This window comes from Mugil cephalus, chromosome 10, assembly GCF_022458985.1.
Source record: "Mugil cephalus isolate CIBA_MC_2020 chromosome 10, CIBA_Mcephalus_1.1, whole genome shotgun sequence".
NCBI classification, from domain to species: Eukaryota; Metazoa; Chordata; class Actinopteri; order Mugiliformes; family Mugilidae; genus Mugil; species Mugil cephalus.
In genome coordinates, this window is record NC_061779.1 from 605,533 (window position 1) to 676,145 (window position 70,613).

The following is a 70,613-nucleotide window of genomic DNA, read 5'->3' on the forward strand; positions in this document are numbered from 1 at the left end:
AAAGAGAGAACGTCCAGAGGATGAAGGACGCCGAGCGGGAGAGGACGACGGCCGAGCTGGTGGCGTGGCGGCTCAGACAGAACCAGGAAGCAGAACCAGGAAGTAGGAGTCAGAGTCTGAACCAGCAGAGAGACGGGACAAAGGGGACGGAGACGGGGCCTCCAGGCGGAGGGAGGGTCAGACCAGGTGGGTCAACATATGGAGACACATGGTGACATGTTTCAGCCCTTTTTAAACGAAGACACACTCCTCTGTCTGAACTTCACAGAGGACCTGGAAAAACGGGGGTGAAATGTCAGAATAATAGAAATAATAGAGCAGGTAAAAGGAAAAACAGAGACAGACATAGTCTTGGAAAGAGGTGAACAAACGAGGAAACAGGCAGAAATATATAAACATAATAACGGAGAAGAGGTGGAAACAGACACGTGACACACGAAGGAAGGAAGGAAGGAAGGAAGGAAGGAAGGAAGGAAGGAAGGAAGGGCGAGAGTTACATAACAAAATAAAACAGGAGGACAAGACAAAAAACAGGAACGAGATGAAACCTACAGATCGCCACCTAGTGTGTCCCACAGGGAACTACACGACACCACAAATAAAAAGAAGTGGCTCTAAATAACAGGACTGTTCTCACCTCCTCCTCCACCTCCTCCACCTCCTCCACCACCTCCTCTATCTATCTATCTATCTATCTATCTATCTATCTATCTATCTATCTATCTATCTATCTATCTATCAGGCCCATGTGATGACAAAAATGAGCTTCTTGTCCATAGATTAATTATAAACTGATTCTCTTATCATTTAAATGTGTTAACAGGACAAAGACAGAGCAGAAAGCAGCATGAACAGAATGAATAGTTTGTGGTTCATTGTAACGTGCGTTTAACTCGTGGATCTGATAGAAACTATGAATCAAACCAACGTGTTCTTCACTCAGAGCAAAAAGGAAAAAGTGACGAGAAGAAGAAAGAGACCGAGCTTCCTCCTCCAAGACCCAGCGGGAACATTCACATCACCTTCACCCCACGAGTTTTCCCCACAGCCCTCAGGGAGTCCAGGGTCCAGGAGGAGGACGAGGTGAGGAGGAGGAGGAGGGGAGGAGGTGAGGAGGTGCTGGAGGGAGGGAGGAAGGAGGAGGGAGGAGGTGAGGAGGAGGAGGAGGAGGAGGGAGGAGGTGCTGCCCATCAACTCATAACAGCAAGTAGGAGGAGTGAACTAGAGAAACGTAGGATAGGACGATCCGGGATGGTGCATCAATAACATATCAGCCCAAACATATTATTATTTAAAGACTTCCAAGACGTTGAATTAGAAAAACACGCACATGAAGACATGGCGGCACAATTAAAAGTAAAGAACTAATTATATTATGGAGACTAAAGGAGGGAAGGAGTAAGGAGGAGAAAGGAGGGAGAGGAGTAAGAGGAGGTGGTGAGGAGTAAAGGAGTAAAGGAGGTGAGTAAAGGAGGAGTAAAGGAGGAGTAAAGGAGTAAAGGAGGAGTAAAGGAGTAAAGGAGGTGAGTAAAGGAGGAGTAAAGGAGGAGTAGAGGAGGAGTAAAGGAGGAGTAGAGGAGTAAAGGAGGAGTAAAGGAGGAGTAGAGGAGTTAAGGAGGAGGTGAGTAAAGGAGGAGTAAAGGAGTAAAGGAGGAGTAAAGGAGGAGTAGAGGAGTAAAGGAGTAAAGGAGGTGAGTAAAGGAGGAGTAGAGGAGTAAAGGAGGAGGTGAGTAAAGGAGGAGGAGTAAAGGAGTAGAGGAGGAGTAGAGGAGTAAAGGAGGAGGTGAGGAGGAGTAGAGGAGTAAAGGAGGAGTAGAGGAGGAGTAGAGGAGGAGTAGAGGAGTAAAGGAGGAGGTGAGTAAAGGAGGAGGAGTAAAGGAGTAGAGGAGGAGGTGAGGAGGAGTAGAGGAGGAGGAGTGATGTACTTCATGTCTCTGCAGTGGCTCCGTAAAGAAGCTGAAAGCAGACGATCAGTAAACGCTGACATGTTGGATCTGAAGGAGCTGAAGGAGGAGGAGAGGAACCCAGACTGGCTGAAGGACCGAGGAGAGTGAGTTCTAACAACGTTCTAACGGTTCTACCGAGGTTCTGCTGTAGCGTCTGTTTCCTCCTCTGTTTCCTCCTGACTGGACCTGGTCTGTGCAGTCAGCGGTTCCGGGCGGGAGACTTCCTGGGGGCGGTGAACGCCTACAGTCTGGCCATCAGGCTGAACGGGAACATCCCGGCGCTCCACTCAAACAGAGCCGCATGTCACCTGAAGCTCAGGAACCTGCACAAGGCCGTGCAGGACTCCACCCAGGTCAGTGCACGGGCTCACGGGGACCAGGTCTGGGTCTGGATCAGGGTTCATCTGATACCAGAGTCAAACCGGTCCTGGACAGCGTCAGGTATCAAAGACGCTGCATTTACAGGTGAAGTCCAGACAAATGTCACAGCAACAGAGCTGAGGAGGCTAAGCTAACACAGAGAGCACAGCTAGCGTCAGTGTAGAGTCATAACCAGCCTAACCAGCAGGTCTCTGGACTGGGGAGGAACCCGGAGAACCTGGAGAGAACCCACACAGACACAAGGAGAACATGCAAACTCCCCCCAGAAAGACCCAAACTGGACGGTGCAGCCCATAATTAAAAACTCACCGGCACCAACTCAGTCTGGTTACTACCGTTAGCATTAACACCATTAGCATCGTGGTACCAGTCTCAAGACACAGCTGTACTCACATGTCAAGTATTTCTACTGGTAGGAACCAGTTCTGAACAAGAGTCTGAACCTCAGCGATGTAGAGGGAAGGAAGGAAAGAAAGAAGAAGGGAGGAAGTGGAACTGCATAAAGCTGCAGTTCATCGAGTGGCCACTAGAGGCTCCATGTTAAAAAGCCCAACGTTACATCACTATTTAACATGTTTACAGCCTGGTTCAAAATATGAATAGTTTATTTCACTGTACGGGGCTGAATTACTTTCTGTTTGTTTTTTATTTTTTATTTTTACACGACCTCCCATGTCCATATTTGGAGTGTTCGCGTGTGGGCGGAGTAAAGCTTATCTAACATGACAAATGCTGGCTCCGCCCACTTCAGGATTCATTTTCGAGGTTCAGACTCCAGTGACGTCACGATGGGTTTGTCTATAGTATAAAGAGTCAGTGAATCTGACCTCTGACCTCTGCAGGCTCTGGATCTCCTGACTCCTCCAGTCGCCGCCAACGCCGCCGCCAGAATGAGAGCCAGCGTACGCAGAGGAACAGCCTTCTGTCAACTACAGCTCTACGCTGAAGGTACGAGAAAGAGAGGAAGGAAGGAAGGAAGGAAGGAAGGAAGGAAGGAAGGAAGGAAGGCAGGAAAGAGCAGCTGACCTGTGACCTGTGACCTCTGACCTTTGACCTCTGACCTGTGACCTGTGACCTCTGACCCGTGACCTGTGACCCGTGTGCTTTCAGGGCTTCAGGACTTCCAGGCGGCTCTGAGGATCGAACCTGACAACGCGTCTCTGCAGGAAGACGTTCAGAGGATCAGAGACATCGTTCAAGGCTCAAACCTCACAGACCATAATTAAATGCATCTCATCTCAAATACATCGTAAACTTCTACTTTTATCCAGGAAGGAATTAAATGGAATTTAATTACTGCTTCATTTAATGTAAATTTAGTGAAAAACTAACCGTAAAATACACTGAAATAAAGTAAAATAAAGAGTCACTCTGGTGAAATGAATCCAACTTCTCCACATTTATTTTGAGAAAATATAAACATTACAAAGAAATAGGGTTTTATACAAGAATATTAGAATATTTAAGTGGACAGATAAGAGCTAGAGGAGGTTTAAAGCTGTACAGAGATGATCCAACGGGACCCAGGAGGATCCAGGATCCAGGAGGAACCAGGAGGACCCAGGAGGATCCAGGAGGATCCAGGAGGATCCAGGAGGATCCAGGAGGATCCAGGAGGACCCAGGAGGACTTCAGGAGACCATGATCTCCTCGCTGTCTGACTCTGACGGAGAGGACGGGTCCTGGTGGAGATGATGAAGATGAAGATGATGGTGGTGGAGGTGGGACTGGTCCGGGCCCCCGGGGGCCCTGGTGCTGTAGGTGCTGCCCACGTCGGTGAGGTCCGGGTGGGGGTTGGTCTTGGTGGGGAGGGTCTGTTGGCGGCAGCCTCCCGTTGAAAGCAGCTCCCTCTCTTTGGAGTTCCTCCACTTCATCCTTCGGTTCTGGAACCAGATCTTCACCTGGACACGGGACAGAAAACCTCAGGGAACGTTCCCAAACATCTACCTCCATCAAATTAAGACTTAAAATAGGATTAATATTAATTAGAATAGTTATCACATGTAATTATATACAAATTAGATTTTTCCTTCAATTCTTTTTAAAATTTATTATTATTACTACTTTATTTTTCCTTTATTTATTTATTATTATTACACTTTATTTTGTCTTTCTTTTTTCTTTTATTTTGTTTATTATTATTACTTATTAAAAATACCAATGTGCTGCTAAAAATTGTGTTTTTTTTCTTGTTTTCAAAAACATTCAAATATGATTTAGTCAGTTACGCTATTAGACTAACAATAGATATTTCTGTAAATGAGACGGCTCATTAAATTATGATTATTCTTTACTTGAATACTACACAAAACACAACACAAACTTGATTTATTTTAATAAAATAAAATATTTTTTTAATGTAAAAATATAAAATGCCAAAGTGTATTTTCCACAAATATAATATTTATCATGTTTTGAACTAAATAAATATTTAATGTTGGAGACTGTGTCAGTGTTTCTCAGCTCATTGATCAGAGTGAATGAATGAATGAATGAATGAATGAATGAATGAGTGAGTGAGTGAATGAATGATTGAGTGAATGAATGAGTGTATGAATGAATGAATGAGTGAATGACTGAATGATTGAATGAACGATTGAGTGAATGAGTGAGTGAATGAGTGAATGATTGAATGAACGATTGAGTGAATGAGTGAGTGAATGAGTGAATGAGTGAATGAATGAGTGAGTGAATGAGTGAGTGAATGAATGAATGAGTGAATGAATGAATGAGTGAATGAAAGGTGCGCGTCTCTGAACCTGAGAATCCTTGAGTCCCAGTTTTCCAGCCAGTTTCTTCCGGTCTGGTTTGCTGATGTATTTCTGTTTCTGAAACGTTCTCTCCAGGTTCTTCCTCTGCATGTCGGAGAACACGGCCCGTCGCAGCATGCCCCTCCTGGGCTTCCCTCTGGGGGCCAGGGGCCACGAGAAGGTTCCTGGGACAGGAACCACGGAGGAGGAGCAGGAGGAGGAGCAGGAGGAGGAGGAGGAGGAGGAGGCTGGAGGGACAAGACAGAGTTTGGTCACATGTTTATCGTCACGATTCAAGAAAGAAGAAGAAAAGTATTTTAGTGCAATACCACCAACGACCACTAGAGGCCACCTCCATTAAATCCCACTCTACATCTCATCAAAGCAGGCACGCTATGATGGATGGATGGATGGATGACGGATGGATGGATGGATGGATGATGGACAGATGGATGATGGATGGATGGATGGATGGATGGATGGATGATGGATGATGGATGGATGGATGGATGGATGGATGATGGATGACGGATGGATGGATGGATGGATGATGGATGATGGATGATGGATGGATGGATGGATGGATGGATGATGGATGATGGATGGATGATTACAGATGGATGATGGATGGATGGATGGATGGATGGATGGATGATGGATGATGGATGGATGATGGATGGATGGATGGATGGATGGATGGATGGATGGATGGATGGATGATGGATGATGGATGGATGGATGGATGGATGGATGGATGGATGGATGATGGATGGATGATTACAGATGGATGGATGGATGGATGGATGGATGGATGGATGGATGATGGATGGATGGATGATGGATGGATGGATGGATGGATGGATGGATGGATGGATGGATGGATGGATGGATGGATGACTGTTAAAGGCATTAATTGAGATTAATTTTCTCACTGATGACAACATGAATTCAGACATTTTCATTGAACAGATAAAATGAAATAAATTTATTATTTAATATTTAGTTGAACCACAGATGTTTTATTACACTCATAAAAACATTTTATTGGACTTTTATATATATTATACAATATACTAGGATTTAAATATTTGGGGCAATTAAGCATTAGAAATATATACATAGACAAAAGTGTTAATATGCAAATAAACATGTCTCATATGAATAAATAAATACTATGTATAAATATATGTCTAAAGAAATATAAAGAATGTGTTTCTATCATTAATTAAACTGAAAGAACTAAATTAAATGTGATTAAATCTGTCAATGAATCTTTTTTTTTTTTAATTTCCAGTTGAACTTAATCCAGAGACTCTGAGACGCAGAGAAAATAATGACAGAGTGAACACATGAGGAGATAAAGGAATGAATGTGCTCCTACCTGAGAAATACGAGGCTCTGATGAACGGGTGAAGGCCTCCATCGAAGAACGGCAGCGGGAAAGATTTAGTCTGGAGAGTCTGGACTGAACCGAAGAACCATCCAACATCATCAGGACCATCAGTAATAATATAAATAATATTAATCCCATCAAAAATAATATAAATAATATTAATCCCATCAAAAATAATATAAATAATATTAATCCCATCAGTCATATCATAAATAATATTAATCCCATCAGAAATAATATAAATAATATTAATCCCATCAGTCATATCATAAATAATATTAATCCCATCAGAAATAATATAAATAATATTAATCCCATCAAAAATAATATAAATAATATTAATCCCATCAGTCATATCATAAATAATATTAATCCCATCAGAAATAATATAAATAATATTAATCCCATCAAAAATAATATAAATAATATTAATCCCATCAGTAATAATATAAATAATATTAATCCCATCAGTCATATCATAAATAATATTAATCCCATCAGTCATATCATAAATAATATTAATCCCATCAGAAATAATATAAATAATATTAATCCCATCAGTAATAATATAAATAATATTAATCCCATCAATAACAATATAAATAATATTAATCCCATCAATAGTGTCATTTATACCATAAAACCATCATTTCATTTCACCGTTAATAATCTCTGTCTTTGCTGCTTTATTTCAGATTAAAGTTTAAACTAAACAGAATAAAAATCATAAAATGTTTTAGATTAAACTGGTGGTTTGGTGGAAGTGTTAAATATTTATGACTCTTATTAACTCTCATCTAAACTGATCACGTCTTTAATAAATAAGACTGAAAAAATAAACACTTTCAGCCAAAATCAGGTGAACATGAAGCAGCTTTTAAAAGTTTAGTACTAATTAATTAATTAAATAATTAAGAACATGTGGACAAAATTGATTTATATTGAATGTGATGATGGAATATTATGTTTTAAATTTCTTTTACACCTTATCTTGCCTCATCTTTTTTTTTTTATCTGATCTTGTTTCATTTATATTTCCTCTTTAACTAGTTTTATTTTATTTCTATTTCCCTGTCATCTTATTCTATTCCTGTTACTTATTAATCTTATTTATAATAATAATTATTATTATTATTATTATTTATCTTATTTTATTTCTATTTCCCTGTCATCTTATTCTATTCCTGTTACTTATTAATCTTATTTATAATAATAATTATTATTATTATTATTATTATTATTATTATTATTTATCTTATTTTATTTCTATTTCCCTGTCATCTTATTCTATTCCTGTTACTTATTCATCTTATTTATAATAATTATTATTATTATTAATCTTATTTTATATCTCTGTCCCTGTCATCTTATCTCATTAATAATATAATAGTTAATAACACAGTAAATGAAGGATGGACCCACCGCTCCGGGAGGACGGGGCCAGGATCGCACTGACGCCGAACTTGAGGTAGGCGGAGTCCGGGCAGGAGGTGCGGGGAGAACCGGGGCTGCTCTGGAGCGGAGACCTGGACCCGGACCCGGACCCGGAGCACGGCCCCGGGCTGAGAGGGAGGAAGTCCCCGGGACCCCCGGAGGACAGAGTCCGGTGTATGAAGCGGACAGGCTGGCTCAGCCGGAGAAGGTCCTCCACCAGGAAGCCGGAGGGCAGAGACCGGCTCATGGGGGACGAGAGAGCCGCCTGGGGGCGCAGGAAGGCCGGGTAGAGCGGAGGCGGCAGGGCGCTGCAGGGGAACATGGTGGAGCATCACTCTGAGCCCGGGACCCCGGAGGACGGGTCTTATAGCGGGGAGGGGGGGGAGGGGGGGACACCCCCCAAACACAACCCCCCCACACCCACCACTACACTAATAACACACACACACACACACACACACACACACACACACACACGTCATTAATACACACAAAGTACACACGTTTCAACCTGAAGTTAAAGTTTCTTTATTAAACAGAAACAAACCTGATGGATCAACTCCTCCTCCTCCTCCTCCTCCTTCTCCTCCTCCTCTTCTCCTCCTCTTCCTCCTCCTCTTACTCCTCCACCTCCTCCTCCTCCTTCTCTTCCTCTTCCTCCTCTTCCTCCTCCTCTTACTCCTCCACCTCCTCCTCCTCCAGATCCTCCTCCTTCTCACCTCCTACTCTTACTCCTCCTCCTCCTCCTCCTCTTCTCCTCCTCTTCTCCTCCTCTTCTTCCTCCTCCTCCTCCAGATCCTCCTCCTTCTCACCTCCTACTCTCATCCCCCTCCTCTCCTCCTCCTCTTACTCCTCCTCCTCCTCCTCTTCCTCCTCCTCTTCCTCCTCCTCTTACTCCTCTTCCTCCTCCTCCTCCTCCCTCTCCTCTCTCCTCTTCTCCTCTCCTCCTCCTCCTCCTCCTCTCCTCCTCTCCTCCTCCCTCCCCTCCTCCCCTCTCCTCCTCTCTCCTCCTCTCCTCTCCTCCTCCTCTCCTCCTCCTCTCCTCACCTCCTCCCCCCCTCCTCCTCTAAGGGGTGGGGGTCTTAGAGTCACCTTTGTTCCGTGGCCTTTGATCAGAGATCAGCTGAAAGTCTCATGAGCGGAAAAGAAGTTCAGAAAAACAGAAATCCCACGGCCCCTGAATGCATCAGGGTGCTGGTGGCTCAACAGGTCTGACGTCTCTGGGGGGTCCTTGAACTCATCACGTCACTTATTTGTCTTTAAAACGATGATAAATGATGTTTAATGATATTTATAGCGCAGGATGTTGGATAGAATAAATTTAATTATTCATTATTTATTTATTGTTTTTCCTAAATGTAATTTTTTAAATCCTACAGTGGAACATGACTAGATTAATCCAGAGACTAAACCTGAAGGTCTGCACGTTCCATGTGTCCCTGGTTCTGGTTCAGTGGTAGGTAGAGATCCAGAGACAGTAGCTGATACAAGGTTCTGGCTGAGGACGAATTAACAGAGACACGTTGTAATTAATTAAAGACCAGGTGAGATCAGGTGTTAAAGGTCAGAATTCAGTGATTTTTAAAGTAACATCAGCAGCTGTTTGTCTTTGAGAAACATCTGTTTTCAGATGTTTTAATCAAAACTCAGCAGCTCATCATTAAATGTGTAGGAGGAGGAGGAGGTGGAGGAGGTGGAGGAGGTGTAGGAGGTGGTGGAGGTGTAGGAGGTGGAGGAGGAGGAGGAGGTGTAGGAGGTGGAGGAGGTGGAGGAGGAGGTGGTGGAGGTGGAGGAGGAGGTGGTGGAGGTGTAGGAGGTGGAGGTGGAGGAGGTGGAGGAGGTATAGGAGGTGGAGGAGGTGGTGGAGGAGGTGGTTCAGGTGTAGGAGGTGGAGGAGGAGGTGGTGGTGAAGGTGTAGGAGGTGGAGGTGGTGGAGGAGGTGGAGGAGGTGGAGGAGGAGGTGGAGGAGGAGGAGGTGGAGGAGGAGGTGGAGGAGGAGGAGGAGGAGGAGGTGGAGGTGGAGGAGGTGGAGGAGGAGGTGGAGGAGGAGGAGGTGGAGGTGGAGGAGGTGGAGGAGGAGGTGGAGGTGTAGGAGGAGGTAGAGGAGGTGGTGGTGGAGGTGGAGGAGGTGGAGGTGGAGGTGTAGGAGGTGGAGGTGGAGGAGGTGGAGGAGGAGGAGGTGGAGGTGTAGGAGGTGGAGGTGGAGGAGGTGGAGGAGGAGGAGGTGGAGGTGGAGGAGGTGGAGGTGGAGGTGTAGGAGGTGGAGGTGGAGGAGGTGGAGGAGGAGGAGGTGGAGGTGTAGGAGGTGGAGGTGGAGGAGGTGGAGGAGGAGGAGGTGGAGGTGGAGGTGGAGGAGGTGGAGGTGGAGGAGGAGGAGGTGGAGGTGGAGGAGGTGGAGGTCCTGCCGGGAAACTTGACACCTTAACCAAAAGCCCTGTGGTGAAAGAGAGAAAGTGTTGCATTCAAAGCATTTTATTCCTTCAGAAAATCCCTCTATTGTGCTGAAGTGGAGCAGATGGTTCTCAGGGAGGGAACACGGGCTTGGAACTAATTTCTCCTCCTGGTCCGAGGGGCTCGAGCGGCCGGCTGCTCGGTTCTTAACCAGCACAACAGCTGTCGGTGAATTAAAGAGCAGTTAAGACTCATTTCAAAGCTATTAGCCTCTTGAAGTCTTAAACATGGAGCGACGTGATTAAACACAAAGACAACGAATAACTAGTTAAGACTCAAGATGAACTGGAAGTGAAGGTGAAGACAATGAGCTCAGTGTTCACACTGGAGAGCGTGGACGGGTTCTCAGTGGCCACAAGAACCACAACTAGAGAAATAAAAACAACCGGAAAAATAAAAAGAACCAGAGAAATAAAAACAACCAGAAAAATAAAAAGAACCGGAACAGGAGTCAGAACGAGAACCATAACCATGACAAGTTCAAGAAAAAGATCAAGAACCAGAACAAGAACTAGAAAAATAAAAACAACAAGAACAAGAACTAGAGAAATAAAAAGAATTAGAAAAATAAAAAGAACCAGAACAGGAGTCAGAACAAGAACAAGAACCAGAACAAGAACTAGAAAAATAAAAAGAACCGGAACAGGAGTCAGAACAAGAACAAGAACCAGAACAAGAACTAGAAAAATAAAAAGAACCGGAACAGGAGTCAGAACAAGAACAAGAACCAGAACAAGAACAAGAAAAATAAAAACAACCAGAACAGGAGTCAGAACAAGAACAAGAACCAGATTAGATGAGAACATGATTAGATAATTAGAAAAGAATAAGAGCTACTGTTAGCCTCCCAGCTAACATTAGCTCTTCCTACTCTTAATGGCTAACAGTAGCTCTTCCTAGCCTCGTAGCTAAACGTAGCTCTTCCTAGCCTCGTAGCTAAACGTAGCTCTTCCTAGCTTCCCAGCTAACAGTAGCACTTCCTAGCCTCCCAGCTAACAGTAGCTCTTCCTAGCCTCCCAGCTAACTCTTCCTAGCCTCCCAGCTAACAGTAGCTCTTCCTAGCCTCGTAGCTAACAGTAGCTCTTCCTAGCCTCGTAGCTAACAGTAGACAGTTTCTGTTCCTGTGCGCTGACAGAACTGGACCTGACAACCAGATCGGTCCCGTCCCCTCGTCCCCCTCGTCCCCCTGTCCCCCCCCTCCCACCCCAGTGGTGCTTGGCTTGTGTCCGGGTTAGGCCCATTTTAACCACAGGCATTTACAAGCTCTGCTCTAAACAACCTGCCAGGTGCTTTAAGCCTCCCGCTGAAGGGCGGCAGAACGTTACGAGGCTGCGATACGATTAGAGCAGAAAGGGCCTGAAAGGAAGAATGGAGGCTGTGATAATGGGGGAGATTGTTAGCTCAGCGATGTGCCGCTCTGAGCCCCGTGACCAATCTACAACTAATGAGCATTCAATGAGCGTGTTCTGTGTCACCGTGTCCCGAGGCTGTGATGGGACGACGGGGCCAGATCATTTCTCATATTTGTCAGCAACACGAGCTAATCGCTCCGGTCAAGTTCTACTTTTATTGTCTAACAAGACCACGACGTTCTCACACTCTCACACGGCCTGATGAAAATTCATGGGGTCGCTCAGCGGTGAGGGTCCGACGGCGAGACGATGACATCACCGCCCACGACCCGACAGAACCACAGCAAGAGCCACAACAAGAACCACAACAAGAGCCACAACAAGAGCCACAACAAGAACCACAACCACAGCAAGAACCAGAACCACAGCAAGAGTCAGAACTGCAACAAGAACCACAGTAAGAACAGGAACCTAGCAACAACCAGAACCACAGCAAGAGCCACAACAAGAACCACAACCACAGCAAGAACCAGAACCACAGCAAGAACCAGAACGGGAACAGGAACCAGAACAAGAGCCACAACAAGAACCAGAACCGCAGCAAGAACCAGAACAGGAACAGGAACCAGAACAAGAACCACAACCACAGCAAGAACCACAACCACAGCAAAAACCAGAACGGGAACAGGAACCAGAACAAGGACCACAACCACAACCACAACAAGAACCACAACCACAGCAAGAACCAGAACCACAGCAAAAACCAGAACGGGAACAGGAACCGGAACAAGAACCACAACCACAACAAGAACCAGAATGGGAACAGGAACCAGAACAAGAACCACAACCACAACAAGAACACGAACTAGAACAAGAACCACAACAGGAACTGCAACAAGAACCACAGCAAGAACAGGAACCATAGCAAGAACCACAACAGAAACAAGAACCACAACCACAACAAGAACAGGAACCAGAACCACAACATGAACCGCAACAAAAACCTCAACAGGAACCACAACAGGAACCACAGCAAGAACCACAGCGAGAACAGGAACAAGTTGGGGACGTTCTCATGCGGCCTGATGAAAATTCATGGGGTCGCTCAGTGCTGAGGGTCAGACAGCGAGACGGTGACATCACCCCCCACGTCCTGATAGAACCACAACAAGAACCACAACAAGAACAATATAAGATAATAAACTGCACATTATTAAAACGTCTCTACTAGGTACCTAATAATCTGGCCAGACATTCGTACCTGGAATGAACCTGGTCCCAGAAACTAATGAAACTCTAGAACCCTGATGTTCTCTCAGAGTTGTTCCTGGATGGAGGTAGAGATGAAAGGTTCCTAAAGAAGGTTCTGCAGTGAGATGTGCTGAGAGCAGGGAGGAGAACTTTAAGAGGCTTAGAGAGGAGAACATGGTGGAAAGAAGAGGAGGAGAGATGTTCTCCAAACACTGAATGATTGGATGGAGCAGGAATCCAGCAACGGGCTCAACCGCACCTCCTCCCTGACACCTCCTCACTAACATCACACCTCCTCACTGACACCTCCTCCCTGACACCTCCTCACTAACACCTCCTCACTGACACCTCCTCACTGACACCTCCTCCCTGACATCACACCTCCTCCCTGACACCTCCTCACCAACACCTCCTCACTAACATCACACCTCCTCCCTGACACCTCCTCACTGACACCTCCTCACTGACACCTCCTCACCAACACCTCCTCACTAACATCACACCTCCTCACTGACACCTCCTCACCAACACCTCCTCACTGACACCTCCTTACTGACATCACACCTCCTCACTAACACCTCCTCACTGACATCACACCTCCGCACTGACACCTCCTCCCTGACACCTCCTCACTAACATCACACCTCCTCCCTGACACCTCCTCACTGACATCTCCTCACTGACACCTCCTCCCTCAGACCTCCTCACTAACATCACACCTCCTCACTGACACCTCCTCACTAACATCACACCTCCTCACTGACACCTCCTCACTGACATCACGCCTCCTCACTAACACCTCCTCACTAACATCACACCTCCTGTCCTGGAGTCACTCCTCAGACCAGACTCCTTTGCTCAGCTAGTAGCTACATCAGAGGATTTGGAGGAGGACCTGGACCTGGAGGAGGACCTGGAGGAGGACCTGGAGGAGGAGGATGGGACCAGAGAAATTAGAGCTTGTTGTAAATTTATTTAAAATCAATAAAATCAATATTCAGGAACAACATCAGTGATATTCTTCACGTAACAGAAGCAAATATTTCAAATAAACTAATAAATAATAATAATTCCATAAAGATGCCAAAAGCTAATGTTTAAAATCACAGCCTCCTAGCCTCCCAGCTAACTGTAGCTGCTCTTAGCCTCCCAGCTAACTGTAGCTGCTCTTAGCCTCCCGGCTAACTGTAGCTGCTCCCAGCTAACTGTAGCTGCTCTTAGCCTCCCAGCTAACTGTAGCTGCTCCTAGCCTCCCGGCTAACTGTAGCTGCTCCTAGCCTCCCGGCTAACTGTAGCTGCTCCCAGCTAACTGTAGCTGCTCCTAGCCTCCCGGCTAACTGTAGCTGCTCCCAGCTAACTGTAGCTGCTCCTAGCCTCCCAGCTAACTGTAGCTGCTCCCAGCTAACTGTAGCTGCTCCTAGCCTCCCAGCTAACTGTAGCTGCTCCCAGCTAACTGTAGCTGCTCCTAGCCTCCCAGCTAACTGTAGCTGTTCCCAGCTAACTGTAGCTGCTCCTAGCCTCCCAGCTAACTGTAGCTGCTCCTAGCCTCCCAGCTTATAGTAACTCCCTATAGCTTCCTAGGCACAGGGCCATGTAGCTAGTACCACCTCCTAGGTTCCTAGCCTACAAGCTAATAGTAGCTCTTCATAACTTCCTAGCCTCAGAGCCAATATTAGTTCTTCCTAGCCACGTAGCTAATAGTAACTCTCCATAGCTTCCTAGCCTCCCAGTCAATACTAGCTCCTCCTAGCATCATAGCCAAGTTGCTAATAATAACCCTTGCTAGTGTCCTAGCCTCAGAGCCAATATTAGTAGCTGTAGAGCTAATGCACATATTATATATATTTACACATTATATATTCATGTTTCTGGAGGATTTTACTCATTATACACAGTGAGTAATGTGTAGTATAATATCAGTGTAATAAAATCAATATCAATGTAATAATGAGTGTAATATTTTTTCAGTGTTGGTCATTTTTATTAATCCTTATAATTATATGTCTTAGATTTGAAATCAGATTAATGTGCAGGAACCTTAATAAGGAATAATGAAATGTATTTTAAAGTCATTTTTACGTGCATTTATACATATAATCACTGTCCAACATGTCTTTATTTTTAAAATCTATATCCGTATATTCTGTTTAGTATTCTTGCTCCGAGCCAATGCACCGAAATTTCATTTAAATGTTTGATATTTCAGATAAATTAAGTCTGAGTGGTAATTTTCAAGGACATGAAACAGCAGCTAAGAACATTTATTCTACTTCACTCATTTTATTTCAGGCTGATCTGATCGTGTCCTGACTCGTTGTCTCTTGTTTTCATGCTGTTATAGAAGCAGAGATGAGTTTGCTCTGCAGCTTCAGAGGAGATTTGGTTTTTCAGAGCAGCACCTTGTCCAGAGAGCCGTGTTAAGCCGGGCTGACGGGCTGACGGGCTGACGGGCTGAGGGGCCGAGGGGCCGATGGGCGTAGGGTCGAGGGCCCAGACTCGGAGCTCGCTGAGGTGAACAGGCCGAGGTTAGCGCGAGGCCCAGCCATGAATGCTGCTCGTCTCATTTGTGAAAGCGGGGACGCCAGCGCAGCGCAGCATGGCCAGCAGGTATTGAGGCGGGCCACGCCACATAATTGGATTGAACGCCGGCCACGGTATTTATGTCACTTCTCGTCTTGTCAATCCCATAACAGGCATGGCAACGGCGTGGGGATCTCCCATGGAGACGGGACTTTGCCTCATTCAGACGGAGCGGAGAGAAAAGAGCCAAGCCTCATTTAATTCACGTTTAATTCTCACTCAAACCGTTTTAAGGGCTCACGCTATTTGCATAACAGGGAAAAAGGGACTCTGCCTTTTCAGAGTTGCTGTGTGTGAGAGAGAGAACAGGAACAGTGTTGTAGTGGCGGGGGTATAGTAGGCTTATATATGCATACGCCCGGGGACAAGCGTTCTCACACGGATCAGCACACACTCACATTCTGCTGCACAACATTCATGTTTATCTCCACATTCAAATGTGTGACGGCATTTCTGCCGAGTTAGAGCGTCAGCGCGGACTGTTCCCACACGGGACGGAAAGATCGACGGCTCTGAAAAGAAACAATCAGGAGGAGAAAAACAGACACGTACGATGGAAACAGCAGGTAGCGTTTCAGCCACCGCACAAATAATCTTCAGAGAAACATTGACCAAGACCCCGAGACGCCCGCCGACACCAGGAGGGAGATTAAAGCAGCGAGGGGTTGGAGGTTCAAATCCCCGACCTCACATCAGAAAAGTCACAGCGTCACTGAAAGAAGCTGAATCACATCAGAAAGTTTCAATCAAACCATTTATTCATCTACGTGATAAAAGTTTCAACTGCTCAACACATGAACCAGACATTTATTCATTTAATACGTTTATTTAGATGAACTGAGAGAAGATGACGAAGTCTTATTCATCACTACAGTTTATAAAACTTATTTTTTACTGACGTTTCAGAGCAGAACTCTCACTTTTGTTTTTATAAAGTTCAAAACAGGAACTTAAGACAAATAATTCACAAACAGAAATCAGTCTTTTCTTCTGCTGCTTGTTTTCAAATCACAAAAAAAAGAAAAATCAGTGAAATAAAAAAAGATTTGAGACAAATTCTTGAAAAGAAAGATAAATTTTATTCTACTTATTTATTAAGCACTTTTAAACGTGTTAACTCTAAGATAATAACAGGTAATAACTGATACTTTATATTTTAATCCCTAGTTTGGTTTCACTTTATTTTATTTTGTAAAACGAAAACACGTCCAGACAGAAAAACCAGTGAAGACGTTTTTTAACAACTTCAGTGAAGAAAAAGATGTTTAGTAAAACATTTTTAAACTTTTTGAGTTAAAATGTCATTTATCATATTTTTGATGTTTCGTCTTTAAAAATGTACAATTTAGCTAAAATATAAAATTACATTACAAATACATTTAAAATTTCAATGTCATTTAGTTTTAAATGAAACTAAACTAAGTTGCATTAACTTTAATTGCGTTTAAATATTATTAATTATTAAAGTAATTATTAAAGGACCCAGAGTCGCTGTGAAGCTACTTTTTACTCAAGTAGTTTTTAGTTTTATATACATATACACAGTAGAACCAGAGTTGTTGTGTTGGTACCTTCACACTAAGTTAATGTAAATTTGACTCTTCCTGTAGTTAAATTTAACACCAACCAGTGTTAGTTTTAGTCAAGACAAACGCACCGTTTACTGCCGTTACTCACTTTATATATATTTAATCTTCTGTCGATAAATCATTTGTTTATTAATCACATGAGTTTAGAAAACATCATTTTACTGAGGTTTCAATTCAACTGATGCTTGTGCTACTTTCAGGAATTTAAGAAAATAATCTTCTGAAGCTGAGTTCAGTCTCTGAGTCTCTGCTGCTTCTTTTTCTCAAATAGAATCTGTTTTATGACCTTTTTTTATTTTAGTTTTTGTTCAGTTAAAGACAATAAACTAGAGTCAGTGTCTGTAGAGGATGATCCTCATTTATGTGGAATAAACGAGTCTTTTAAATGAAGTGAAGAATAAATCAGATTCTATTAGAGACTAAATCACCACATACATCAGTAACAACATCACTGAGATTATTAACGGAGTCTTTTCAACATCAGCAACTAACTAGAACAGACATGGAGGCGGCCATTTTGGAAACGGCTGCTAAAAGCCAGTGGCTGCAGAGCCTGGATGAATCCACCAGGGGGCAGAAGACCAGGACCAAACGGGTTTTATTATGTGGGTGGAGCAGACGACTCAGAACCTCTTTATTAAATATATTTAGAGTTAAATATTTTATTCTTTTCTGTTTGAGGGATTTCTGACCAGAACGATGTCGACACCAGAGAACAATGATAAATGAGAAGAAGAAGAAGAAGAAGAAGAAGAAGAAGAAGAAGAAGACGAAGAGGAGGAAGAGGAGGAAGAGGAACAATGAATCCGTCCAGAGTTTGAGGTGAAGGTGAAAATAACTGAACTGATGGAAAAGAACATTGATGTTTTCTAACTCGATGTCCGTCTTTAGTTTTTGTCTCGTTAGTTTTTGTGTCTTTACTTTTCGTCTCTTTAATTTTTGTGTCTTTAGTTTTTGTGTCTTTAGTTTTTGTGTCTTTAGTTTTTCTCTTCAGTTTTCGTCTCTTAAGTTTTTGTCTCTTTAGTTTTTGTCTCTTTACCTTTCGTCTCTTTAGTTTTTGTGTCTTTAATTTTTGTGTCTTTAGTTTTCGTCTCTTTAGTTTTTGTCTCTTTAGTTTTTGTGTCTTTAGTTTTCGTCTCTTTAGTTTTTGTCTCTTTATTTTTCGTCTCTTTATTTATCGTCTCTTTAGTGACTTTTAGAATCAAACTCTTTCTCTCATGAATCTCAGGCTGTTTGATATTTCCTGGATTGAAGTGGGACTTGTTGCTCGTGTCCCTCAGACTCAGACGTTGAAAATCATCCCGCTCGGCCTCTTTAAACCTGAGCCGTCCTCCCCTCTCTCCCCCTCTTCCTCCCCCTTCATCCCCCCGTCCTCCCCCTCCTCCCAGGACTAATCCTGAGCTTCGACCTTTGATTTTAACTTCATCTTTCTCTCCTGATCCCACCGTCTGAGAGTGAGAGGGGATAAAGTGACTAGTCAGCTTCCTGCTGCTGCTCCTCCTGGTTTCCCTCCAGTTCCTGGTGCACGTGTTATGATATGTAGCTCTGCACATGGATATTACTTGTGTGTGGTTTGATCTGGTTTCCTGGTGCAGTCCATTGTGTCTGGGCAGGAAACAGCTAATCCAGTCAGATCCATCACAGCCAGAGATCTGATGCTCTCACAACCTGAGCCCAGGAACCACCACGGGAAAAATAAAGAATAAATCAAGCTTTAAACAACACGGGATGAAGCCATGTATCAAGTAATAGTCACAAAAATACATTGATTTTAACATAAACATATTTATTTAAATTTTAAATAAAAGACATTTCAGACATGATCGTTTTTATTTCGTCTGGTGGTAGAAAAAAAATGAAAGAGAATAATATTCAGAATATTCTGTAAATATTCAGGAACAACAGGATTGACTGATTATTAAACTATACGACCTGACAAAAAAAAAAGTCAACTCCACCTGGATGTAACTGAGCTCATAGTCCAGCGCCTCCTGGTGGATCATTAGTTCAACAGGTTCTTTAAGACCAACTGATGCAACGAGGAGCTTCTCATTTCCTCCACATCCTGTGGTGGAGGAGGAGATGTTAGTCTGGTGGAGGAGATGTTAGTCTGGAGGAGGAGATGTTAGTCTGGAGGAGAAGATGTTAGTCTGGTGGAGGAGATGTTAGTCTGGTGGAGAAGGGTCAAATCATTGGCTGCATCAAGCAGAGGAAACATCTAGAAACTACTAAAACTGGCTTAAGACCTTTATTCCAGACTGGAAGGACAGTGGAGAACCATGTTCTACCAGGAAGAAATAAATCCTGATTGATGGAGAAACGTTTGGAAGAAAAGCAGCAGTAGAACTCAGGGCTGTGTTTAATAGTGGAAGGAAGAGCATTTCACACCATGGACAATGTGAAGGGAACTCAAGGGACTGAACAGAAAACCACTGATCAGGGAGGACAACCGGGAAAAAAGGCTCCAGTCTGACAGGGAGCAGCACAAATGTCCCCTGATGTGGGGTTGGTGCAGAGGTTCAGGTCCAGGTTCAGAGGATGAGGTCAGCTGACTCCCTGAATACACTGAAGGAGCAGGTTCTTCCATCCACCAGGATTCATGGGGCTCAGATAGAGAAAGAGGTTCAGGGAGCATGAGACCAGACCAGAGTCCAGACCTGAACCCAGAGAGAAAGTTTGGGACGAGCTGGAGACTCAGACTCTGACATCATCAACACAAGATCTGAATAAAAACACTGGATGGAAGAAACCTGGAGACATTGGAGAAGCTTCTTATTGGACCAATGGAGTCAAAGCTGGAGGAGCTCCGCCCACTGACTAGAGGGGAGGAGCTCCGCCCACAGACTAGAGGGAAGGAGCTCCGCCCACAGACTAGAGGGGAGGAGCTCCGCCCAGATATTAGAGTTACAGTATTTTCTTTGGTGTCGTCTGCTGCAGAGCCTGGATGAATCCACCAGGGGGCAGATGGTTTAGCAAAGTCTCCTTCCCATAATGCATCCTGGTTCCATGTGTCCCAGGTAAGAGACTCACCTGTCCATCATGAGGCCAGACTGGACCCAACGAGGTCGAAGCTGATTGGCTCCTCATGTTGAGCTGCCCCAGACGCTGCCTGTCTCCAAACACGTTCATTTATTTCGTATTTTTCTTCTTCCTCCTTTTCTTTTTCCTTGTTCTTCTTCTCCTCCCGCTCCATCTACTCCTTCCTTTCTCCTCTTCCTCCACATCCTCCTCCTATTTTCTCCTTCTGTTAAGTCTCCTCCTCCTCCTCCTGTTCTGTTTCTAGTAGACGTGATACTTCTTTTCATCAGGAACCCATTTCTTCTTCTTCGGTGGTTTTAACAGAGGTATCTTCTTCTTCTTCTTCTTCTTCTTCTTCTTCTCTTCTATTAACCTTGACTCGTTGCTCGTGGTCTGAGGGTTTTTATTGTTTATTGGTGAAAATATTAATTTAAATGTTCATTCTGATGAAAACTGGTCAAACCTGATGAGTCCATTATTCAATAAAACAGAGCGACACCAAGAAAAGGATTTCAAATAAAAAAAACTCCAACACATTTTCATTTCCTGCTGTTGGTTCTCAGATTATAGAGGCTGGGCTCAGTGGGACGTCTATTCAGGCCACTTCCCGTCTGAGTGTTGGTGATGGTTTCACTCTCAAACTCAGAATAAAGGAGGATTTCCCCATTCCTTCCATATCAGGACTCCTTTCACCGCTCAAAGACATTCATTCACCTCCATGATCTGCTCTGATCTACTCACAATCAACCATATCTGTCATACATGGCTAGGCCTGAGGCCCTGGGGGAGGAGGGGGAGGAGGAGGAGGAGGAGGAGGAGGAGGGAGGCGAAGAAATGAAAAGACATGAGACACAAGTCAATTAACAGGAAACGGAAAAATGAACAAGTAATGAAACTTAAATATAAAATTACATTTAAAATGTCAGTTTCGTCAGTTTCAGGTCCTCGATCTTCATCTTCATCATCATCATCATCATCTTCATCATCATCGTCTTCTTTTCCTTCCTCCTCCCCCTTTTCCTCCTCCTCCTGCTCCTCCTCCTGCCTGAAAGAGATTCATTCACCTCCATGACCTGCTCTGATCTGCTCATAATCAACCATATCTGTCATACATGGCTGGGCCTCTTATTTCTCTTTATGTATTTATAAATAAATAAATAGGGCATTAACTTTAAATTGCTTCAGTGGATATAAAGTTACAGGGTCCTGCAGCCTTTACATGTGGAGTAACGAGGTGCTAACGTGGGACTTCAATTAACTGACTTCATTAATTAATTAACGAGCATCTGTGACTCTGGTCCTGGAGAAATTTCCCAAATCCTGTGACGCTTCAGCAACAAATAACCACAAAGATAAATCAGATTTAGCTTTTAATACTCAGACGTTTCCTTGTCAGGCGGTTTTACTCCAGTGTAGTATTAGTGCTATAATATGGGAGCTGGTCCTGCGCACACACAGCTGTTGTGTTAGGAAGTCAGTGGCTGGTGGGACACAGGATCTTTAGTTCTGCCTTTTCACAACCAGACAATAATGCTATCAATTTACCACGGACATTAGCTCACACACAGTCTGTGCTCTGTGCGTTAAAGGGTGATTTCATGGGGGTCCGTCCTGAGAAAGGATCCAGCTAATGTGTAAATCCCGGCCTCCCTCCAGGTCCAGGTGCTTCTACGCTCGGCTGCTCCTCAAAGTCAAACTCTCAGATTGTTTCTGCTGCTTTTTAAAAGCGTCAAACTTCCTCTGCTTCACTGAAACATGAGACAAACAGGTTTATTTATTAATAATAATAACACGTTTTAGTTTTAGTTTTAGACTTTGGGTCCAGTCTTCAGGGAGGTCTCCTCCTGTCACTGCTTCCCACATAAACGTCCTTCTCTCTGAAACGAATCCATTAACACACTTAAAGCTGTTATGTTTGTTATTACTGCAGAATAAATCTTCTTATTTCTCTTCAGGTTTGGAGGTGGAAAGTTTCCCATCGAGTCTTTTCCTTCTAATCCAGCTCTTCACTGCGTCTCTAATCCCTGAACCAGAGAGAAGATCATGAAACGTCGTCCAGTCTGTTGCACTCGTCCATATGTCCAATAGAGCTGCTTTCTCCTCTAATCATCATTCACATCATTTACTTAACAGCCTCCGTCCTCCTCCTCCTCCTCCTCCTCCATCCCTCCGTCCTCCTCCATCCCTCCGTCCTCCTCCAGGGCTTTTTGTGTCCTGATAATTGCTGCTTTTCTCCCAACAATCAGAAAACAGGACCGAGTTCAATCCAACGTGATCAAGTGCATTTTAACGTCCTCATCTCACTCCAACGTTTATCTGGTTCTAAGAAGCTCAGGCTGGAGGCTGAAGGACAAACAGCTTCACTAAACGTCTCACATTTCTAATTTACACACATATGTCATCTAATTAAAATAAATTCACCACCACGTCAAGCGTCTGAACGTCAACGAAAACCAACTGGAACCAAATTAAACTAAATTCAACCAAATGAAAACATTTAAAAATAAATAAATAAAACTACATTTAACCAAATAAGAATATTTAAAAAAAATAAATAAATGAAAAATTAAACTAAATTAAACCAAATAAAAACATTTAAAAATAAGTAAATAAAACTAAATTAAACCAAATAAAAACGTTTAAAAAAATAAATTTAACCAAATAAAAACATTTTTTAAAAATAGATAAAACTAAATTAAACCAAATAAAAACATTTTTAAAAAATAAATTAAACCAAATACAACTAAATAAAACCAACTAAAACAAAATTAAACCAAATACAACGAAAACCAACTGGAACCAAATTAAACTAAATTAAACCAAATAAAAACATTTTTTAAAAATAGATAAAACTAAATTAAACCAGAAAGAAACATTAAAAAAAAAATAAATTAAACCAAATAAGAATATTTTAAAAAATAAAAAATTAAACTAAATTAAACCAAATAAAAACATTTAAAAAAATAAATTAAACCAAATAAAAACAACTGGAACCAAGAAAACCAACGTGACTAATCTTTGTTTGAAAAGAAAGAATAAATAAATGTTCTATTAAAAATCTATGAATTTAATTTAATAATTCTAGAGTTTGTTGAATTGTTACTTTAAGGAGCTTGTGAGTGATGTTAGCTCACAACTAGCTTCTACTTACTGTCAGCTGTTAGCGTGGGGCTAACATCTAAATCTAGATAGCTTGTCCTTGTTAGCTTCTGGGTGTTGTTAGCTTACTGCTAGCTCATGTGTGTTGTTAGCATACTGCTAGCTTCTGGGTGTTGTTAGCTTACTGCTAGCTTCTCGGTGTTGTTAGCCTACATGCTAGCTTCTGGATGTTGTTAACCTACATGCTAGCTTATGGGTGTTTTTAGCTTACTGCTAGCTTCTCGGTGTTGTTATCCTACATGCTAGTTTCTGAGTGTTGTTAGCCTACTGCTAGTTTCTGGGTGTTGTTAGCCTACATGCTAGCTTCTGGGTGTTTTTAGCTTACTGCTAGCTTCTGGGTGTTGTTAGCCTACATGCTAGCTCATGTGTGTTTCTCTATGAAGTTCTCAGCTGTGGTTTGACTCTAAATCACTGATTGATTCTCGCAGGGAAATAGTTTTGTCCAAGAGTCTCAAGAAAACAGAGAACATGAAGGTTTCTGTGTGTGTGGAGGCTGTGCTAAGCTATGCTACGATACGCTAATCCTCATTATTCCTTTATGGTTCCTCCTCCTTACTCCTTACTCCTCAGCGTAGTGACGTCAGGATTCAGAGGACGGAGTCAGATTCTTTCCTCCTCTTTGTGTTGAACGACTCGTTCTGAGAGAAGGAGAATTTAATTAAAACGAACCTCTGAGCTCATGGATTAATGTGAGGAGGAGGAGGAGGAGGAGGCTGAGAGCAGAGGAGGAGGAGGAGGAGGAGGAGGAGGAGGAGGAGGAGGAGATGGGGGGACATCACTTGTACTGGTAATAGAACAGGAGGAGGAAGAGGAGGAGATGATAAATAAAAGGATGGAGAAAGAGAAGGAGGAGGAGGGGGAGGAGTAGAAAAGTAGGAGTGGTATGTTCTCCTCCATGTTTCTGTTCCTCCTGGCACCTCCTCACCTGATGATGAGGAGTAGGCGTTACCGTGGTTACCAGAGGTTGATTTCTCTCTCTCTCTCCTTTCAGTCTCTATAAAGGAGGCGCTGAGGGGAGTGGAGGGTTTCCTCCTCCTCCTATCCTATTTAATCTTCAAAACAGCCAAGAAGTGAGGACCGGCCATAATGTCCTCACTTTACACAAATGTCCTCAATCTGATGGAATAAAACTTAACACTAGGGGGCAGAACTCCCTCCTTGTCTGGTCTGAAAATGGACTTTGCATTAGCAACATTAGCATCACTAGTGACATTAGTATCATTAGCATCACTAGTGACATTAGCAGCATTACCATCAGTAGGGACATTAGCACCATTAGCATCACTGGTGACATTAGCAGCATTAGCATCAGTAGGGACATTAGCAGCATTAGCATCAGTAGGGACATTAGCAGCATTAGCATCATCAGCATCATTAGTGACATTAGCAGCATTAGCATCAGTAGGGACATTAGCACCATTAGCATCACTGGTGACATTAGCAGCATTAGCTGACATAGCACTTAGCACTCGCTCTAGTGACATTAGCAGCATTAGCACATCAGTATAGGACATTAGCAGCATTAGCATCATCAGCATCATTAGTGACATTAGCAGCATTAGCATCATCATGCATACACTAGTGACATTAGCAGCATTAGCATCAGTAGTGCACATCAAGGTACTTTACAATTAGCATCAGTCTTAGTGCATCATTATGACATGCACATTAGCATCAGTAGGGACATTAGCAGCATTAGCATCAGTAGGGACATTAGCAGCATTAGCATCAGTAGGGACATTAGCAGCATTAGCATCATCAGCATCATTAGTGACATTAGCAGCATTAGCATCATCAGCATCACTAGTGACATTAGCAGCATTAGCATCACTAGTGACATCAGCATCATTAGCATCACTAGTGACATTAGCAGCATTAGCATCATTAGCATCCGTAGGGACATTAGCAGCATTAGCATCAGTAGTGACATTAGCAGCATTAGCATCAGTAGTGACATTAGCAGCATTAGCCTCCCACCTTTTCTTTCATCTTGTGTGATAACACTCGAGTCTCCAGATCAGAATAAACGTCGTTTATAGATGTGAAGGGTCTGAGGGGCCGAGGTCCAGGGGGGTCAGAGGTTCGAGGGTCCAAGAGGGTGGGGTGGGGGGGTGGGGGGGTGGGTGTGGGTTGAGGCCGTGGAGACCTCCTTAAATCTCCTTAAATCTCCTTAAATCTCAGGATCTGATTAAAACATGATGTCATTACAGAGGAATTCAGAACCAGCAGCTTCTCTTTGAAAACTTATTTTGAAATCTAAAAATCTCCAAATGTCCAGATTCCTGGGACAGAAAAGATTTACTGAATAATAATAGTAAACAGTAAATCTTTTCTGCACTGTTTTAACAATTTATTCACTTATTTGTTAAATTAGTTTTATATTACAAGATTATATTATATTTAAGATTAAACATCCAAAAAGTGTTGTTATCTTTTTTTAAACTGAACTGAGAACTGAAAGTTAATGTAACTGTTGATTAATTAATAGTCTCAAAGATGCAGTTTGTAAATGATGAAATAATTAGAGACGATAAAATGATAATTAATCACAAGTTCCAATGAAAAAAATAAAAGTTGAAGGTGGTTGAGGCGACATCTGGACACCAGAGGGCGCTGCAGGATCTCTGACACGTTTAAAGGACGTTTATTTTTCCTGGAGGATTCAGGTTCTGGAAATATTCTTGAGATAGTTTCACGTATTAATGCTGTAGAAACAAAACACAAATTTGAATTTAAATACATGATGTATTCTTACAAATAAAGTATTAACTATTAGTGTCTTAATGTATGATAAACGCTCAAAGAACGGATTAACTGTTTCCTAAACCTTCATAGTATTTAGTTTTTAATAAAGAAATATACATTTATATTAATAGAAATATAAAACTATAAAATCCTGAAAATAAGCTTGAAGAAGCAGAAACATTAACAACGAACCTGAAACTCAGACGTTTCCTGGTTCCAGAATAAAGAAATAAATAAAAAGTCAATGTTGGATTGTTAAAAAAAAAACAAGACTTTATTGGCGTTCTCCATGATGATGGATTATACAAGGAAAGCTGAGACGTGAGACGAGTTAAATACAAAGTTATCTGAACATTCGGCTACAGAACGATGAATGAATTTATTAACACAAACTTTATTTACAGGACAAATAAAAACAGCAGCGGCCATCTTGGCTCCACCGGGTCCATGGCTGTTAAATAGGTGAAGGAGTTAAAGGAGGAGGAGAACTTTACAAACGTATGTACACACGACTCCCACACAAAACACACTCCCTCCCCCTTCTAAGAATGAAGCTGGACTTTTATTTTTTATCTTTAAAGTGTCACCAGACGGAAAAACTACGGCCCGACACATTTAGGAAGGACGAGGGGACGTTCGCGTCAGTTTATCCTCCACTTTTATTTATTCATGTAAATAAAACGTCGCTCCTCAAGCTCCCGTTTAAAAAAAAATTCTCATCATTTCATTCGGTTATTTTCTAATTTCTGCACCTGAACGCAGCACGAAGAGGAGGAAATATTTCAGAGCCTGAAACTCTCAAACTTTAAATCTTAATCCGTGAAAAACGTTCGTGGTTTAATTCCGTTATTTTCTAAACTGCTAGATGTCGCTGGTGCAGAGAACTCAGCTACAACACTTATTTATTTACAACGAGGTGTTCTGCACCTGAACGCAACACGAGGAGGAGGAGGAGCTGTTCTTCATCGCGTCAGGAAGAAATAATGACAGATTTGAAAGTTTCAGGCTGGAAAAGTTCAAATAAATAAAATAAAACACTGATCAGTTTCCCGTTGATTGACTATTTAGAAGAGAACAAGGTTACACCTTTTTACAATGAGGTGATCTGCACCTGAACGCCTCATGAAGAGGAGGAGCTGCTCTTCATCACGTTAGGAGGAAAATATTTAAAAGTTCCAGCTTGAAACTCTCAAATATTCAGCCATAAAACTCGATAAATTAATCAAGTTTCCATCGGTTATTTTGTAGAAGAGAACTCGGCTACGCTTTTTTACAATGAGGGGATCTGTACCTGAACGCAGCACGAAGACGAGGCGGAGGAGGAGGAGGGGGTTTCTTCATATTTCAGAGTTCCAGCCTGAAACTCTCAAATACTGAATCCTAAAACACTGATCAGTTTCCATCACCTGCTCCATCGAGAACTCGGCTACAATCTTTAATTCCGACAAACGTTTCTGCCCCTGAACGCAGCAGCAGGAGGAGGAGGAGGAGGAGGAGGACGAAGACGCCGTGGTTACTTATGTACAGAGACGTGTTGCTATGGTTTCTGATGACGAACAGGCACGGTGGGTTTCTGTCGTTTTATTACTATTTTTTTTTTTTTCTTCTTGTCAGAACACGAACAGGAAAAAACAAACAAAACCACGAGTGAGTTTCATCTAAAAGCCGGCGCCTCACGCTTCACTGCCGGTTGCTCTTGATGCGCTCCAGACGCTTCTTCAGGTCGTCCAGGTTGGCGGCGGCGGGGGAGGAGGAGCGGGGGTGCGTCGGGGGGGCGGCGTTGTGCTCCTGCTGGTACAGCTCCCGGGATTCTTTCAGCTGGGACAGTTTACTGTGCAACATGTCGGTGGAGGAGGCCACGGACGGCTTGGAGGACAGGAGGGAGGAGATGGAGGGACGCTGCTGCGCCTCCTCCTCCATACCACCCACACCCTGCTGCAGGAGGAGGAGAAAGAGGGAGGAGGAGGAGGAGAAAGAGGGAGGAGGAGGAGGAGAAAGAGGAGGAGGAGGAGGAGAAAGAGGGAGGAGGAGGAGGAGAAAGAGGAGGAGGTGGTTAGAGCAAATGTAAAGATCAGATCAGATGTTCAGGAATCATCTGATGAACAGAGAGAAGACATCCAGACACCAGGGGGCGCTGCAGGGTCTGTGACTGGTTTACATTAAGCTTAAAGTCTTTAAACAGTCAGTATGTAGATATAAACACGGCGTCTCACACCGGTTCTGTTTCTGTAGCTATTAAATCTAACGTTAGCAGTTAACGTTCATGTTATATATGAAACCGACAGATGGTTTAGAAACGTTTCGTATTTAGTGCAGTTACACAGTGGCTCATTTCTAAATGTCACTTTTATCATATAACTCATGTCTTACTAACAAAAACATATTTTGTTTTCTTACCCTGTAGTTTAATATTAAGCTTTAGAGACAATGTAAAACATCTTTTCACTGAAATGGTTCCTGTTGCTTGGTTCTAGTGTTTCTTTATGGAAACATACGTAAACGACACAAAAGTCAGATGCTAAGAAGATGCTACTACAGATGCTAAGAACCCTGAACAAGACAGCGGCCGCGTTGACGTGTCTGACCAGCACCAATGCAGCATCTAGTGTCTATATATCTATGCTGTCAGTAGATTAAACTAATAAAAAGCCCAGAAGAAGAAATGAATAGTTCTTCCTCTTTTAAATTCAGCCACGATGTTCAGGCTCTAAGGACGTGAACACTTTTAAATGTTAAGATGCCAACTTCTTGTTGTTTGATATATGTTATTTTTATTTTACGCATCCTTTTAATATTTGTCATTAATTAATCTGATGAACATCTGGTCATTGTGTGGTTTGTAGACATCTTGCCTGAGGGCAGTAATGTGCATTGTCCTTTTCAAATAAATACATGAAATTAAATATTATTATTTACTACGATGTTACTTTAGATTCTGCTTTTAATTATGACTTGATCACGTCACATTAAATAAGATTAAATGGCATTAAAATTAATTTTAAATCGTCTTTACCAGAGTCTGACTAGATCTGTCGGATAATAATCAAAAATTAAATAAATAAAATAAATAAAAGTTAAAGGGTGACAGGGGGATCCAGACACTAGGGGGCGCTGCAGGCGGACTCACCCTGGATGTGTTCTCCAGTCCCTGTCTCTGCCGGAGGATCTTCAGCCTCTCGTAGTAAACGGCCGGTTTCAGTTCTTCGTTGTTGGTGCTGAGGCCGGAGTCGACTCCGTGTTGAGGAATCACTGTGGACGGAAACAGAGCGACGTCATGACCACGCCCTGACGCTCTGGGGGCGGGGTTTGGGGGCGGGGCCTCCCGTCTCCTACCTGCTGACGTCTGGATGCGAGCCTTCCCCTCCCTCTCGGACTCGATCATGCGGAGGCCTCGCTCCACGTAGCTCTGGAAGAACTGGGAGGTGTTTTTGAGGAACGGCTCCAGGTCTGCGTCAGAGTATTTCTGTTTGTACTCGTAGAGCTCGGTCAGACCCTGACGACGTTCAACAGTGAAATAAACCAGTCACAGATCAGTTTGTTATCGTCTCCTTCTACAGGTTTGAACAAATCAAATTTAAGGCTTTAAGACCATTAAGGGTTAAATTAAACATCTACACAAAGTATTTAACATGAGGACGATCAGAGACCCAGAATTAATTAGTAACTAAATGTACTGTCATCCATGGCCCCACCCACTCTGTGGCCTCAGCCAATCAAAACATAGTATCACAGTCAGACACCAGATTAAAAAGTTTGTGTTGACATCGTCAGTAAAATGAACCAGAGCAGAAAAGGAGGTGAAGATTTGGAGAATTGATTAAAACACAGTTTTAACTGGCTGCGTCTTGTTTTTGACGAACCTCCTTGGTGTTCTCCTTGGAGCCGATCTTCTTGAAGATCTCAGACAGGATGTCGCTGACCTTCGCCTTCGACATGCGGTCGTCCTGACAACGAGACGCACAACGTTAACACGACACATTCAACAACAACAACAACAACTACAGCAGAGGTTCAACTCAACACATTCATGTTTCTGTTCCCACGGGTGTCACACATACAGATCAGAGGGTCTAATCTGTGTATCTGTTGTGCGTCTGTGGTTGTGTACAGAGGCGCCTTTGCCTCAGGCACAGACCACCAGGGGGCGCTCTGTGCAGAGGAGGATAATACGCTTTTACAAGCTTAATAATAAATTCAACTTTGTCCCTAATGAAATGTCCACGGTTTTCATTTGACGAACACATCCTCTGTAGACACGTGTAGTGTAGTTGTGTGTGAATAGTTTGTTGTGTCTGATGCTGCGTCTGTTTCCTGTCCAGACGGTCCTGGTCTACAGTGTTGGGACCCAGAGAGATTCTCATTGGCTGATTTGAAGCAGGGGGCGGAGACTGAACATCAACTGGAGGATTCAAGCATTTCTCAAGAGGGAAAAGACAAAACTAGGTCATTCAACCAGGAGTGTTTTAAGAGGAAAACCTGGTTAAAAGGGAGTTTGGTGAATTTAATTCATTTTTAATCTAAACAGAATTGATGATGAGTTTATTTATTGTTTAAATTATAATTTAATTTGTGTAACTGCTGATACATGTGAGGAGCTGTCCACCCGTCTGTGGTGCTGAAATGTGTCTGTTCACACCACGAGCCGTGTGTTGTGTCTTTTTGTCACGTTACAGTTTAGATCTCGAGTATCTGATGTAGTGAGATGTTGAACTCTGCCGCTTGGTGGAACGAACTAACTGTGCGCTGGCCGCTCTTCTCGTTGCCGCGGTCGCTCTTCTGTCCCGTCAGGTTCCCAGAGTGTTTCACGACTCTCCTCAGATGAGCCTCCAGCTCCGACTCGTTACGGTTCTCGATCATAGACAGATGGTCCAAGATCTGATGGATCAGAGACACCAGCATTTAGATAGAGTTTAGATACACTAGTGAGGACAGTCTGGTCATTAGGAGGAGCAGAAGGATGAGGAGCAGAAGGAGGAGGAGCAGAAGGAGGAGCAGGAGGAGCGGTACCTTGGCCCCGGTGAGCTTGCACAGCGTGTGCAGGAGGGTCTTCAGGGTCCGATGAGGGACGTCGTTCTTCAACTGCTTCAGTTTCTCTTTGGGGAAAACCTTCATGAAGTTGTGGACGTCCAGGAGGATCCGGTCCAGGTTGATGCTGTTGATGGTTTCTGGGAGGAAGCGGATCATCCTCCACAGACACTGAGGACACAGAGGGAGGGAGGGGTCAGACCTGGTTCAGACCTGGTTCAGATCCAGAGCCAGTGAGGTGGTGGAGATGTTCTTCTTACCTTCATGACCAGCTCAGAGAACATGGGAGAACCAGCCGTGGATACCAAGGTGTCCTGGAGGAGAACCAGCAGAGCACTGCAGAGAGGAGGAGGAGGAGGAGGAGGAGGAGTTTAGATACGTTCACATCAGATCCAACTTCAATCAAACATTGGAACCGTTTCACCTTTAAACCAATTAGAGACCGGAGAACAAAAAGAAGAAGAAGAAGAAGGTGGCCGTGGTTCCTCTCACCTGATCATGTTGGTCTGGTCCGAGTTCTCCAGGACTCTGATGACCAGCAGGTTGACGGACCTGATGACCTGGGTCCCGTCCTCGATGTCCTCCACCCGGCTGTCCAGCATCAGCGTGATCAGACCATGCATCAGGTCCTTCAACACGCCCATGGACGCCTCCCTGGCCAGAGCCTCCATGGAGAACAGCTGGAGGACATTTAGACATTAGGACTGATTGGACACCTCATAGTTTTGGACATGGTCCTAAATAGTTAAATAAGCTTTAGAAATGTTCGTTTTATATTTAGATCAAGTTCTAAAAGTGGTTGGTCCAACTCCTTCCTCTGGGTTCTGTGCAGTCAGGGAGGAAATGCTGCTCATATTCTTCTGGTTTCATTGATAAAAGTCGTTTCAACCAACATCAGTGTTGAACCGAGTTTAGATCCACGTTGCACATTTTATGTTGAAGTTGCTGCATCGTAGCCTTTGAGGAAGGACATTTCAGTCCTGTGTGTGTGTGTTGCACATGTCAGAGTTGTCAATAAAGTTGGATTAATCCAGTTTGTCAAAATGAAAAAAATAACTAATATTTGAGCTGAAATCTGAAGTTTAAACCAAAAGGAGTGAGATTATAGGTCGATTACACTCTGGACTCAAACTGACATTTAAAGGGTTAAAATCTTCAAAATGACAGAATCTTTGGTAGTTTTATAGAGTTATGCAGAATAACGTGATGCTTCCTCCTCCTCCTCCTCCTCCTCCTCACCGACAGCATGTTCCCGATGATGCAGCTGTACAGTTTGATGATGTCTCTCTTGTCCAGGCGCTCGTCGGCCATGTGGGTGCTGAAGATGAGTCGCAGCTGCATGAAGGTGGCGATCAGGAACTGGTCGATGTGTCCGGACATGACCTCCGCCTTGTCCTCCTGACGCAGGACCTCGTCAATCTGGAGGAGGACAACAGGAGAAAAGGCCGTCAATGGAGGAGGAGGAGGAGAAAAAGACCGAGAAGGAGAAGAACCACATCAGCCGGTCAACGCAGGAGGTGGAGAGAGAGGAGGAGGTCAGGAAGGATGAAGGAGAAAAGAAGAAAAATATGGAGAAGAACAAGAAAGAGGAGAACAGACCAGCAATGAAGAAGAACAAGGAGGAGGAGAAAAAGGAGAAAGAGAAAAGGAAGGAATAGAAATAGATGGATGAGCAGGAGGAGGAGAAGGAGCAGGAGGAGCAGCAGGAGGAGGAGGAGGAGGAGCAAGAGGAGGAGAAGGAGCAGGAGGAGCAGCAGGAGGAGCAGCAGGAGGAGGAGGAGGAGCAGCAGGAGGAGGAGCAGCAGGAGGAGGAGGAGCAGCAGGAGGAGCAGCAGGAGGAGCAGGAGGAGGAGGAGCAGCAGGAGGTCCGTGGACCGACCTGGGCCAGAGCCTGGATGCTGGTGTTGATGTCGCCGCTGGCAACCTGAGAGATGACGAAGTTGATGGTGGAGGAGGTGCTGTTGTGGAGGTCGTCAAAGTGAGGAGAGACGGAGCGAATCCTGGAGGAGAAGATACGGAGCAGAGTTAATGTCAGAGAGGAAACACACATAGTGAGACATCAGCAGTGACGTCTGAGCTCAGTATTACTATAAATATATTTTCATTGTAAATAATACAAAGTGAAGCTTTGTCATCAGCTCTGTGTTAATGTTAACTAGTTACATTTGATAATTTAATGCTTTAATGCTGATTCCATTCACTGGTCAATGTAACATCTGTCAATGCTAACGCTAGCTCAGCTATTTATTTATTATATTTTCTCATTTCATTAAATTACACAGTGTCGTATTAATATGCAGCTACTGTAGAGATGTTACTACTGAAGAGGACGTTTGGTCAGAGCCTGAACCAGAAAAAGGGACGAGGAACTATTTTATTTCTTCAACAACACAGACCTACAGAGCATCTACATTAAAATATAAAAATCAACATCACACATGTCAAAATAAATAGATAATAAAATAATAATCTGGTAGAAGAGAGAGGAGGAGCAGAAAGAGGAGGAGGAGCAGAAAGAGGAGGAGGAGGAGGAGGAGCAGAAAGAGGAGGAGGAGGAGAAGCAGAAAGAGGAGGAGGAGCAGGAGGAGGAGGAGGAGGTGGTTACTTGGGCTCCGGGATCATGATGGGCTCCAGCAGCTCGTCCAGTTTGTGTTGGACCAGGTCCGGCAGGTCACAGACTCGGCTCTGGTCCATCTCGATCATGTCCAGGTCCAACTGGAACTCCTTGGGGACGGACGGGTGGGACGAGGACTCGCTGTGGTGGACGTTCTGACGGGACTGACTGGACCGGGACAAACACAAGGAGACAGAGTTCAGACGCGTGGCTGGAGATCGGTTCCGGTCGGCTCCAGTCCAGACTGAACCAGCCCAGGTCAACACTAAGATCACTATGACTTTAACACCAGGAGCAGGAGCAGGAGGAGGAAAGAATAAGGAGGAGGAGGAGGAGGAGGAAAGAATAAGGAGGAGGAGCAGAAGGAGGAGGAGGAGGAGGAGCTCCTCCAGGAACAGACGTGAAGCCTGGACTCAGTTCAAAGTGTTGTTTTAACTCCTGGTCTAAAGGAGGAGGAGGAGGAGGAGGAGGAGGAGGAGGAGGAGGAGCAGCTGAGTCAGTCTGAAGAGGAGCTGAAGGAACTGATCTGAAAACAACAGGAAGAGTTTCTCTCTGAAAGGAGACGAGGAGCAGGAGGAGCAGGAGGACGAGAGGGACGGAGACTCAGAGACAACAACAACACGGCTGCAGCACCACAGACACACAAACACACATATACACACATACATATATATATATATCTGTGTGTGTGTGTATATGATAAACCATGTTATTATATCACATATTTATAATATTCTATTTTATATTTATTTATCAAACCGACTTTGAACGACAGGCAGAGACAGATCAGGACAGGACTGGATCAAAGTTACGTCCTCATTAAGTTCATCCCTGAGTTTCTTTCCTCATTCTCTCCATCGCTCGGTGGTTTTTAACTAAACATTAGCATCTGAATTAGCAGCGAGGAGCTAATGAATGGAGCTAGTTAATGAAGACTCATCACAACCTAAAACCACAAGTTAAACTAAATATTAAAAGTAGATGAAATGTTTGCAGCAGGCGACGCTTCATCTCATTAACATCAACAGTGACATCAGACAGAGAGAAGGTTTTAAAGCTGGACGTTAATCTGATTCTGTTCTTTAGTCTGAATGAATGACAGCAACGAGGAGCAGGAGGAGCAGGAGCAGGAGGTGGTACTCACATCCTATACGTGCGATACATTATTCTGCTCCGGAGAGGAAGGCAGGCCGAGCAGAGGAGGAAACATCACACAGGAAGAAAGATGAGGGGTTAAGAGACAGACGGACGCAGTGAGAGGACATGCAGACGGGTCAGGACGAGAAGACGAGGACAGATTAGTACGAGCAGACATTCACACCCAGGTGAACCTGTCCAACCACCAACATGGACGTGACACAAAGAAGAGGAGGACGGAGACGCTGACATGCTGAGACCAGACCTTTCAAACTGTTCAAATTAAAACACACACGGATTCAAACCAGATCAGAGGTGAAACGGTGCAGAATGTTTTTAACGTCCCGATTAAACTGGTCCCTGTTACAGCTGATTTAAATCTGATTAAATCACTTCACGTGGTTTAAAATAAATTCAAAGTTCAGTATCTTCACTGTGAATGTAAATGAACGTCAACGCTCATTTTCAGAGGTAGAATAATAAGCTGCTCTCTGTCGGCCATCTTGTTTGTCCTGTGATGGTTCGATAAAGTTTTTTATTGAAAGAGCAGAAGCGGATCGAACGACACCAACATGTATGTTTAAGTTCTGAATTTAATCAGAATTATCTGAGCTGCACCTCTTTAATAAAAGATAAATGATGTTTTAAAGTAGCAGCTTTTAATTTTCTCCAAGAATCGTCTCATTTATTTAATATTATTTTGTTGATATTTGTGTCATTTTTTTGGTGTTTTGATGCTCTGGTTTCACTGTCATTTAAACTTTAACCTAACAGAGTCAGTAGCAGTGAACCTTCTTAAATCTGTTTGTAGGAACTTTTTAACATACGATGATTATGATTTGACCTGATACGTCTGAAGGTGCCAGGTCTGTGGATCATGTACCGTTTCACCTCAGGCTGGTGATGTTTTAACTAAACTCAAACTCAATAACAACCTTTCTGATTCATTCCTTTGTGACAGAATCAAACATATTTCCCTCATGCAGTGAGTTCCTGTTCCTCAGTGTTTGACATCTCATCTTTTCTCTCAGGCAGAGTCAGGGGCACCTACTTGAGCTTGTTGGGGTCCTCCTGTGCAGGTTTGCGGAGGAAGGTGCCGTTGGGGTTGGTTGGATGCTCCCTCTGAGATCTCTCTGCTGCACTCGTCTTAGCCGGAGCCGCCGGCGTCTTCTTCGCCGATCGTTTGATCCTCTCCTCCAGCATGCTCATGTCCTTCTCCGACAGCTGGACGCAAGAGAGACGGGATCATTAAAAAAACACAAACACAAAACAAAATGCTACTGATTCACTACAGGAGGCAACGTTCACACAATTCAACCTTTGGACATTTTATTTCTCCTGGACGTCATCACATTCTACCATTGAGCTCATTATACGATCCAGAAGAAGTGAATTTACACATGGAACTCCCCAGGACCCCAGCCACCAAGGCTACATGCTACATAGCAATGCTAAGCTAACAGCCACCAAGGCTACATGCTACATAGCAATGCTAAGCTACCAGCCACCAAGGCTACACGCTACATAGCAATGCTAAGCTACCAGCCACCAAGGCTACATGCTACATAGCAATGCTAAGCTAACCGCCACCAAGACTACATGCTACATAGCCACGCTAAGCTACCAGCCACCAAGGCTACATGCTACATAGCAATGCTAAGCTACCAGCCACCAAGACTACATGCTACATAGCCACGCTAAGCTAACAGCCACCAAGGCTACATGCTACATAGCAATGCTAAGCTACCAGCCACCAAGGCTACATGCTACATAGCAATGCTAAGCTACCAGCCACCAAGGCTACATGCTACATAGCAATGCTAAGCTAACAGCCACCAAGGCTACATGCTACATAGCAATGCTAAGCCAACAGCCACCAAGGCTACATGCTACATAGCAATGCTAAGCTACCAGCCACCAAGGCTACATGCTACATAGCAATGCTAAGCTACCAGCCACCAAGGCTACATGCTACATAGCAATGCTAAGCTACCAGCCACCAAGGCTACATGCTACATAGCAATGCTGAGCTAACAGCCACCAAGGCTACATGCTACATAGCAATGCTAAGCTACCAGCCACCAAGGCTACATGCTACATAGCAATGCTAAGCTACCAGCCACCAAGGCTACATGCCACATAGCAATGCTTAGCTAACAGCCACCAACTTTCACTACTAGGTGGCTGCATTTTGTTTATTATCTGCAGTAGCACCATCAGACCACTAGATGGAGACAAAGGACCGTGTAAGGATCAGATTCTATGAGTTCAGTCTCCATGTGGTTCATAGTTGATGTAGAATCATGTGGACAGACTCTAGACGTCCCCAGATGATGTTAAAAACTAGATCTGGCTTCCCTAGTTTCATTCTTTTTAACTAAAACATTGAAACTAGTAGCGTCACGTCTCCGTCTTACGTTTCCGATGAGTTTGTAGACCTGATCCCCGCAGACGTTGTAGACGGCCACCACCGTGTTGAGGGCAGCGTTGCGCACGGACGTGTCTCGGTCGCCGATGTGGACGGCGATTTCCTTCAGAGACTTGGCTGGAGTCGGCTGGCAGACGTTCATCCCGTAGCCCTCGATCAGACACCCCAGCTCCTCCAGACACTCTGAGGAAACCGGAGAAACCAGAGACACCAGGCTCCTCAGGGAAGGTTCCTGTAACTATTTAACTCCCCCCGTCCCTCCATCGCAAACACCAGATAACATCATAACTTTATCAAAAACGAAAATCTCTAAAACTCCACCTACCAGCTCTCTGCTTGGAGTTCTTGGACTTGGTTCCGTCCATGAGGAAGGGGAAGACCTTGGACGCTGGGTAAACTTTACACAGCATGTTCAGAATGGCCCGAACGTCTTTACGGACCACATCCTTCGACTCTCCCACCTGAAGAAGAGGAGGAGGAGGAGGAGGTTAAATAAAGAAAGGGGAGGAGCTTCAGATCGACCGTCCCACGTCCTCACCTTCAGGATGAGGTACGGCACGAAGGAGGTGGCCTCGTACTCCGTCAGGTGGTAGTTCTCCCGGTTCAACATGGCAAACAGCAGCTTGAGATACTCCAGCACCTTCATCAGCACCGTGGTGTTGGTGTCGAAGAAGCGCAGCGTGAACCACTTCAGGATCAGGTCCAGGCAGCTCAGGGTGGCGTCGCTCTCGCTCTCCAGCCGCTGCAAACACAAACCGTCATCATTCATCCAGCCTCATCCGGACACAATGAACACAAAGGTTCTAGTGAAACAGAACCAGGTCCACTCTCCATCTGGACATTAGGATCAAACCAAAGAACCCAAAGTTCCTCCACGTTGGGTTTTTACCTCTTAAAGTGAATCTGGCTCCAAAATGCGACTGATTCACTACAGGAGGCAACGTTCACACAATTCAACCTTTGGACATTTTATTTCTCCTGGACATCACCACATTCTACCATTGAGCTCATGATACGACCCAGAAGAAGATGGAGATTTACACATGGAACCAAGGAACCAAGCATTACCTCGATCATGACCCCGATGGCCTTCACATGTCTCTGGAAGTCAAAGTGAAAGAGTTCGTCTTGCAGCCATTTGGCGAAACACGTGGACATCTGAGTCTTCAGCTGCTCCACGTATTCGTCCCGAGGCGTCATGAAGTTCCACTTCAGGATCTGGAACAAGCAGGAAATCAGTTTTCTACCAGTGAGACGTGAACGAGGCGGCTCCTGGGTCACAGCGCCCTCTGCTGTGAGGATGCTAGAAACTACAGGATGCACTTAAACCCACCGGCCACTTCATGAGGGACTAGACAGAGACAGACATTAGTCTGAGACATAGGACGGAGACGTCGTTACTTATAGGTTATTATTCCCTTGAGTCACTTTAGATTAACTGAATGAACTAGAACGAGTCCATTCGGTCTTTTTACGTGTTTCCATTGAGGTGTAACTCTGGTAAAGTCTTATCTTATATTGAGGGAAATGGCAAAAAAAATATTCCCATTGCACTTTAGAGACACGTGTTTATATCGATACGTCTGAAATGTTTCAGTGACATTTGAGCGGTTTTAAGGAATGTGGGTGTTTTTATTGAGACGATTATGTTTGTGACTAGTTTTACCTTGAGCTGCTTCTCCTCTTTGATCCTCTGTTCCTTGGCGTTGGGGATGAGGATGAAGATGGGCCCAGACCTGTCCTCATCGTCCTTCTGGCCTTTGGCTGCAGGTTTCTTAGCAGCAGGACCCTGAGAGAGGACACAACGTCCCGGTGAGAGACAGAAACACTGAACCCGAGTCCTGCCGGGGTTTAATTTGACATGTGACCGGAGGGAAGAGGAGTGAGAGACGGAGCAGAGGCAGGAGAGGAGCTGGTGTTAAAGCTGGAAGGATCAGAGTGCAGGTTAACGGAAACACTGAGACCTGACACACATGCAGTGGAGACCAGAACCCTTCACGTGTCCTTTAAAGCCTCGTTCAGACCTTCAGCACCAACGTCCTGCTCTCACCTGGTCCATCTACCTGCTCTCACCTGGTCCATCTACCTGGTCCATCTACCTGCTCTCACCTGGTCCATCTACCTGGTCCATCTACCTGCTCTCACCTGGTCCATCTACCTGGTCCATCTACCTGCTCTCACCTGGTCCGTCTACCTGGTCCATCTACCTGCTCTCACCTGGTCCATCTACCTGCTCTCACCTGGTCCGTCTACCTGCTCTCACCTGGTCTTTAATGGATTAACATGAGTCTCCACTAATTCGTCCTCAGTCAGAACCAGAGACCTGGTCTCAGTCTGTGTGTAACTAAGCAGCAGCGCCACCATGTGGTCAGTATAATACTGTATCAGCTGCTGCCTCTGATGGATCTCTACCTACCACTGGACCAGAACCAGAACCACATGGAAGGAAGGAAGGAAGAGAGGGAGGAAGAGAGGGAGGGATAAAGGAAGGAAGGGAGGGAGGAAGGAAGGAAGGGAGGGAGGGAGGAAGAGAGGAAGGAGAGGAGAAGAGAGAGGAAGGGAGAGAAGGAAGGAAGGAAGGAAGGAAAGAGGAGAGGGGAGAAGAGAAAGAAAAAGGAGGAAGAAGAAGGAGAAAGGAGAGAGGGAGGGAGGAAAAAGAGAAAGGAAAGGAAGGGAAGAGAGGAAGAGGAAGGAGAGGAGAAGGAAGGAAGGAAGAGGAGGAAGAAAGGAGGGGGAGGAGAGAGGAAGGAGGAGGAAGGAAGGAAGGGAGGGAGGAAGGAGGGAATGAAAAACAGGAAGGAAGGAAAGGAAAGGATGGTTTACTTCCTGTGGTGACTCTAAGTGACGGTAGCTGGTGTTTAATGGGACCCAGGACTCATTGTGTCCTAATTAACCAAAGGAACAAGGTCACATGGGTCCCAGACCAGCTCCACATGTGCTCTGAGACCGGACCCTGAGCCGGACCGGACCCTGAGCCCGGACCCTGAGCCCGGACCCTGAGCCCGGACCCTGAGCCCGGACCCTGAGCCCGGACCCTGAGGCCGGACCCTGGGCCGGACCCCGAGCCCGGACCCTGGGCCGGGCCAAAGGGGCCAGGAGGTGAATGCAGGTCTGAACGAGGTGTGTTTCTCTGTAAACATGTAAACATGCATCGCGCTGAGCTTCAGTCTCTCTAACGTTCGGCTGCATGTTTATTAGTGATTAAAGAGACACAGGATTAGAAGGAGCCGGGTCACGGCCCAGAGGAGCTGGACAGGGGTTAACATCTGTCCAGCTGAGACAAGTGTCCTCTGAGAGGCTAGAGACATGCCGGACCGGGTCGGGTCTGGAGGACGTCCCGGTGGTCACATCTACCTGTTGACTGCCAGCAGCAGCCTTGGCTTTACCCGCGGACTTTTTACTACCATTACAGTCCTTATCCTTGGAGGGAGGGGGAGGGACGGGTTCCTCGGGAGGGGAGGGAGGCTGGGTGGGTAGAGAAACCACATCACGTTTACACTTCACAGGAATAACGGGAAATAACGGGAAATAATGGGAAATAACGGTAAATAACGGTTCACGGAGACAGAAAATAAAACACGTTTAAATGTACATGTGAATGAAACAAACGCCTCAGACTGAAATTAAACTCAAAACGGTTTTTAAAACAGCAGAAAGTCTCAGTCTGGTGTCGCTCTGTCTGGATTTAATTAAACCAGGAGGAGATGTTGTCTAACACAGGGATCAGGGACCAAAACCAGGAGGATCCGATCTGGTCCAGAGGACAAACTTTCAAAGTGCACATAATTAACGTAGAAGACACTCAATGCAAATCTCCAATAAAACCGTTATTCCTCATGTGTCCATGAGAGGGAGCTATTTCTTAAGCTGTGGACATAACACTGAGATTCACAATGTTCCAAAATTAAACTTATTTCTTTGTAAAATATCAAGTATTTCATTAAACGTGAACATTTCATGGAACATTTTCTTCTTCGCTCTGAAACAAATGAAAACGTCTTTGTTGTTGTTATTGATCATGTTGTCATGTTTCTGGTCTGTCTGAGATTTAATTGTTCTGACCGAGGCCCCTGAACTAAAATTAGTTTATCACTCAAATAGTTTGGGGAAATTATTCAGACTCTGCAGATCCTCTGATCTTCTTTTCTTATTATAGAGATTCGCAGCTTAAACATCCTCAGATTCATTTATTTTGCTTCTAATTAATAAAATGTTTACTTGTTTGTAAATCAGCTGATCCTGATGCAGACGGATTTAATTCTCTGTGTGATGATGAAATCCAGACAGAGTCACCAGCCTCGTATGAAACCAGGAGAGGATGCAGACTGACGTACCTTCTTAGCGGCCGCTCCTCCTCCTCGGACCTTCTTCACTTCGGGTTTACTGTCCACGTCCTCTGCAGCTGGTGCAGACCTGGAGGCTGCAGACGAACCAGCACAGTCAGTTTATCCGTGTGAGAAAACAGCAGCAGCTCAGTCTGAGTTTAGTTTCAGGACCAACCTGAGGTGGCTCTGCTCGTCTCTCCGGATCCTTTCCCTCCTCCAGCTTTGGCCGGAGCTGCAGGTTTTGCCGGCATCACGGCTCGGGCCTTTTCCAACATGGCCACCACCTGATCCTTGGAGGCCGGCTGCAGGGAGCGAAGAGGGAAGTCATGAGTCACTACAGCTATAAGGAATGAAAAGCTCTTAATCCTCTGGGGTCGACCACTTTAAGACGACGTAGCATCAAGACGCTTCTCAACGAGTCTTCGTCTCAACTTTAGTAGAAACTTCATCCTATAGATCAGTTTTTAACTCGTGTTTCTAGACCAAGTAAAACTAGACTGGTTCTAAATAACTGAGGCTTTTTCCTGAATGTTGTCGTCATGTTTGGTTCACAGAGAAACGGTGAAAAGGACGTGATGTGTCAGTGGTTGCTAAGCAACAGTGAGGCTATATTCAGTCTATGGAGACAGTTTAGAGACATTTAGACATTATTACTGGTTGGACACCTGATAGTTGTGGACATGGTCCTAAATAGTTTTAATGGAAATAGTTGTAAATAAGTAAATGTGTTGATCAGCTTTAGAAATGTCCAGGTTAGATTTACATTCTAAGTTCTAGAAATGGTTGGTTCAACATGTTTGTGGTTTTCTAACTGGTTCCTGCTGGATCTGCACGTGCATCCGTTCCAGTACCTTGAGTTTCCCGGTGGCCTTGTGCATCTTGTCGTAGCCCAGGTGCATCATGAAGGTGGGCAGCGCGTCCTGAGCCTTCTTCCTCACGTCTCCGTTCCTGTCCTCCAGGCAGGCGTACAGCTGAGGGACGCACAGCATCAGGTCTCCAGGGACCGTCCTCAGGTTTGGCAGCTTCTCCGCTAACCAGCCCAGCACCTGGATGAGGGACACGATTCACGGTAAAGAACAGTTTTTCCTACATGTACAACCAACATCTGGATGAGGTTTAACCCATGAATGATCAGCTTTTCCATAAATGTCAGTGTTTTGTCCTGAAAGGAGACGGTAAAAAGTTTGTTTGTTGTTGCACCTCCTGCCGTAGGAAGGGATTCTCCCTCTTCAGCTCGTCAGACAAGTCTTCTCCCTCCAGCCAGTCCTTCATCCCGGTCTGTTCCACCCAGGCCTGGAGGGTGGTCAGGGCAGCCGCCCTCACGTTGGGCTGCAGGGACGGAGACACAGCAGGTTCTTATTTTACCATCAATCATCCTCGGGGTCAATTTAAATTTAAAGTTTGTATTATAACAGAGAAAGAGTGCGTATGTCTGGTTGTTGTACCTTGCTGTCGCCCATCACCGTGATAACAGGGAAGCCCAGAGCTTTAACGTGCTGCTTCAGTCCTGGGCCCATGGCCGTGGCCAACTGCTGCAGGATGCTGAGAGTCTGCTGCACCTGGAGGTCACAGACAACAACCACACGGTTCGTCTTAGATGTGGGGAAAAGCTACATAGCTACATGGATAGAAATACGCTCTATTCATCTCAAACTGGGAAATTTTACAATATAAAATAAATCCGTCCTGACGTCTTCTGCTCCTAAACAAAACAATCTGACTCTGGTGGATTTGTCCAGGCTCGTACAGCATCTTAGCCTGTTATTCTAGTTAAATCAGTTGTGATCCAGCAGCTTTATATGGTCGTTTAGATCAGTCCAATCTATAAAGGATGAAATGTGAATCAGTAGTAACGTCCAGCCCTCAAAGAATATAAATAAATGTAAGAAACGTATGTAAACAGTTTCTTCCAGCGCGCTGAGCTCATAATACCCTAAATCCATTATGCACAATAAATAACAACAATATTCATTAGAAGAGGAGCAGGAACTGTCATAGGGGAGGAAACACCACAGGCTGAATAAAACCACGAAAATAGTATTTAATAATAAGAAAAACCAAACTCTTACCACTAAGACCAAAGAGCAAATAAGAATAAATAAAAATGCTAACCACTTAAAGAGTCAAAGATATTTTTAATATAGTGAGTAAATAAATAAACAGATAAGATTAAATTAAAAGTCTTGAGCTTCCCTTTAAAAATATGAACGCTACTAAAAATCAAACCTACGTTGATTCAGTCTTTTATCACTATGGTTCATTTAACTCTGGGTTTTATTAAAAGGCTTCGACCAGAAGACGTGAGGCTCCAAAGGTTCGTACGATCAAACCTGACGAACAGCTTAGACTAAGACCGTTACCTTCCAAGGTTTTTATAAGTACATTTATTCTGTTTTTGTACATATAGTTTGTGTTTAGTATTTACATTTGGAGGTAAATGTAAATGAGTGTAATTGCTGCTCCTCACCAGGATCTTGTTGGAGTCTCCCAGTCGTCCCTTCAGGGCCAGAGGAAGCTCCCCCAGGTTGGAGGTGATGAACTTGGCCTCGGAGATGACGGCTGCAGCCTCGTCCAGACCCTCCTTCCTGATCTTCCAGTTCTTGTCCCCGATCTTAGACACCAGGTCGCACGTGATCTTGTCACTTGAAGAGGAGGATGAAGCATTTCCATCAAATCAATTAAAGATATTATTACAGATCAGTGAGAAGCCTGGAGTAAAACCAAGAGTCTCACAGATTCTGTTTTAGGGTTTTTTACCTGATGTCTGTGCGAGGGAGTAGATCCATGATGTCTGTTCCTCCTCCTCCTCCTCCATCTTCATCCTGCTCGTCTCCATCGTCACCTTCATCATCTGCAGCCGTTTTCTTGATGCATCTGATTGGAGCTGGTGGAGACTGACCCTGCATCTGTTAAAGAGGCGCAAACATGTCAGATTTCCCCTGAAATAAACTGTATTTTACATTTTTCTGTCTTCTGCATCATTTCATGTTATTTTTAAACTCTGAACATTTGACTTTTCTCCTTAAAATCTAATTTAAAAGGAACATGATGACATTTTAGTCATTTAAATATTTGGTTTAATTAGAAAAATTCACACCAGAATTTTAATTTAATGTCTGAAGTTTGAAGTAATGAATTATATTTTATAATAAATAATTTCCCTGCAAAATAAAACAATATAACTAATTAATTTTCAAACTCGGTGGCAATTTTTAAACTGTGCACTTTCCCTTTTTTCCAGGACTATATTTGTTATGTTTTTATGAATCTAAAGAAACTATAATTGAATAAATTAATGTATATTTTAATTTTTAACCATTTAAGCCGTATTTTTATTTTATTTATTTATTGTTTTAATTTACTCTATTGATTTAATTTTAGTAACGCAGGTTGTTTAATAGCATAAAAATAAATATGCAGAATATTTGGTAAAATAATATTTTCCTGCAAACAAAATAGAAAGTAACTAAGTACGTACGTATTTATGTGGCTTCAATATATTTTATTAAATTAAATTTCTATAAAATATTGTTATTTGACTCCAGAATAATTCATGGTCGTATTAATTATATTTGTTCCAGATGTGCAGCCGTTTTATTTTCTCCTCGTATTCCCAGAAGCCGGTTTCTCCGGTCGTACCTTCTCAAACTCGGCGTCTATCTGAGCGAGCAGAGCCGGCTTCTCGTCCTCGAAGAACATCCTGAGAGGAGCCCCCATGTACAGGAACATGACGCCCAGCAGGGCGATGGCGGCCGTGCGGACGGCCGGGTTAGTCGCCCCCAGAGCCGTCTTCACGTTGTTAATGAAAGCTTTCACGTTGATGCTGGGACGATGGAGACAGAGACAGGGAGGAAATTAGTTTGTGGATCATTCTTCAGTTCGTTTCTCAGGTTCAACACATTTAAAGCTAAAGATGAAAAACACAACCTGCACCAAGAGAATATTTAGTTCTGTTTTATTAACCCTGAGGAGAAATGTGAAATAATAGAAAGAAAAATCTACTTTACTTCCAAACAGAAGTGTTTATAGGACATTTAGACATCAAAATAAATAAATAAATAAATAAAATTAACTGGACTTTACCCGGCGAAGCCAAACTCCTTCATGGCATTAGCCAGCCAGTTCAGACTCTCCGCCTGGTTTTTTGGATTCTTCTGTGAAAACGCCATCGACACAACCTGGAAAATGAAGTAAAAGTCAGACATGATGTTTGTTGGGTGAATCTTTTATATTTATTTATTTTATTTGGGGGGGTAGAGAGCGGTGGAGGTCTCAGACCTGCTCTGCGGTCCAGGGCAGCGTGCAGGCCTCTCCGATGGCCGTCAGTCCTTCTTTAGCGTTTCCGCCACATTTGACGTCTCCGACCTTGTCCACCAGACCGTCCAGCACCACCAAGGCCGACGTCTTGGAAAACTGTCCCCTCTGAGCGACCAGAGCCACGACGTGCAGCTTCATCTGCATCACCTGCACCAGAGGAGAGGAAACCATGACAACGCTGCTCATTTATGGAGATTAAAGCAGATTAATGAGGAAAAACTACAGGTTAAATCATCACCAGCAGGTACCTGGAAGTTGGTTTCCTTCCAGCCCGGTTTCTTGGCCAACATCCTGACTAAAGCCTGGCAGGGCATCGTGGTTTTATCCATCGTCTCCACGGCCTGAAACGTGACACAGACCCACACATTTACTCTCCTCATCCAGACAGAGACGGCTCCAACAGGACGACCTATTATTATATATATATATTATTATAAACTGATTAAGGTGAAAGGAAGCAGCCTTTACCCTCTGGAACTCCTCCATACTGGCCAGCCGCTCCTTCCAGTTGGCCGAGTCCAGCTGCTGCAGACAGGAAGCAGGAAGTACACCTGCCGCCAGGTCCTCGCACGCCTCCGGCTGATTGGACGACACAAGCGTTTGAGTAAGAAGAGAAAAGACACCAGACAAACAGCATCTCTGATCATCTGAACCCCTCATAGCAGGAGTGGGCGATAACTCATTGTACACGACTCATCTTATAGCTCGAGACAGAGACGCAGAGACAGACCGAGTCTAAAACTTGGACTGGAATTAGGTTATTTTCAGCAGGATTTTTATCGTTGGCGCCAGAATGTTGAAATTTATCAGGATACATTTGTTTAGCCCGTATCTCCTCCCTAATGTCTAATGGGGAGAAACCTTGAGCAGAACCAGCTCCTATGAAGGAAATATCTGCTTTAGAGATGAGACACTACTTTTATTATTTCATTTACTCACACGACTTCTATATTGTTTATTGTTCTGCACCATCTGATTCGCTCCCGTTACTGTTTTTATTTATCAATAATAAAAAGTAAATAAATCTAATGAAAACACTCCTTTTAAAGTGGTCGTGCTCTTCAGTATTTCTCTCCTTTCTTACCGACAGCTCCGTCTCTGTGAACTCTTTACTGTCGGACGCCTTCTTGTTTTTCCCTGAGGCTGCAGACGCTGCTTTTCCTTTCTTAGCTGGACCTGCAGACGCCTGCAGAGAAGAGACAGAAATCATTCACAGGGCCGGGACCAGGGCCGGGACCAGGACCAGGGCCGGGGCCGGGGCCGGGGCCGGGACCAGGGCCGGGACCGGTATCGACCTCAGCGTACCTTGCTGGCTGCAGCAGCCTGCGTCTTCTTGGGAGGACCGGAGGATTTAGTCGGGGCTTCAGCTGGTGGAGCTGCTTTAGCTGCAGGCTTCTTCTCCGCCGCTGCTCCTCCTCCTGCTCCCTTCTTCCCTCCAGGAAGCTCCACTTTATCAGCAGACTCCTTAATCTGCACGAAGAAGCCCGGTTAGCATCTGATTCGAGATTGAAATAAAATCCCAGCGCTGCCATCTTTACCTTATCCAGTTTGAGTTTATCCAGGTCGGTGAGGAAGGGGTTGACAGCTTTCTCCCCCACCACCTTCATGGCCGTGCCCAGAGCTTCGAAGGCAGCGTCTCGGACCTCAGGAGCCGAGTCGTTCACTTGCTGCAACGGACAAAGGAGAAAACTTTAAAAAAAGGACGATCAAGATTTCAGCCAAAACCAAGTCTTCAAAATAAATAATCTATGCAGATCCACATGCAGAGACACGCAGCTGTTAACGTGTTACACAGCAGCACTAAAGAAATGAGAGGATGAGAGCTCAGGGTTCATAGACCTATTGTATATAAGGCGACGCTCACACTAGGGCCAGATGCCTCAGACACGTACGTCACCGCGCTGATGCTCATGACCTGACGTCGTACTAAAGGGAACCCGACGTCGCACTAAAGGGAACCCGACGTCGCACTAAAGGGAACCTGACGTCGCACTAAAGGGAACCCGACGTCGCACTAAAGGGAACCTGACAACTCGGCTTCAATGAATTCCTTGTTCTTCATAAACCTTCTCCAAACTAGTCTCTGTTCCTCTGACCAACCTGAACCTTTTATCGCTGTGGTTGTCGTTGTTGTTGTTGTGATGGAGGGACGGTCGCTTGCTTTATACGTCATGATTACGTGGTTTTCTTTTAAGGGTCAATTTAAAAATATATAAGAATTGATCCAAAGATTTGGTGAAGCGACATCAGAACCTCCCCGGCATTTTCTAAATGAGCACACACATAATTTTACTATAATTCTATTGTAACCTGTTTATCTTTTCTGTTGTGCAGCACCTGGATCGACTGCTAAAGCTTTAGTTGAGATCTTTATAAGATCTTTATGTGTCGTTCACCAGCAAAAAGAACCATCGTCCGTCCTCGTCTCCACAGAGACAATCAACTGTCCTCAGTCCTCAAAATATGAGCTGGAATTTAAAAACTCACCTGACTTGAGTCTTTTTTGATACATTTTATTTAATATTTTCAATTTAAGGGGAAACTATTTGCCAACAAGCTGCTGTGTTGATAGTATTGTTGTATAATGACCAGTGTCTTTAACTGTTGGTGTGAAACATCCTCTGATGAGAAGGTTGTTCCTGTAGATCTGAGAGATAAACTCGTCTTTTCCTTTGAACACGTTTCATTTCCTTCACTCCGTCCGTCCATTGGTTCAGTTTTATTCCAGCACTTTGTTCCTGCTTTTTAACCAACAATCAACAGTATTTTACATCCTCATTTAAAGACACAAAAATAAATAATTGTGTTTCCTGGAATCTTTCTCGGTCCTACAGACATTACTCCAGAGTTTTTTTTTGCATAATCAAACGTTATGGAATCGATCTGTGTTCATGCTTCTACTTTTAATAAAAGGTGTAATGAAAGAAATGATCACATTCTCCTCTATATTTCTACGTGTAGCTGCTCTCACACGGTTCATTCTTCTTTGATGCGTATTAAAATGAGCTGACAGGTGGACGGTACCTTGAGCAGAGCGGCACACAGAGGCTTGAGGACGCTCTTCGGCAGCGTGGTCTGGCTGCAGTGTCTGAAGGACCGGGCCAGGAACAGAGACGCCTGCTGCTTGATGGACGGGTTCTTGTTGTCCATCACGCCCAAGACGTCCTCAGACAGGTTCTGAAGGGTCGTCTGGAAGCAGAGGAGATATATAAACACACACATATAAATATACATGTACAGAAATGTCTGGAAGGAAAATGAAACATTGCGTCAAATATCACAGGACAGATACTTCACTGGCCCCGTCGTAAATTCAGTAAAATCTCTTTCCTGACTTGGTAAACTTGGTAAACTGAATCTAATCAAGAACTTCTGGGTCTGATCTGGACCTTTTGGATCCAATTTGGACCTTTTGGATCTGATCTGGACGTCGTGGATCTGATCTGGACCTGGACTGAGCCCTGATGAGGAGGACACTCACCGTGAGGAAGATGGCATCGATGGCCTCCTGCAGAGCCTGAACAACCTGAGGCTTCTTCTCCTTGAACTTCTCCAGAATAGTTGGAACCACCTAAAAGACAGGAACCTCCAGTCAGAGACGAGACCTGGTCCAGAACCGAGGGAGGACGTCCTCCATGTCCTCTATACCCACCTGTCCAGCATACGTCCCAAACTTCTTCCTGAGTCCAGAGGCCAGTCCCGCCAGACATTTAGCCGCCATCGACACCAGCATCACGTTGGCATCTTTCCCCACGACCTGTGGAACAGAACCAGAACCAGAGTCACCACAGACGTTCCCTCCAACATCTGAACTTTAAGAGGAAGGTCTGAGTCTTCACCTTCTTCAGGGCCCGGACCAGGTCTCCATAGTCTCCGGCCTCTAGTTTGGGGTTCTTGCTCAGAGCCTCCACAGCCTCCAGAGCCTCCTTCCTCTCCTGCCACTTCTTCGCTTCCTGTAAACACACAGAGTCCAGGTCTGGTTTAATCCGAGGCTTCAACGAAGACATAGATCCTCTGGTATCAGCTCCACACATCAACAGGTCACTGAGGAAGGAACGGGCGAGAACTGCTCATACAGGACGCACCGTGAAAAAAAATCTGATGAGAATTTAAATGTGATAAACGGACACAACCTGTAATAATCTACTAATCTAATGAGAAGAGTCGAACACGAGGAAGGAGGTGAAGAAGACACGGATCTAAACGAGGCTCCTCATCAATAACAAGGAACTGGTTCAGCGATCAAGAGGTGGAACAAACTTCAATGCTGTTATAGTAAAGTTGCACAGTCTGGCCCTGTCACGATAATCGATACATCAATCACATGTGCAATAAATGAAAACAGACATGACATGTCGCCATGTGAGTTTGTTTGCCTCGTCTCTCTCTAACAAACCAGAAGTTTCACTCAGGAGTGAACCCTCCTGTCAGTCATCCAGTCTCTGTGTCTCGGGGGGGGGGGGGGGGGGGCTTTGGGGGGGGGCCACTAGCAGACTAGCAGCAAGGAAGCGAGCCCCATGAGAACAGGGCAAGTTCACACAAGTTGAAATTTGTAGGAATAAAAAGAAAAATTTGAAAGTCAGATGCCACAGTGCGGGAATATTTCAGATCTAAAGTGACTGAGCGCGGTGACTCAGACGAACTGGTTTGTTGTATTAGTTTGACAGTAGATGCAACAAAAACAGTCAGTTCAACCAACTTCCCCCTGAAACAACTTTCAGGTCCAGTTTTCCCAGCTGAGAGAAAAAAAAAGAACAAACGATGCAGAGGAGCCTTCGACCCGACAGTCAACTCTCACTGAGCGACAAAGTAAATACAAACGAAACAGCACAAAATGGTGTGAGATGAAGAAAGAAAGAAATGCAGCTCTTTACTGAGCCCATTTTATTTATATTGTTTTGTTTATTTAGGAAATAAAAAGTTCTTGATGTTCTAATTACAATGTTTAATGCTCCTGAGAAACCAGAGTTTATCAGTTTATTGATTTTGAAAGGATGTATTTATTATTATTATTATTATGCTGTTATTACATTAGTGAAAAAAAAGGCCTCAAGATAATGTTGAAAATAATATTGTTTATCAGAAATAATTTGTGCGACAGTATTTGTTAGTGTGACAGAGTCAACAGTTATTACGTCAGCTATAGACTGAGAGTCCAGAAATACAAGTTTAAATATGAATAAATGTGTCAAAATACATTAAACCATAATTTTCCTTGTTTCTTCATTTCATCTTGTCCACATTTCCATATATTGTATATTGTAATGCACTGTGTCATGTTTCCTTTTAGTTCACTTTATAGATACAGGAAGTATTTTTATATATTCAACATTTGCATATTTTGTTTAGTTGCTGAACCACAGGCCTTTGAGGAAAGTCGTCTCAGCACCGTGTTCGTGCTGCACATGACACAATTTACTTACTGTATTTCTTCTTCTTATTATTATTATTATTATTAAATTTCTGAGCTGTAAATGTCCAGTTTATTTGACTGTAACTGGTCAGTATCATCTTAGACTGAATGTAGAGTTAAAACATGAACTGGAATTATAATATATTTTTATTGTTATCGCCCAGAAGGTAAAATGTATTAGTTTATACTGAAGAGAAACAAGAGGAAAAGATGGAGACGTGAACCCAGACGGACTCTTTTCCTCCTCGTCTTCTCAAACTTACTATTTTGTCGTAGAAATCTTTTGGCATCTTGGACAGAATCTCCACCGGTTCCAGGAGCTCGTACGGATCCACAGCCACCACCGCCTCCTCCTCATCTTCTCCTGAAGGAGGAGGAACGTGATTTTAATGTTTTCACTCCTCATCGAGGTTAAAGACAAACCAAAGCTCAGATGTTCCTTGAACTCACCGTCAGACTGGTCTCCTCCCTGAGCTTGTTGCTGCTCAAACTTTGCTTTCAGGTCCTGCTGAGAGCGAAGGAACCGGGTCTGTTTGGGAGGAGACGAAGGCAGCTTCACCCACTCCTCCTCCAGCTCCTTCAGCTGCAGGGACGGAGACAGAGAGGACGGAGGTCAGAGAGGACAGAGGTCAGAGAGGATGGAGAGGACGGAGGAGATGGAGAGGACGGAGGTCAGAGAGGACGGAGGTCAGAGAGGACGGAGGTCAGAGAGGACGGAGACAGAGAGGACGGAGGTCAGAGAGGACGGAGGTCAGAGAGGACGGAGGTCAGAGGGGACGGACACAGAGAGGACGGAGGTCAGAGAGGACGGAGACAGAGAGGACGGAGACAGAGAGGACGGAGGTCAGAGAGGACGGACACAGAGAGGACGGAGGTCAGAGAGGACGGACACAGAGAGGACGGAGGTCAGAGAGGACGGACACAGAGAGGACGGACACAGAGAGGACGGACACAGAGAGGACGGAGGTCAGAGAGGACGGACACAGAGAGGACGGAGACAGAGAGGACGGAGACAGAGAGGACGGAGAGGACAGAGAGGACGGAGAGGACAGAGAGGACGGAGAGGACAGAGGGGAAGGAGAGGACAGAGGGGAAGGAGAGGACAGAGAGGACGGAGACAGAGAGGACGGAGACAGAGAGGACGGAGAGGACAGAGAGGACGGAGAGGACGGAGAGGACAGAGGGGAAGGAGACAGAGAGGACGGAGAGGACGGACACAGAGAGGACGGAGGTCAGAGAGAACGGAGGTCAGAGGGGACGGAGACAGAGAGGACGGAGGTCAGAGAGGACGGGGACAGAGACAGAGAGGACGGGGACGGAGAGGACGGAGGTCAGAGGGGACGGAGGTCAGAGGGGACGGAGAGGACGGAGAGGACGGAGAGGACGGAGAGGAAGGAGACAGAGAGGACAGAGGACAGAGAGGACGGAGACAGAGAGGACGGAGGTCAGACAGGACGGAAACAGAGAGGCCGGAGGAGACAGAGAGGACGGAGGAGACAGAGAGGACGGAGGAGACAGAGGGGATGGGGGAGTCAGAGAGGACGGGAGTCAGAGAGGACGGAGGTCAGAGGGGACGGAGGTCAGAGGGGACGGAGGAGACAGAGAGGACGGAGGGGAAGGAGACAGAGAGGATGGAGACAGAGAGGACGGAGGTCAGAGAGGACAGAGAGACAGAGAGGTCAGAGAGGAATAAGGAGGAACAGAGAGGACGAGAGACAGAGACGGAGGATAGGGACGGAGACAGAGAGGACAACAGAGGACGGAGGTCAGAGGAGGACCATCGATGCAGAGGACAGAGAGCTCGACTTACCTAAAGCTGAATGTGGTGAACGTGGTGAACCTGGTGAATCTGACCTGCACGGAGTTGATGCTCTGCAGCGGAGGCCTCAGAGCGTCTCTGATCCACTTGTAGATTTCGATGGCCAGTTGTTTGGCCTCGTCTCTCACCGCCTTCTCTCTGGACTCAAACTGTTTGGACAAAATCTTCACCACCGGCTTCAGCGTCACAACTTTGGATCCAAACTCACTGTGGGAGGACGGAGGTTAAAAGCAGAGACAGCAGGTAGACGTAGATTAATAACAGATATTATTATTATTATTATTATTACTGCTCTGTCATCAACATCTGCAGAGAATTCATTATTTAAATGTTGCTGCATTCAGAAAGTCACATTTAGACCATAGCTCCATTAGGACGTGAATCTAAACTCGTTAAATCTGAAGAGCAGATGTTAATGGACGCGGCAACGACTACGCTACACGTGATGCTAATACTAAAGAAAGTTCAAAATATCTCCACTGCTCTGAATACATTCAGTACATGGAATAAATTAAAAAACATATGGAAAACTCCAGACCCCCCCATGCTGAGCTACAGTGTTTAGACTCTGCGTTATTTCTCCTTCAGAGTTTTGCATTTTCCAATCAACCATTCAGGGACTTATACGTAAACTTATGGGGCTCCAGGAATAAAAACCTCAATCACTACATATTGTAATACAACATTACAGTTAATATCAAACACTGTGGTAAACTCAGCCAATACAGAAGCTAAATTTAGACCTGACTCTTCCCCGTCATTCAGAGTGAACCAGAGGCTCAGATACGCGTTTGATTTATTGTTAATGCTTTGTTGTCAACATCAGTAGACGCATCCAGCTGAATTTCATACCACAGTGACTCATTAATCCTCTCCAGCACATCAGCCTCCACGTCTTCCACTATTTCATCAGTTCTTCTCGTAATCTAAAGGGTGACATTTGCTGCAGCTTCTCCACAAAAAGTTCACTACAAATGTCTTAGAGGCAGAATCAATCCTCCCAGCAGTAAAGGCCTTTGTCTCAGATTTCATGGCTTCATCAGTGACTTTACACCGAGTGTGTAGGTATCCTGGTATTTCGCTCTACGGTAACTTAAAGGTGTAACCGACCTGAGAGCCTTCCTGAGGGTCTCCAGGCAGGACACCACTATCTTGGGGTTCTTGTTGTCCAGCCCTTTGAGCAGCTCGTCCTGAACCACCTCCGCCTTCTCGATCTCCATGTACATCAGGCAGATGTCTGAGCCGAGCTCTTTGGCTCGAGCCTTTGGCTGGTTGAACACTTTGGTCACCACGCCCGAAACCACCTCGCCCGTCGTCCTGCAGCCGGGGACGACAAAGACACGGGACTCAGACACATGAACACATCAACCTTCAAAGTTTCCCTCAGGAAGCAGCGTCCGTATTTAAAAAGTCTGACAAAGACTCAAAAGATGAGACACAAACGAATGTGAAACTGAAACTGATTCAGGTCATCAGTAGCGACATCACACCCTGATCAGGAGAATGTAATAAAATACACACAACGATTTAAGTAACTGAATTAGTCCTCGGGCCCTTTCAAAATAAAATATTGTAAATTCATGTATATACGAGCTACAACCTTTAAGTTACAGTTTATATTTTAGTTTTCTCAGCTATAAATCTGTGTGGTTGCATTGTACCATGTAGAACTAAAACGCATCCTATCAAAACTTAAGGAGACGCATTTTATTTTGATGAGCACGTAATCAGTTTAATGGCAACAGCTCCGAGTCTCTATATGTTTAAATGAACTATCACAGAGAAGTGGAGGCGACTAACAAGGTCGACCTCAGTGTCTCAGGTCTTATTAGCTTTATTTCAAACAGAATACTGAGAAATTCAACCACTTAAGGCTGAATCCCCAAAAAGAAAACCACGGGAACAGGGACGCTCTGGTCACAGGGTCTGTGTGAAACCACTTCAAAAAACTAAATCCTTATTTGAACTTATTTTTATTCAGAGCGTGACTCCAATCAGAGGTTAGAACAAATATATATTAAATCGCTAATGTTTTGTTTCCTCTAACAGATCCACAGGAAAACTGAACCTGAGGTGGACTGAAAAACATAGAAGAAGCCTAATTAAGTCTGAAAATACATAATTTTATAATTAAAAAATGTTTTTTTTTTAAAAAAAGGGCAAAAGTCAAATGTGCACAGGCCAAAGGTTTGAGGTTAATTTTTGGATGTTAGATGAAACTGAAGCCACAGAAATAGATTCTAGTATCAGTCTGACCTATTTCCTCTTCATTAAACTCCAGTTTGTTTGAAGAGTCTAAACAATGAGCATCTGTCCACGAAGTGAAAGCAGAACTCTGGACCTGGAGGATGTTTTCTGGGAGTTATCTGCAGATTCTACTGACGTCTTAGAGTTAATGATGATGATAATAATAAGCTGTGGATCCTGCATCGTTCACCTCTTTACAACCGCGCTGAAAGATAAGAGGCTGTAGTTTGAGACTCTTGGACTCACTTTCCGGCCACGTGGGCGTTTTCCACGAAGGCCAGCGCGGCCTCCAGGCCTTTGAGCTGAGCCACAGCATTAGAGTCCGTCACAAACTTCTTGATCAGCCCCAGATACTTCCCCCATTCAGGACTCTTCTCGTCCTCTATCCTCTGGAACAGCTTCAGAGCTTCTTCGTAGCCGCTCAGACGGGCTTTCCACACCTGGAGGAAGACAGTGACACAAACATCAGGCTTCCGACACTAAACCCGTCCGTCCAGCTCCTGTTGTGCTTCAATGATGCACAAAAGAAAAATGTCTTTGTGTGGAGACAAAAGATCTGGTCGGTTAAAAAGCAGCGGAGCAGGACTGTGAGATCAGTCAGACAATTAACAATAACTGGACAGAAGAATAGAGCCCCTCCTATAATCTGTATTAAGAACAATCATTATTATTATTATTATTATTATCATTATCAGCTCTGTCTGTTCATCTCTGTGGACGGATCACAGGATTTTATAAAATCTATAGCAGATCTTTAAAAAGGTGGATTTGAATGAGGCCTGTTTTTTATATTTGAGTTTAAATCTAAATGTGTACGAGTTATTTCCTGGAAGTCACACCAACATTTATTTAAAGTGGAGTCTCTGTTGTTTCAGCTGAGCCAAACAATCACTACGATGAAGCCGAGTTCATGAGTTGTGTTTACATGTGTTGTGATGTGGATGCAGTGTGTTACCAGAGGGAGACTAGATGTTAGAGTCCAGACTAACGAGATCATTTATTCGGCCCCGTCTCCGTCTGCTCTTTAACAAACTCTAATAACTCAGTTGTTCTTTATCTTTTTACGTCTGAAGGAGTTTGGTTTATCAACACTCCTCCTGCGCACTGGCCACTTCATTAGGAACACTAGTGACTCTGTTCTAGTCCTGCAGTAAATCTAAAACACATCATCCACAAGGATCATCCAGTTAAATTGCAACCTTTCAAAATCAACTCTGCATTAGAGCAGTTGTGGAGGCGGATTCATATTAGGATGTATTCACTAGTACCTAATGAACTGGACGGTTGTAAATAACATTAAATACTAAAGGAGCAGCCAACACCATTTGTTTCCTTTAAAAACACAAAAAGAACATGTTTTAACTTTGTATCTGTTCAGAAAGTTTTCCTATTCTGTTTTTAGGTTCAACCATTTATTTAATCTTATTGTAGTTTTCCTTCTACTTGTGGTTCTTCAGAGTGTTTTTATGTGCAACTAAGCTATTTGCCTTGTGAATGATTAAATATCTACGTATGAACAAATTTCTATTCAACAATGAAACTATGAGCTTGTTTTAGTTATTTAGGATCCTAATAATTAGACACAGAATAAAACTTAATAACGCAGTGTGTTCAAGATGGCAGCTTCTTTCTATTATTCAGAATTAATATCCACAAATTCTGTTTTCTCTATAATTATAATATTTAATCTTCTCAGACATTTTTAAAAATAGTAAATGAATTCAACAGATTTTCCGTTTTATTATTGTCACTAACTTTTTAAATTCTCAATAATGTTTAGTTTTTCCATTGGGTTTCTCTCACTGACATGAAATATTATTTACATCATATAAATACAAATGTATTCTGTACCTAATGAACTGGCCAGTGAATGTATTTCACTGAGCTCAGGGGTATAATAATATATATAATAATGTGATTAAGTCTTTAGATCCAGAGAAGAAGAAAACCAGCGAGTTGTTCACCTTGTGTTCACATTTCTGGTCGATGGGAAGCTTCATCCACTCGCTATCGTCCCCCATGGTGACCGGACGGGGGCTGGCCTTCCCCAAAGGAAATCAGCTGGAAAAACAACAACACAAGCAAAACACAGTATGTGTGAGTAACTAGTGTGATCACAACACAATCCGTGGAGTCAAACAACAACAACAACAACAACAAACACTGAACGTTTAGAAGAAGAGAAACGTTTCCTGGGGACTAGTCTTCCAGAGCGTTGGGGGTTTATGGCGGCGCTATACTTTGTTTTATTTTCAGTAAACCTTCCTCATTGTGCAGATTGGAGGCAGGTTGTTTTCTTAAAACGCTGTAGAGATATTTACCTGTCAGCATATTTTCTTATATCGAACTCATCTACACAATATTAAATATTAAAATGACTCCTATGTGAAAGACTGAACAAAGTCCAGAATGAGCCTGAAGAACCAGGCCCTAAAAACAAACACACTGCCTCATAATCTGATCTAAGCGTGACACATCACTGTTTATTGAATTGTTTGTGTGTCGTTTTAAATCTGCTAATTAAGTTATTTTAAGTCCAGACAGAGAAAAGACTAAATTTGTGTAAAGTCATGTCTTTGTTGGCTCACATGCACTCACTTCCACTTGAAAGAGTAATCATGTGATTGTCTAATGCACATTCAGGGAGAGGCTCGGGTTCATATTTCACATTGATCCCGTTCAGTCTAGTAAACAGGCTACAGGACGCCGTCAGTTTGGAGTCGGTCTGAAAACACGATCCTGGAACATAAAGCCTTTCAAATAACTCGCGGCCATACAGACGTGTGAAAGGGAAACCAAACCTCTGGATGGAAGGAGCATCCAATGCACCGAAACTAGTATTTTTCTTAAAAAAACAACATATCTGAGGTTTTCCAAAACTCATATCTCAAAAATGTTACATGCACATTTCAATAAAATACAAAAGCTGCAGATTAGTTTGTCTCTGGTGGTCGATTCATTAATTAAAAACAGCTTCTATCCTCAAGCCGTCAAATCCCTCAATCTCTTCTTCATAGGCTGCTGTGCAATAACCTCTATATTTATATTTATTTCCCAGTCCACCTACACTCAATTGGCACATTTGTAGTATTGTTTAATGTTTATCATTTTAAAACGCTGCCGTTTTTCCCCTCACTGTACCACTTACATTTCTTTCTCTGCTACTGTGCGATTTCATCGTATTTTATCTTGAATGAGAACTACATCCCCAGACATGATCATACTACAGCTGCCACATTATTTTGATGACATGATAAACTGGACAGGGTGGAAATATCACCCAGTTTACAACACAAACACATCTCCAGGAGTGTGCATGAGCAAAAAAAACATAACATAACACACAACATAAACAGCAGAATATGTTTTAGTTGTGCGTCCTGCATGCACAGCACAGCTAACCCAGAGGGACTGCACCCTTTAAAAACCCGTGGTCATGAACTGGTTCTGGTTGACAACCATTTACATCACAGGTGTCAAACATACGTCTAATCTCACCTGTGGCTTGAATTTGCAAAGTCCAAAAATTACCTAGAAGCATGCAAATTTTCAATGAAAACTAATTTTATCCAGAATTTGTCCACTGGTTTAGTCAGGAAAGTGGACAAAACACAACACGAAAACCCAGGACTAACCAGCAATGAGCCCAAATTACACCGCTTCTTTTTTAAAGTCACAGTTTATTAAATGTAAACATTCTCCTAATTTTTTAGGAGAAATGAATTTTCACTATTTATAGGTTATTATTAGGTTGATAGGTTACGGTTCATGTCCGGCCATTTTGAGATTAAAACGGGCTGAATGTATATGGTTTCCACACTAAAATGAGTTTGATCCCTCAGTTTACTCCACAGGGAGCGGTCAGCATCCTAACTAGGCTAGTTAGCGAGCTAACTAGTTAACGGCTAACTTAACTAGCAGCACAGTGACAGCTGTTAAGTTAAAACACAAACCCGCTCAATTAGGTTTAAAGCCGCTTTAGGGGGAAACAAATAAAATAAGTTGTAGTTGAGAAATTTAGTGTTATCACTGACCTAAACATATAAATATATTTATATATAAATATTATGTTGCACAGCACAGCTAACCTAGAGGGAGCACACCCTCAAAAACATCCAGCCGTGATCGGTTCAGTCCACCGCGTCATTTTCAGTCATTTAATCCCGTAGTTTACTCAACAGGGAGCGGTCAGCATCCTAACTAGAAATAAATAAAACAACACCCATCTCATCCTAACCAGACGACGCTAGTCGGCTAGTGAGGTTAGCTCTCCAGCTAACTTAGGGACACAGTGACAGTTGCTAGGTTACAACGTGAACCCGTTCATTCTGGTTCAAGCCGCTTCAACGGGAGATAAATAAAAAATAGTGCTTGAGAAATTTGGTGTTAGCATGTTAGCACTGAGCTAAAAAAGACTATTATGTTGAGTACATGTTGACAGCCAGACCGTATTGTTTGCTAGCGGCTCGGTAACCGTCGCTAGCTACAAGCTAACCGTCCATCCGCGCCAACACACACAGGCCTGACAACGCAGTTCACAACACAGCTAACATGCTAGTCCCGAGCGCACCATGCTAGCCCCGAGCCTAGCATCACGGTTAATAACTGGAATAATAAAAATCATTTTTAAAAATCACCTGTTTGCGTGTTTAGAAGACAATGCGATGCTGCAGTTAAGATGAAGAGGAGGGCGTTAATGAGATGACTACAGCCCGGACGAGCTTTATACGACAACTGCGCCTGTTACACACAAGACTCAACAGCACTTCCGATACAAAATAAAACAACCAAAGATCAACAACATATAATAAAGCCTACAAATCACCAGTCCTTTCTAATGAAGAGAAATAAAATAAAACAACCCACAGATTCACCAGTCCCATCTAATAAAAAGCAGAAAAATAAAAACCCACAGATTCACCAGTCTAGACTAACAAAGTAATAAAATAAAATAAAATAAAATAAAATAAAATAAAATAAAACCTACAGATCCACCAGTCTAGACTAACAAAGTAATAAAATAAAATAAAATAAAATAAAATAAAATAAAACCTACAGATTCACCAGTCTAGACTAACAAAGTAATAAAATAAAATAAAATAAAATAAAATAAAATAAAATAAAACCCACAGATTCACCAGTCTAGACTAACAAAGTAATAAAATAAAATAAAATAAAATAAAATAAAACCTACAGATCCACCAGTCTAGACTAACAAAGTAATAAAATAAAATAAAATAAAATAAAATAAAATAAAATAAAATAAAATAAAACCTACAGATTCACCAGTCCCATCTAATAAAAAGCAGCAAAAAACAAAAAAAACAAACAAAAAAAAAAAACACAGATTCATCAGTCCAGACTAACAAAGTAAAAAAATAAAATAAAATAAAACAGATTCACAGATCCACCAGTCCGTCTAAATCTATCTATCTGAAACACAACAGGTGTTGTGTATTGGTGGACATTTTAAATGAGTCAATGTTTAAGAGTACAGATTGAGTTGAGAGTCTGTCTGTGGCTTGTGTGTGTGTGTGTGTGTGTGTGTCTGTGGCTTGTGTGTGTGTGTGTGTGTGTGTGTGTGTGTGTGCGCGCTCTTATTTTATGACAAATGACAACCACTTCCGACCTGGTCGCTGCTTTATGTGTCCAACTTGTCACAACTATTTGAAATGACTCCAAGGGCGGAGAGACCGAGGAGGGGCGGAGACCAGGGCACCACCCCGGCTACATCGCTCCTGTGTTCGGTCACAGATTTCAGATTGAGTCGGTCTATAAGGAGCGAGTCCTTCACACTGAGAACCAACAACAAGACGCCTTCTTACTGCTCCGCAGAGCGATTCATCTAATGGCCTTCCTTGTGTGTCACCGAACGAAGCCACTGATTGGCTGAATTTGAAATAAGCCCCGCCCCGAATATACGAATTACCTCTGCTGATTGGCCCATCGCGTTTATTGCCCATTATTTGAAGAGATTTTATTGGTTGTTTGAAGTAAGCTCCTCCCTGTCGCTGTGTTAGTCAAATAGAATCAGAATAAAATTTATTGCCAAGTATGTTTGGAAAGAATTTGGATGTTGTATGTATGAATAAAATAAAATAAAATAAAATTTAAAATATAATAAAATAAAATGTCTACAGTAAATATATACACACTCAGATATGCAAAAACACTGTATAAGCAACAGATATTGGCTGTTTTCATACGTTCAGTTCACATATTCTGCAAATCATAAGATCTCATAATTATTTCGTGCATACTTTATTAGAAAACTCATGTATATCTGTTTTTTTAAAGTCTAATTTATGTTGTACACAGAGTCTTAGATTTATTTTTTACACTTATTTAAGTCCTGTGATTTTGTACAAGAGAGAAAAAGGTAGCAGAATTAAATTCTTTGAATGTGCACACATAGTTGGCCAATAAAGCTAATTCTGATGTTAGTTTTTTGATATTATTCTTCTACTGTGTTATTTTGTTTTTTATTTTTCTCATTATAACTATAAATCTAAGCAGCGGCACAGCGAGAAGGTCCAGGTTTGAGTCTGGCTCGGGTCTTTCTGGGTGGGTTTTCTCCAGGGCCAGGTTTTCTCCCACCTCCAAAGACATGCTCCTTAGGCTGGTTGGTGACTCTAAATTGACCCTAAGTGTGAATGGTTGTTTGATTGTTGTTAGTGCTGAGACAGGCTGGTGACCTGTCCAGGGTGGACACTGCCTCTTGTCCAATGCCAGCTGGGATAGACTCCAGCGACCTGTGACCTCTTATCCTAGTGAGGATAAGAGGTAGTAGAAGATGAGATATATCTAAGCCTTAACATTTATGCGTTTTACTGCAGAAACAAGAAACAAAGAGCAAAAGAGAAATAGCTTGGTCTTGGAAATAGCTTTGTTGCACATGAAAATCTCTCTTGAAAACCACAAGTAAAAATAAAGATAAAACAAAATAAACTTTCAAAAGAAAAAAAAACAAAAACAAATTTAGCATTTGAACAAATGTACAAGAATTAGAGACAGAAGTAAATACACATTACATCCATAGGATGGATTAAAATGGTGCAATAATGTGTCTGTGAAGGTTCTCAGTCATCCAGGTCATGGTACATCCAATAAAGTCTTAGTTAAATTTACAAAAATATGAGCTGTTATTGGACCGGATGAAAGCTCATACCGGCTGAGATGATTGACTCCCACCTCCCATGTGATGAAGACCTTGGAGAGACTGAGGCCTCAGGTGGAACATGCCCAGGACCCCTTCAGTTTGCTTATCAGGAGCACATTGGGGTTGAAGATGCAGCGCTGTGCTTGCTCTGCAGGGCTCACACTCACCTGGACGAGGCCGGGGTTTATGTTAGAGTGATGTTCTCCGACTTCTCTAGTGCTTTTAACACAGTTAGACCGGACATCCTGGGGAACAAACTGGAGGGTGGGGTGGACCACTTCCTTACCTGCTGGATTATGAATTACCTGAACGAACGGCTGCAGCTGGGAGACGGTCTGAGACGGTCATGAACTGAGACGGTCATGAACTGAGACGGTCCCCAGGGGACGCTTCTGCTGGTGCCTTGTTTAAAAAGGGACAGAGTCTTCTCCACTCTCTGTTCAGGCTAAAAGCGTTTGACGTGTCTATTTATCTGAAGTAGGAACCTTTGTGATCCCCGGGGACTTTATTGATTGCAACTCACAACATCCGGTCGTTTCCATGGAAACCGCTGCCTCCCTAGGACAGATGCTAAGAAGATGAGAGTCAGGACAACCTCAGAAATGAAATAAGTACAATTTACAAGGGTTAACCTCATCATATATTATTATTATATTATATTATTCAGTTTGTTATCGCCCGTTTGACCAGAATGAACCGGTTTAATTCCCCCGTCTCCGCTGAGGAGTACCTCGGTAGGTGCCGCTGTTAGCATCGCTTAGCATCAGTTAGCCGCTCAGCTAACAGTCTGTTTGTGTTGTCATGTGTTTGTTTGTGAACCAGCCGACAGTAACGTGTTGTTCTACCTGAGCGACGCCGTGACTCAGCTGCTGGAACATAAAGACGAATACACGCAGTTCGGGGTCGTCCGATACTTCGCTGAATAGTACGTAAATACTACCATGAATTACTAGACATATATTACCCCCCAACTAACTGACTAACTGCTAGTCATCCATCCATCCATCCGTCCCTCCATCCATCCATCCATCCATCCGTCCCTCCCTCCATCCATCCATCCGTCCATCCGTCCGGTGTCTGACTGTGTGTTTGTAGCTTCAGCAGCGTGAAGAACAGCAACCACGTCCTCTTCAGGGAGTTCAACTACATCAGGGCGACTCCTCATAACCGGGCCTCCTTCATCAGAGTCTTCTGGAGATGCTTCAGGCAGATTGGAAAGAGTGGAGGTGAGCAACAGACCAGAACAACTAAAACCCCTAAACCTAAACTTTATGAAGAGAAATCTAAATGAATGAATTTCCTATATTTGGTTCCGTGTTCTTCTCCGTCTTCATGGTTCCTAATAAACCAGTTCAGAGGGGGGACCTTGTAGACCACATTAGACCCTGATTAGACCTGAGGATGTTTATTTGATCTTCTCTGATTGGCTCAATGAAAACCACATAACACTAAACCTCACTGAGAGGAACCAGGAACCACGTTACCACATATGGTCCCTGGTCCCATTGAGGGTTAAAGTGTTATTTTAGTGAACTAGTACATGTGTTTGAGGAGGAGGACATGGACGAGAGACTGAAAACGGTTGTGGTTTGTCTCCTGAGTGCAGACCTGCTGTCCATGCTGGAGTACAGGTCTCTGCTGCAGCTGCTGTGTCCAGACTTCCCGGTGGAGACGGTGCAGAGTGCAGCCAGGTCAGCATCACCTCTCATTCATTACAACCAGGGGACCAAGTTTGGTTATTTTAGTTTGTGGCGTCTCCTCCGTGTTTGCTCTCATCCGGCTCTTCTCTGTCAGCTTTAATAAAGTAAAAGCAGATGAAGGAGAAGTCAGTGAAGTTTCCTCTCTGGTTCTGTAGAATCGTTCTGATGGACGACGCCATCGACTGTCTCATGTCTTTCTCTGACTTCATCTACGCCTTCCAGCTGCAGTTCTATTACCAAGGTACAAAACACTCTGAGACACATTTACATGAGCCCTATCTGAGCCACAGGACCAGGTCCCAGGTAGAACTAGTCCCATTTAGGGTCTTAAGTTGCGTAGGTGTTGCAAGGTGACGTCTACTGAGCCAACGTTTGTTACGAGGATTAGAAATACAAAGAAAACCTCTGTAGCATCCAAAGCGTCCTCTGAGCGCACGTCTTTGTAATATCTTTACCCATAACTTCTAAAATGAGCGGACGGATCGAACCTCTGACCTGCTGTGGTTCTGCAGAGTTCCTGGACAACGTGTTGATGATCTACCAGGACCTGTTGGCGGGGAAGAGTCCCAACACCGTCATCGTCCCCACGTCCACCTCCATCGAGCAGCTCCCCTCGGTGGCGGCGGAGGAGAACGACAAGGAGGAGCAGGACGGGGTGGAGGCGTCCACGCTGGCTCAGTGTGTGGACGCCCTGTGTGACCGCTTCAAACACAGGTGGACGTCCTCATTAATATTCATCAATATTAATTATTATAGGAGCCGTCACCATTAAATCAGATTAATCCGTCATCATGATTAATCTGATTCAAACTTTTTGCGTGTGTGTGTGTGCATGTGTGTGTGTGTGTGTGTGTGTGTGTGTGTGCAGTGTGTGTGTGTGTGTGTGTGTGTGTGTGTGTGTGTGTGTGTGTGTGTGTGTGTGTGTGTGTGTGTGTGTGCAGCCACCCTCCCAGGTCGTGTTTGAAGGACGTCCTGGACCAGATGGACAGAGTCTCTTACTACGGTCTCCTCATGAGTCTGACCAAACACGACACCATCAACCAAACAATAGGTCAGTTCAACCCCACATTAACACCTCCTGCTCCTCTATCACCTCCTCTACATCCTCCTCCATCATCCCCTCCTCCTCCGTCTCCTCCTCCTTCCTCCTCTAACCGTAGAAGGAGTCATAGATCAGGTTTAATCCCGTTTGTCTCTGCTCCTGCAGGAGCGTTGCCCAGTAAAGCCGAGCTCCTCGTTGACCCTGAGATGGACCAGGAGCTGGACAAACTGTGAGGACACAAACACGAGTCACTGTCTTTATTCAAAGCATGCTAGCAGGGTTAGCATTTAAAGCTAGCTGATTTCATTCATCACACTTGGAGCAGCTTGTTTAAGTCTCATTTAAGTCTAGAGTCTTTGTTCTGGGTGACGATGACCTGATTTATATGAAGTTTCTGAAGGAGCTAAGGGGTTTATATATATATAATTCTTTAATCTGACCTCCAGCTCAGACGTTCCAGGTTTTTATTTCCCGTTTCCCTCCGTCCAGAATCGCTCAGATCTCCGTGAGCCCCGGCAGCAACAGCAGCGGCAGCGCGGTGGGGGGGCTGAAGGAGGTGCAGAGGAAGGCCTCCCCCAGGAGGAACATCCACCACAGGAGGAGGATGGAGGTGGAGAGCGACGGCTCCACAGAGGAGACCGACTCCTCTGAAAACTGACCTGTGACCTCCTCCTCCACCGTTAATCACGTCTCCACCAGTTTGACCAACTTAACTTAAAACATGTCGGTGCTTTAGTTTCTGGACCCTCAACCATCAGTTCATTTTATCTCTTGTGATCTTAGTGACAAAATCTGCTAGAAAAACTGAACTGGTTCATATTTGTTTCTGCATAAATTTCTTAAACGAGACTTGTGCAGTTTTTTTGGATGTGGACATTTTTGTCTTTAATGGAGGAAAACAAAAAGACAAAAGTGTCCATTCATGATGTCTGAGGGTTAAAAGCTGTTTCTGATCAGAGGTATTACTAACTAATTTATTTATTTATTTTGATTAAAGATTTAATCTGTTCATCTAGAAATAAGGATTTATTCAGAGCCGGTTGATGCATCATTTAAAAACCTGTGAATGTTGGTTTTCTGTCATAAAATTAAAAGTAAACATGTGCAGAGACTCAAACTGACGTCGTCCTCACACTGTGGGCGACGTATTATTATTAACAGACATGAACACTGTATGAACACAGCTGATCAATAATGTGACTCCCACTGTGAATAAATAATAAAGATGGAACTGTGACGCCTGTTCACCGGTGTGTTGATCTCTGATGGAGGAGGAGGGGGAGGAGGAGAAGGAGAAGGAGGAGGAGCAGGAGGAGGAGGAGGAGGAGGAGGGAGAAGGAGGAAGAGCAGGAGGAGGAGGAGGAGGAGGAGGAGGAGGAGGAAGAGGAGAAGGAGGAAGAGGAGGAGGAGGAGGAGGGAGGAAGAGGAGGAGGAGGAGGAAGGAGGAGAGGAGGAACAGGAGGAGGAAGAGGAGGAGGAAGAGGAAGAGCAGGAGGAGGAGAGGAGAAGAGGAGGAGGAGGAGAGGAGGAGAGAGAGGAGGAGGAGGAGAAGGAGGAGGAGAGCAGGAAGGGGGGGGTGGAGGAGGAGAGAGAGGAGGAGGAGAGGGAGGAGGAGGAAGAGCAGGAGGAGGAGAAAGGAGGAGAGCAGGGAGGAGGAGGAGAGAGGAAGAGGAGGAGGAGCAGGAGGAGGAGAGGAAGAAGGAGGAGGAGGAAGAGCAGGAGGAGGAGGAGGAGGAGGAGAGAGGAGGAAGAGGAGGAGGAGCAGGAGGAGGAGGGAGAAGGAGGAAGAGCAGGAAGAGGAGGAGGAGGAGGAGGAAGAGGAGGAGGAGCAGGAGGAGGAGGGAGAAGGAGGAAGAGCAGGAAGAGGAGGAGGAGGAGGAAGAGCAGGAGGAGGAGGAGGGAGGAGGAGGAGGAGGAGGAGGAAGAGGAGCAGGAAGAGGAGGAGGAGGAGGATGAAGAGGAGGAGCAGGAGGAGGAGGAAGAGGAGGAGGAAGAGGAGGAGGAGGAGGAAGAGGAAGAGGAGGAGGAGGAGGAGGAGGAGGAGGAGGAGGAGGAGGCCACTGTCAGGAAGTTCTGTTGATGCTCTAAAGTCTGAACGTTCCTGGATTTTCTTGCTGCTCTAACGTTTAAAATACGTGTTGTAGTAAAACCAGATCTGATGTAGCAGCAGGTAAATGTGGTCGTTTAGCTCCGTTCTCACTGGAATCTGATTTATTCCTGATTTCATTTAACAGATTCATCTCTGCATTCATTTATTAAATGAGGATCTTCACCTACAGAATATAGACACAGACTCTAGTTTATCATCTTTCACTGAACAACCACAGAAACGGGATTTTTGGATTTTTATCTTTCAAAGATTTCATATTTAAAATTAAACCAGCGCAGTAAATATAAAGGCTCTATATCTTTGTCTATTAGGAACAGAAGCAACTTCAACGAGCATCCAGCAGGTGGTGCTATAATATTACAGCACAGGTCAGTGAACAGCTGAGGTTGAACCTCAATGTGCTGTTTGTCCTGGATGTTTAATGAGCCACTGTTTCCTTCATATGAACACATCATTCCTCTGCAGTGAAAATGAATTAGTTAACACCTGCAAACCCACCAAATTAGTTTTGATGGGTGTTAACAAAAACGTAATAGCCAGTTTGGTCGGCTAGAAGGACAAAAAACATATTAAAGTCTTCAGGAAGGTCTTACGACGCCCACGGTCTGCTTGTTTTTCTGATAGGAGCTACCGCTTTGTCACAGTGAGCCCAAAAGTGAGACCAGCGAAAAGAGGGATAATCAGCATATTTCACCACGTCTCTCTGTGTCCCAGCTCCGCACACTTCTGTCGTCATTGACAACCACCTTGGGTTGCCACGGCAACCCCTGAGCCTCAGGCCTGAGCCCCAGCAGAGACCAATTCATTAATCAGGGACTCCTCTAATGTCTCCGCCGTTATACTGCTGATCCCAGTGTCCCGCACATTTCCAACCCCGGCATTAGCCGCCTGCAGCCCTTTCAAAATATCAAAGAGGGAACTTTCTAGTTTTTCCTCTTCCCGTCTCAGCCATTCCCAGAAGAACAAGGTTTACTGTGAAGTGCAATGATGCACAGCAGAAAGAATCTGAGGGAAAATTAAAAAGATGCTGTTACTGATGTTTGAATGGTTGTAACAAATGACTAACACACAGCTAATACATAGAGCAGTTTAATACAGAATCAGAGCACTGGTCTCACTTTTTAAACTCTTACTGTCGTCAGTGAAGCTCTTTTTTCTCTGTCTGTGTGTTTAACTCTCCCTCTGTATTTATCTACAAGTAAAAACTGTTACATAATTACAGACTTTACTGCTAACAATTAAATCTAGTTTCTATTTTCATGAAGAAAATATGAAATACTATTAACAACACGTGGCACAGCTCCTTATTTCTAACTCTAGCTGAGTCGCTGCTCTTCTCTCAAACCACTGGCTCCCCCTGGTGGTAAAGTGGGAAAACACAGCATAACAGAACTCAAAATGACGTAAACATTAACATTAAAAACCATTAACTATCATTAATATAGACACCAAGTCCATATTAATGCAGTATTTGTTGTGTTGGTCTGTCCACTGATCTCCAGTGTTGGTGTCTACAAGGGTCAGTGGAAAATGATTTTACTACTCAAGACTCTAGGGTTATTTTTCTCCTACAATTAGACTCAAAGGCACCAAAGCTACTGGGTTATTTTAAGGAAAATACCACAAGAAAAAAATACAAAAGATGAACTGAATTAGTTTCTGTTCTGATGTAATAAAAAGTGTTCAGTCAATAAAACTAGAGTCATATTGAAACAGTTTCCTGTCTGTTCTGTTTAGTCTAAGAATGAACGGTGTAAACTAAAGGACTCGTCGTAGATCTGGTTGTAAACATGATTTATTGACAGGAAACGACCTCCATCAGCTTGAGTCTGTGCAGCTCGTCTTCATTTTACAACACTGATATCATGCGCTGTTACACCCAGGGTTTACGATAATAACTCCTATACAAACATACATACATACAGGATCTATACAGGGGAGATCTATACTGATGAGTTATGTACAGCAGAGTCCTGCTATAGAGCTGGAGCACAAAGAAAGGACACTTCCTGGTGGAGCAGACCGACCAATCAGAGCTCTCCCTCTCTCCCCACCTGTGTGACGTCGTTCGGAGGGCGGAGTTAGCAAACAGGTGGGAGGCGTTGCCATGGTAACAGCCTCTGTGCTGCTATTGGTCACAAACACGAAGCATCACAGAAAACACCTGTTAATGGATTAAAATGTGTCTCCAGTAAATCAGCTGCAGCAGCGCCACCATGTGGTCAGTAGAGTATTGTATCAGCTGCTGAATCTAATGGATCTCTACCTACCACTGGACCAGAACCAGGGACACATGGAAGGAGACCTGGAGACATGATCCAGATTTAGAACCAGATGGAAAGGAAGGAAGGAAGGACATGTGGACTGACACCAGATCAGAGTAAAGTCTGTATGAGTCTGTGTCTCTAATACAAATTAGAACTTAACATGTTAGAGTTTTTTCATCTGGTTCCTAAATCTGGATCACGTCTCCAAGTCTCCTTCCATGTGGTTCTGGTTCTGGTCCAGTGGTAGGTAGAGATCCATCAGAGACAGCAGCTGATACAATATTCTACTGACCACATGGTGGCGTGAATCAGCCGCACAAACTGTTTGTTTGTGTTTCAGCACATTTGGCTCCTCCTTCCTAATGATGACATCACACAGGTGGTGAGCTCTGATTGGTTTGTGACTCTGTAATCATCTGATCCATCAAAGGCTCCAATGACCGTTTAAACTCCTTTTTAAATCATTTGAGTGCACACTGAACAATGAAGAGTCATGAACAAAGATGGCCGTCGTTTCCACGGCAACCGCGTCGTGTTTAAAACGAGATGTTTGTTGTGTCTGTTTCTGTGACTGGACATCATCATCATCATCATCATCATCATCATCATCATCATCACCATCATCACTGCACCAGAGAACTAAATAAAAAATAAAAATTAAAAAATAAAAGTAGAGGCACTGATTTCTTTAAACATGAAACGTGTGCGGCTTTGTTTCCGTCGTCTTCAGCTGCTCAAATCTCAGCGGAATCAAAAAGTTTGAATCTTGGATCTTAAAGCATAAAGAAGATTTTATGTTTTAAAATGACGTGTTTTTAGCTCCATGTTTGGTCTCCACCAGCTCAATAGATAATCATGTGTCTGTTCGTCTGTACGTAGCGTTATCTGCGGTGTAGCCCAAACAGAGCCAGGAACGGTTTGTTTAGCTGCTAGCTGTTAGCATCTCGTTACCAACGTTTAC

At 43.9% G+C, this 70,613-nt stretch overlaps 4 protein-coding genes across 8 annotated transcripts in view; 2 read left to right on the forward strand and 2 right to left on the reverse strand.

The window, feature by feature from the left end:
• dnaaf4 (dynein axonemal assembly factor 4) overlaps positions 1–3,689 on the forward strand; it is a 6,177-nt gene extending 2,488 nt beyond the window's left edge. Inside the window, exons 4-9 of the mRNA XM_047596673.1 lie at positions 1–186; positions 944–1,083; positions 1,941–2,050; positions 2,146–2,299; positions 3,170–3,275; positions 3,438–3,689. The exon at positions 1–186 is cut by the window's left edge and continues 13 nt beyond it. Coding sequence (XP_047452629.1) covers positions 1–186; positions 944–1,083; positions 1,941–2,050; positions 2,146–2,299; positions 3,170–3,275; positions 3,438–3,553 — 812 coding nt within the window. The 3' untranslated portion in view covers positions 3,554–3,689. The remainder of the gene's footprint in view (positions 187–943; positions 1,084–1,940; positions 2,051–2,145; positions 2,300–3,169; positions 3,276–3,437) is intronic.
• A 13-nt stretch (positions 3,690–3,702) lies between these two features.
• LOC125015034 (homeobox protein DBX1-B-like) lies at positions 3,703–8,230 on the reverse strand. Its single transcript, XM_047596674.1, has 4 exons — positions 7,893–8,230; positions 6,459–6,542; positions 5,087–5,325; positions 3,703–4,228 (listed from the first exon to the last, which is right to left on the reverse strand). Exons 1-4 carry the CDS (start codon positions 8,224–8,226, stop codon positions 3,959–3,961), a joined length of 927 nt encoding a protein of 308 aa, XP_047452630.1. The 5' UTR covers positions 8,227–8,230; the 3' UTR covers positions 3,703–3,958.
• Positions 8,231–26,296: 18,066 nt separating this feature from the next.
• On the reverse strand, positions 26,297–60,154 carry ckap5 (cytoskeleton associated protein 5). Of its 5 annotated transcripts, none has more exons than XM_047595823.1 (45): positions 60,012–60,154; positions 57,339–57,435; positions 55,621–55,814; positions 54,238–54,444; positions 53,163–53,334; positions 51,759–51,891; positions 51,572–51,672; positions 49,735–49,848; positions 49,548–49,652; positions 49,377–49,466; positions 48,920–49,084; positions 47,434–47,562; positions 47,201–47,365; positions 46,980–47,081; positions 46,364–46,474; positions 46,144–46,236; positions 45,857–46,042; positions 45,662–45,756; positions 45,218–45,401; positions 44,336–44,484; positions 44,046–44,220; positions 43,024–43,137; positions 42,779–42,907; positions 42,430–42,624; positions 41,754–41,880; positions 41,588–41,673; positions 40,608–40,718; positions 38,920–39,042; positions 38,322–38,471; positions 37,792–37,995; positions 37,579–37,714; positions 37,243–37,436; positions 35,877–36,049; positions 34,833–34,856; positions 33,680–33,856; positions 32,954–33,074; positions 32,314–32,493; positions 31,567–31,754; positions 31,335–31,410; positions 31,057–31,245; positions 30,787–30,924; positions 29,910–29,993; positions 29,383–29,542; positions 29,177–29,298; positions 26,297–27,981 (listed from the first exon to the last, which is right to left on the reverse strand). In XM_047595823.1, exons 2-45 carry the CDS (start codon positions 57,393–57,395, stop codon positions 27,730–27,732), a joined length of 6,180 nt encoding a protein of 2,059 aa, XP_047451779.1. In that variant the 5' UTR covers positions 57,396–57,435; positions 60,012–60,154; the 3' UTR covers positions 26,297–27,729. The 5 variants fall into 5 exon arrangements, with proteins under 5 accessions (XP_047451779.1, XP_047451778.1, XP_047451782.1 ...); XM_047595822.1 differs by having other exon boundaries at positions 26,297–27,984; XM_047595826.1 differs by lacking the exon at positions 40,608–40,718 and having other exon boundaries at positions 26,297–27,984.
• A 2,910-nt stretch (positions 60,155–63,064) lies between these two features.
• Positions 63,065–66,242, forward strand: cstpp1 (centriolar satellite-associated tubulin polyglutamylase complex regulator 1). The gene is made up of 9 exons (XM_047596558.1): positions 63,065–63,267; positions 63,356–63,458; positions 63,629–63,759; positions 64,140–64,224; positions 64,389–64,474; positions 64,746–64,947; positions 65,175–65,284; positions 65,441–65,504; positions 65,765–66,242. The coding sequence occupies exons 1-9, from the start codon at positions 63,225–63,227 to the stop codon at positions 65,931–65,933; spliced, it is 993 nt and encodes a 330-aa protein (XP_047452514.1). The 5' UTR covers positions 63,065–63,224; the 3' UTR covers positions 65,934–66,242.
• The last annotated feature ends 4,371 nt before the right edge of the window (positions 66,243–70,613 follow it).

Bases quoted from the DNA above. Each gene is read 5' to 3' on its own strand.
- LOC125015034 (XM_047596674.1), bottom strand. From the start codon at position 8,226: ATGTTCCCCTGCAGCGCCCTGCCGCCTCCGCTCTACCCGGCCTTCCTG. The intron at 6,543-7,892 runs GTGGGTCCATCC...TCTTCGGTTCAG, and splicing joins GGCCCCGTCCTCCCGGAGCG to TCCAGACTCTCCAGACTAAA. The intron at 5,326-6,458 runs GTAGGAGCACAT...TTGTCCCTCCAG, and splicing joins CAGAGCCTCGTATTTCTCAG to CCTCCTCCTCCTCCTCCTCC.
- ckap5 (XM_047595822.1), bottom strand. From the start codon at position 57,395: ATGGGGGACGATAGCGAGTGGATGAAGCTTCCCATCGACCAGAAATGT. The intron at 54,445-55,620 runs GTGAGTCCAAGA...CCCCGGCTGCAG, and splicing joins AACGCCCACGTGGCCGGAAA to GACGACGGGCGAGGTGGTTT. The intron at 32,494-32,953 runs GTCGGTCCACGG...GTCCTCCTCCAG, and splicing joins GCATCCAGGCTCTGGCCCAG to ATTGACGAGGTCCTGCGTCA.
- cstpp1 (XM_047596558.1), top strand. From the start codon at position 63,225: ATGAACCGGTTTAATTCCCCCGTCTCCGCTGAGGAGTACCTCG. The intron at 63,459-63,628 runs GTACGTAAATAC...GTGTGTTTGTAG, and splicing joins GTCCGATACTTCGCTGAATA to CTTCAGCAGCGTGAAGAACA. The intron at 64,475-64,745 runs GTACAAAACACT...GTGGTTCTGCAG, and splicing joins GCTGCAGTTCTATTACCAAG to AGTTCCTGGACAACGTGTTG.